Consider the following 72089-nt stretch of genomic DNA (forward strand, 5'->3'; position numbering starts at 1 on the left):
CATGTTTTGGGGATCATCCACAGATGCAAGCAAAACTCAGCGGATGATGTCAAGTACTTCGATGACATGATACAATGGTACATTCGGTTCATACAGACTATTCTCGCTCTTATCACACGTCTGTTTGATATTGTAAAGAAGACTCCCGCTGCTGGCCCGAAGAAGAAGTAGTCTCGCTCCAATTTGACGCAAAGGGGGAGATTGTTGGGTCGTGTTTTGTATTTAGTGTTGCGTCTATTGGGCTCGTTAGATAGTCCATTTTTGTATCTCCGGTATGGGCCTGTCCATCCGTGAGTTTAGTAGGGTTGTATATAAATATAGGTGCTTGCATGCATCAGAAAAACGATAGAATAGTATGATTAGAATATTATTTAGATGATTATTATCGTTCTTGTAACCCTAAATCCTCTACAGTGGAAGTTCTTAGTCGAGCTCTGCTGAGGATTGTTTGATCTAATCATTCGACATATTTTGATCCATACTTGTCTTATTTATTGTTTTATGTTCATCGTAATACATGTTACAAAGATCTAATCGATCTTAAAGTTTGTTATATAACTTATCACAATCAACCTAATTACCCATCCCCATTATCTTCTTTACTCTTAAGGATCTACCCTAAGAATCAACCAATCTTCGTTCATACATTCCTAAGGATCATCCTAAGGAATCGGCACAAAGTCCATCGTCACCGGGGTTTAGGCACTAAGTCTTCATAGTCGCCAGAATTTGTACATCAGGTACTAAGTCTGCATAGTCACCAGGGTTTTGGCACCAAGTCTGCATGATCACCAGGGTTTAGGCATCAAGTCTGCATGATCGCCAGGGTTTAGGCATCAAGTCTGCATGATCGCCAAGGTTTAGAGTACACCGAGTGAACACATCGTTCACAACACTTACAGGTTGAGGGCCTGCTAGTGTTCCACTGGACTGTCTAGAATAGTCTGTGGTTGTCATCCATACTCTGCTGAATGATGGGGCCATCGTTTGGGAAAGACTTCTCACATTGTCCACCTCTCACCCTCACCTCATGGTCTATAACACCTCTTAACTCATCATCCAGCTCATATTCCATCTATTACATCTACCCATGTTTTACCCCAACATTATCATAGATATAAAATACATATACAGTTTAAACCATTTAAAGCATGTATAAAATCCTTCATCTAGCATAGACAACATGTACTCAGATAATATGCACACATAGCACGTAATTTATATAAAATACTTCATATCTATGTGTAAGATGAAAGTAACTATGCACTCACTTGATTAGGTGGTGAGTCGGCACTTGGACAGCACTTCGTTACTCTTAAAACAATTTCCTCGACAAAACCTAGTATCAATATGACTAGGGTTTAGTCTGATGTTAACCACGACTAATTAATAGTCCAGCTATTATTATTATTATTATTATTATTATTATTATTATTATTATTATTATTATTATTATTATATAAGCGTTAAATAACACTCAATATAACTCATAATAATAGCCCAAATACTTATTATAAGGTCCTTATGACATTACTATATTGAAACATAAGCTATACTAAAGATAGGATAGGTACAACTCACTTACTGCGGGTTTTTTTTTCGAAAACTGGGCTTCGCTGGAGCAGCGTTCCCGAGCCGAAAGACCCTTTTTCTCGGGACTCCGGGAGCCTCGGGGCTTCCTTCGGGTGCTAGGGTGTTTACCTAGGCTTTTAGAGGGGTTAGGGGGCTAGAGAGAGAGTCTAGAGAGAGAAAGAATAGTTTGGGAAGGTGTGAAGAATGAGGGAACCCGGCACCTCTATTTATAGGGGTGCTAACTGACCTACTCAGCGAGTAGGAGGACCTACTCGCCGAGTTGGTGCATGTGGCAACCTTCTGGTGGTACCACGTGTCCAATTTTGGTGGTGGCACATCACCCCCTATCGCGTATTAGCCTTCAAACTTAGAAAAATCATAACTCTCGCATACGAGCTCCGTTTTCGACGTTCTTTTATATCCACGCGTAGGTAAAATCAAGATCTACAACTTTTGTTTAGACTCCGTTGGCTAATTCTCGACCGATCGTAAATTTAACAGGAGGCGTTTAGACTATTAAATGACCGCGAAGAATTCGTATCTCCTTCATACGGACTCTGTTTTCGTCTATCCTTTTACCGTTGAGTTCCTATTAATGAGATCTTCAACTCTCATTTAGGTCGCGTAAGCCGAAAACCGCTCAAACAAAAATTCGAGTTTCGGGTCGTGCGCTACTAAGCTGAATCTTAGAAAAATCATAACTTCTTCATACGAAGTCAGTTTTGGGCGTTCTTTTTATGGATTTTCTCGGTTTAACATATGCTACGACTTTCGTTTAGATCACTATGGCTAAAAAGTCCTCCATCGTAAATTCACTATTTGCGTCTCCCGGTGCCGTGCCCGTTTTGCCGTAAAACTTCGGCGGGTCATAACTTCTTCGTTATAACTTGGATTTCGGCGTTCGATATATGTACGGAAACCTTGAGACATATTCTACAACTTGGTTAAGATTATTTATTATAAATAATATTTTTCCGAAAAGTCATTTTCAACACTTATCGCCTCTAAATTGACTAGCCCGGATCTGCGGACGTTACATAATCTATTGAAAAACATCATGTCCTCCTAGAAAACTCTTTAAAAAATAATTAGTTTGTGGAAGAAGTTGCCAAAAAGGCAAATATTGAAGGTACTCTTAAGGAAACCAACCTTAAGAACACTAATATACAAGACCAGTTAAAACAACTGATAGGATGACCTCGCTATCCGAGCTCAATAGATCGATCAACCTCCTTGAAGAAAAAATTGATGGGCTGATCATAAACTTTGACTTAACAGTCAATAAATACGTAACCACTACCCAATTAGAAGTAGCATCTGCAAAAATTATTGCAGACATTACTAAAGAGTTATCTGAAAAGATTGATTCTTGCCCTTGTAATAAAGATATTCTTGAACACATCAAGAATATTTCCGTTATAGAGCAAAAAACCAAACATGGAAAATATTCAGGTCTTAAGAAATACTCACCTCCCAATCCTAGTATTGGAAACCCAGACTTAGGTAGCTCAAAAGACTCCCAAAAGATTGATATCTTTAGGAAGGAGAAAAAATGAAAGAAAAAGTCTCCGAGCAACTCGAGAAATATTTCTTTAATCTTCAGTATGAAGACTATGATAAACCTGACCAAAAACTCATTCAGCTTTTATCCTTGGAAACCGAAGAATGCGAAGAACTATATAAAAAGAGCCACAACTTTTTGGTCAATACTTTAAAGTAGCCAAAGTAAATAAACCTGATACCGAATCAGAACAGGAAGACAATCCTAACATAAACGCTGTCAAGTTCGAATACTCAGATAGCAACAAAGAAATGGAAGCAGAATCTTCATATACGGCCGCAGACAGAGGCGAGAAAAAGAAGAAAAAGAAGTATGAGTTCAAAATGCCTGTCTACAATGGTATTCCAAATAGTGGTAAAGGACCCAATACGATCAATGTCCTCAATATTGATTGTATCCCAGACTTCAAACTCAGAGAAAGAGTTATAGAAAAATGGGTTACTGAGATTTCACTAATTTTACAAACAAACCCAGATGAATTTGGAAATGCAAAAAATATTCTCCTACTTTTAGAACACAAGACTGATGGAATTGTGCAAAAATTCCTTAGAAATAATAATTGGAATAAAGAATTACATGGATTAGACCTTTTTAATAGTCTTATAAATGTCATTTACACTACCTTCTTAGGAATAGATTATGTCTCCAATAAAGACTTCACTATAAATAAGAAAGTCGACATAGCAAAAGTCTCAATGACAAAACTCCAGTTACATGATATTTGTCTCCTTGACAAATACACATGTAGATATGAATCATATCTTTATGATATTCCACAGAGAAATGAATATTCACAATGGATCTCTACTTATCTTATGAAAATACCAATCATTGGAGAAATCTGTACTGAAAGATGGAAAAAAGAAGCCATTAGAGAGATTCAGCAAACTAGTCTTTCTTATGCAACAAAAATTGCAAAAGAAGAAATTGACAGAATATGTCAAGACAAATATAAACAACAAAAGCTTAAAACTATAAGCAAAGATTGTTGTAACATTCTGTCTGATTTCAAAGATTTTGATATGGGAAGGAAAACGTATACTAAGAAGAAGTATAAAGAGAAAAACAAAAAATACAAATCTTTTTGAAACCCAGAAAAAGGGTTCTAAAGAAAAACAAATTTCGGGTACCAATATAACCCAAGAAGAAATTATTGGAGAAAGGATTGTTTCTGTCCAAACCACCCTTTTCAAACAGATAGAAGATCTTCTTGAAAAAGTTTGTTCTGAAAATCCTATTGATCCAGAAAAAACCAAAGGATGGATGAAGGCTTCAATCAAGCTCATTAATCCTAAAACAATTGTCAGAGAAAAGCCTATGGTTTACTCTCCACAAGATAGAGAAGAATTCTCCAAACAAATCAAAGAATTACTTGATATGAGGTTAATCAAAGAATCAAAATCTCCTCATATGTCCCCTGTTTTTTTTGTTAACAAAGAAGCAGAAAAAAGAAGAGGAAAGAAACGCATGGTTGTCAACTACAAGGCAATCAATGATGCAACCATTGGAGATTCCCATAATCTCCCTAATATGCATGAGCTCTTAACTCTACTATAGGGAAAAAATATTTATTCAAGTTTTGATTGCAAATCTGGTTTCTGGCAAGTCCTACTTGATGAAGAATCGCAGCTACTCACTACTTTTACATGTCCTGATGGGCTCTTTCAATGGAAGGTACTACCTTTTGGGATTAAACAAGCTCCTAGTATTTTTCAAAGACACATGCAGAATGCCCTTCGAGGTCTTGAAAGTTTCTGTACTGTATACGTTGATGACATCATGGTCTTCAGCAAAAATGAACAAGAACACTATGTTCATGTTACCCAGGTTCTCAGAACCATTTTAAAATATGGAATAATACTTTCACAAAAGAAAGATCATCTTTTCAAAACAAAAATTAATTTTTTGGGTTTAGAAATAAATGAAGTCACTCACTGTCCTCAAAAACATATTCTTGAACATTTACATGATTTTCCAAATGTTTTAGAAGACAAAAAACAACTGCAAAGATTTCTTGGTGTTTTAACTTATGATGAAACATATATTGAAAAACTTGCAGCCATGAGAAAACCCTTACAGGCAAAATTAAAAAAAAGATGTCATCTGGAATTGGTCAAATAAAGATACAGATTAGATCAAAAAGATAAAGAAAATTTTAATCAATTTTCCAAAGCTTTATCTTCCGAACATTGAAGACAGTTTAATTATTGAAATTGATGCTTCTGATGAATTTTGGGGAGGAGTTTTAAAGGCCAAAAATTCCAAAAACGAAGAACAAATTTACAGGTACACCTCTGGCAGTCTCAAATCAGCCGAGAAAAACTATCATAGCAATGAAAAAGAATTACTCGCTGTAAAAAGAGTTATTACAAAATTCTCTGTATATTTAACACCGGTAAAATTCCTGGTCCGTACAAATAATAAAAATTTTACTTATTTTCTCCGAACTAAGATTGCAGGAGACAAAAAATTAGGCCGACTAATACGTTGGCAAGAATGGTTCTCTCGATATACTTTTACTGTAGAATATCTTGCAGGAGATAAAAATGTGCTGGCAGTCTGTCTCACCCGTGACTTCAGGTATGTCTTACATCATCCATGATCTCACTTGCTCCTCTCGAGCCCTATAAAAGGATATGATCCCCACGACATTTTCCTTACAAACTTCACTCACAAAGAAGAGAGGGGGAGGATAAAAGAGTTATAGAAAAATTACAAAATGGAAGACCTCAAATCCTTGAGGATGAAGAAACAAATGCTCCTCATAGAGCTATCACAATCGAACAAAAAGTCAACTTGTATGAACAAGTAACAACGGTCACCGATGTACTGGCAAGCGAAAGCTTAGAAACAAAGGCTATTCCAGTGCAAACGGCACCTGGTAAAGAAACAACAAATATGCTGAAAGTTGACGCTTTGCTTAAAAGCATAATAAAGGAGACAACTACTCCTCTTCCAGATGGAAAAACTAGCTTGTTGGTTAATTCCATCCCTTGTACTGAAGAAATCAGTAAAATGACAATTTTGTCACCTCTAACAAATCTGTGTAGGAGTTTAAATCAGATTACAAAAAGACTCTTAACAAAGAAGCTGAAAGATTCTATGTAATCTACAAAGGGTCACACGCCGGAACACATACAGACTGGGGAATTACAGAATCCTTCTGCAAGGTCGATAAAGTAACATACAAGAAGTTCAGAAATGAAACAAGTGCACGACTTAGTTTTTCCACCTTCAATCATGAAGCCAATCAAACCAAAAAACCTCTTCTAAATCCGAAAGTCCAGAAGATCAAAGAAGAACATAGAGACCAAAGATTTGATATCCCAAATGACGTGAATATGAGGTCAACAACCCTGCAATCTCCTTTGAAGATTTCAGAACAATCTGGAGTAAAGCTAGAGCGGCATGCCCAGAAGATCTTATCCACAAAAGAGCTACATTGCGCTCATCAAAATACTCAACCATGGTGGTCTTGATCGACCCAAACAGTTCCGGCAATTCGGCCCGGAACAACGCAGCAACCTCATCATGCAGGATCTCACGAATCCTCGCATCCAACTCACATGTGCTCATCTGACCAATAACCTCGGGCGGTACCGACCCGTCCGGAACTCCCTCTCCTGCTCCCGATCCTGACCCGGATCCACTCCCAACATGCCTCGGAATCTCCATACTGAAAAACACCACAAAATCTCAGACACGTCCCACTAACCCGGGAACCAACTCTCAAACCAACCCTAGAGGTCATGGTTTCCCTGATACGCGTATGGGTCCTGTGCTTTCAGTAGTACGGGCCGATACTACCTTCCACACCTACCCATATTTGTATGAAGTACTACCACAACACCCTAGTGAAAACATACATAACAAGCGCTCAGTCCTCACTACTAAAGGAACACTGGAAATCTCCCACGAGGAATCCCTAGGCTAACAAGCATCATAATCAGGCAACATTATCATGAAATCCTGAGGATCCCTAGCCTAGCACTAGCATGTTGTTTTATCAAAGCTCAAAAACAAATATCATGTATGGTATTTTGGGGTTACTTACTGGCTCCGGCTGATCGTACCTCCGCGTCCTCCTTTTACTCATTTTGAAAACCGTTTTAAATTCTCTTTCGAAAACCCTCCTCGATTTGAGACTGGAGTCACACGAGTGTTCCTCCAATTCACTCAAACCAAGGCTCTGATACCAACTTGTAACGACCGAAAAATTCCAACCAATTTAAACTTTTCAAAAACAGCCCGATTTCATTAAATCATTACAAAAAGGTTTTCAATACATTTAAATTAAAGTATTCCCATAATCACAACATAAACATGAGGAGCGGTACGATCACGCCTTCGCCTTGCCACGGTCTCCTGAAGAACCTGAAAACCATAAAACCACAACTATAAGCCCGAAAGCTTAGTGAGATATCCCCAAAATACCAACCACATATACCAAACACGCATAACATGCCATATCATATCCGATCACAGAACAGTCATGCACTTCGGGTCTACTCTGTGACTGGTCCGCCGCACCGGCCAACAGTCCACCTGGTCCACCCTCCGAGTCTAGCCATATACATCGAGTCTGCAGTGTGATTGGTCCGCCTGCACCGGGCCTTCAGTCGGCCTGGTCCACTGTCCGAGCCTCGGCACGTCTGGTCCGCCCTCTTGGGGCCTACAGCCTGTCCGGACCGCTCGCTGGGCCTTCGGGACAACCGGTCCGCCCTGGGTATCTTGGCCTACAGCACAAAGAAAGACCCGCCTCAACCAAACTCCAGTCCAAACAACCATGTGCACTAGGGATGAAAATGGGTCCAAACCCGGACCGGATGGACCCGGAACCGGTTAACGGGATTTTATACAACCGGAAACCAGACCGGTATATAGGAACCGGTTCTGGTTCGGTTCCGGGTATGGTTCCGGGTAAAGTGGGTCTAGAACCGGAAAACCCGGAAACATCAAAGTGGGTAGGTTGGAACCGGATAAAGTGGGTTTAGACCCGGAAAACCCGAAAAAACCGGAATTTTTTGGTAATTACTTACTACTTAGTGGGTTGAACTTTGAAAATTTTCATATTGATATCCCGGCTTTGGGGGGCTGTAACTTATTGAATACGAAACCACAATTAACAAAATTAGAGTCTAAAATCATGTACAAACTCTAAAATACACTCTGGAAAAACCCGCATGTCAATCCGAATTTAAACGAATGAGATATACTTGTGTTCATATTTTCACATAATACAAAGTACAAAAACAAATAGCTGAAAAGTTGAAAATTTTCAGTTTTGATATCCCGACTTCGGAGGACTGTAAATCATTGAATGTTAAACCAAAAATGACAAAATTATAGTGTAAACTCATGTACAAACTGTAAACTAGAAGTTGGAAAAAACCACATGTCAATCCGACTTCAAACGAATTAGATATGCATGTTTTAAAACTTTCACCGAATACAAACAAACTAAAAAACTAAAAACTTTCAGCTTTGGTATCTCAACTTTTGAGGACTGTAAGTCAATGAATATAAAACTAAAAATGAAAAATTTATAGTCTAGAATCATGTACAAACTCTAAACTACATGTTGGAAAAAACCGTATGTCAATTGGAGTTGAAACGAATAAGATATGCATCTTGTAAACGTTTCACAAAAAGTGGTTCCGGCCCTAAAAGTGGTTCCGGTTCCAAAAACCGGTTCCGGATTTTAGACCCGGTTTACCCGGACCCAATGGACCCAAACCCGGATTACCCGGAACCCGGATAAAGCCAATTTTTAAACCCGAAATCAGACCCGTTGGACCCGGTTCTATATATTCCGGTTCTAACGGGTCCGATTCCGGTCCGGTTTTCCGGTTCTAAATCTCATCCCTAATGTGCACATAAAAATACAATCATCTAACAATTCACAGTCAACAAACCGATCAAACAGATCACATAACATATCATCATCCTAACCAGGATACCGACCTAACTGGTCACTAGCATAGCATCACCCTACATCTCAGGATACAGACCTCAACCAAGTCTCTAACATATACCATCCTAGCTACCAGGATGCCACATATCAAAGCAATATCATAACAACAAATACCCGGATCTCAATCCGATAAAGGGCCGGCCTTGGTGACTTAGACCCTGTTGATATAGTGAGGATAACTCACCTCGAAATTGCCGAATGAACAGATAAACCCAAGCTACTCCAACCACTGATACGATCTCCAACACTGGCCAACCCCAAGACACTGAACTCAAAACAATATTCAACAATTACCAAAATGCCCCTGGAAAATAACTGGTCAACCCTTGGCCAAAGCCAACCCCTGACTGACTCTACTCGCCGAGTCATCCCAATGACTTGCCGAGTCTACATACACATAATCTCCCCCATCCGCGACTTAACTCGCCGAGTCACCCCAAGACTCGCCGAGTCCAGCAACTCTGAGTCCTTTCTCTCTCGACTCACCGATTCATCCCTTGACTCACCGAGTCACAGCTTAACCAGAAGAAACTTGGACCTCACGACCAGACTCGCCGAGTCCAAGAACAGACTCGCCGAGTCTAAGGCTATCTTCAACCTACTCACTGAGTTGTTCTTCCAACTCGCCGAGTTCCAGACCATCTTCAAGCAACTCGCCGAGTACACCTTTGTGACTCGCCGAGTGCCTCTAGATCTCATCCCAAACAGAACCTTCCAGGCCATGCAATTGATCCAAAACGTAGATCTAGCCTCCTACAACCCATCCATCATGTAAAGTGGCAAACTTTACGTGAATCCAAAGAGATCTAGGCATTTTACACTTTAGGGCTAGGTTTGGGACATGATGGCTTCACTAATCACTCAAGAACAGGGACTTTAATGCACTTTAGACCTCCTCCACTCCAGATCTGAGGTAGCAACCTCAGATCTATTCATCAAACTCAAGATACCACAAGCTAAACCTCCCATACATTCCAAGAATAATGGATCTAGAAGAATAACAACCCAAGAACGAGATTATACCTCAAAAGGAAGCCCCAATAGCAAATAAATACGAATCTAAGCAAAGCCCCTTGCTCCAAGCCTCCTAACTCTCCAAGATCTTCCTCCAAATCTCTTTTCCAAGGTTCAATTGCACTCCAATCCTTCACAATCGTGTTTCTAGGGTTTTCTAGACTTAAGGGAAGGTAAGGAGGCTGGGGAGAGGATATAATGTCCTTTATATAGGGCTCATCCTCCGAAATTAGGGTTTTCTCCACTCAGCGCCTACTCGCCGAGTCCAGCCGCCGACTTGCCGAGTCGGCCCCTTAACACGTGACGAAAATCGCGACCCTACTCGCCGAGTCCACTCGTGGACTCGCCGAGTTGCCCTTTCCAATTTACACTTTTAGCCCTTCAACTTTACTCTTGATTTTTCACAACAGATAAGAAAACCAAAAGTCTGTACAACTTCCTTGAAGGAGCAGATCCAAGATTAATCCAACAAGCCTTTTCGGCAGGATTAATAGACAACATCTATCCAAGCTGCAATTTGCAACAATTAAAGTTCTTCCCCACCAGTATGATAGCAACCATTAAGAATTTCCGAAAGAAAGTTCTCAAAGCAAGAGATGATCCAATTTACATCAGAGTCATCTCCTCCCTTCAGAAAGGATTCAAGAAGCAACACTTGCTCCTTATCACTATCTAGAAACTGGCTTAGCAAAAGCTAAAAAAAGACATCGAACAATCTCGACCCACGGAAGACAAAGATCTCCCGTTCGAAGAAATCCTTCAACAAAATTGTATCAACGGCCTTAGAAGAATTTTTGAAAAGATCATTGAGATAATCTCAGGATCAAAGAAAAAAGTTAATTATATAAATTCACACTGTATAATTACCAGCTGGAGCTATGGCAACACCAGTAACGAAGACCTTAAACGAGCATCCAAATTCAGAGAACAGTTCATGAACAACAACTTTGATGCATCTACCACTACAAGACAATTCTTCTGTAGGCATGCAGAGAAGTTGTTTGAAGACCATCATTGCAACTAATGCAATTGCAGTGATTCCACGACGAAAGCGGGTCCCTGCTCTGAAGATGACAAATCTTCATCATCTTAAAGAAAGATGCTTCACACATCAAATGGCCCCCGCCACTCAAGAAAATAATGCCTCCTATATTATTAAAAGCTTTTCCAACTTTCCACAATAATGTAATTGTGAGTGGATAGAAACGTCATGCCTGACATAATAGGCAATCATCCAACCCTCTCAATGTATCTATAAATTGAGAGTTATGTTTTCATTAGAGGTAATCACAACAACGAGTGCAAGAAAAACACCCTCTATTCTGTATATTTACAATTCAATGTCTTGTGAGTAAAATCTCCCTAGAAGGGAGAAGATGTAAAATATTGTAAGAGTACTCCCGTTTTGGGAACTCTTTTATCAATAGATCCATGTTTTGTTGTACTTGAGTGTTCATACAAAATAGAGTCATGAAACTTGTAAGTGATAGAGTGTCAGGTCGACGATGGTCAACAGTACCGCAGACATGAGACCAACAGGGAAAGCAACCACACAGACCAAAGGATGACATAGGCTGGCTTGAATAGTTTCTATCTATGTAAGTATTACACCCACTCCAAAACACTTATTGATTAATGAGTTTCTCTTTACAAATTTGCATCTATTCCCTTCTTCAAAAAAAATTGATAAAAAAACCCCGCACACCCAAACTGGATTTGGAATTATGAAATGAGCATCATTGAAATGCTGTCAATTAATCTATTTCACAAAGTAAGGATCATAGAGAAACATAGTGTGCATGCTTGGAGCATGGGACAGGTATTGTTTTAATTTAAGCATTAACTTGATTATTCAAAACATTATACAATGAATAATAAGTAATCAATATGGCACTCAAATGTTTTGGGGCCATATAAGATTAGTATTATTCTTGTGTTTCACTTTGCATGTTTTGACTTCCAGAATAACTAGGTTACTCAAACCATCTACAGTCGATCATACTTTGGAAGTAGGTATTGAGGCAAGACTGGCATGAATGGGTATGTAGTTTGTCTAGGTTTTTTAGACATAGCACAAGTTTGCTGTAGTGTTCACGAGTGCTCCTGGAATAAGATTCGTGTATTGGATTCAACCCACACTCATTTGAATCACTTCATGGATTTTATCTTGAGTGATTGTGAGACGATATTATCTTATATTCTTAAAACCAAGACATGTGATTTTTAGTTTATAAGTTGGTTACACATTGACATATGTAAACGCACCAGCAATTTAGTGTTATAAAACATATTATTGTGTGTGATTTGATGACTAAGTACAAGAAAGAATTTGAGTTGAAGTTTATCCATTCCTTTTACCTTTAGAGGCATAAAAGTGATATCCGTGGGCCCCTTGATGATTTGGTGATGACAAACCTAAGTGCTTGGCTAAGCCTAAACTGATTTGATTTGTTCAATTAGTCAGCCGTCATAAATCTGAAATCGGGAGACAACAGATGGACAGGGAGAATGATTATAATCCATGTCTCATGTCCATATGATATCTATAATGGAGGAATATATGATCTCCTATCTAATGGACACGTCATTGATTAGGTCAGAGTTCGACAGTGGCTTTTAAGAGTTACAATTGTTAGTCGGGATTTTGGAGTCCTAATTGCAATAATAGTTATTAGACTTATCCAAGTGGGAGACTATTGGATTAGGTTTCTAAGCCCATAACTTTAATTAGTATGTACTTGACCCGAGAGTAACATGGTCCATTCGGGTTGCATATCACCAGGATAATTTGAAAGGATGGATACTTGAGTAAGAGGTTATTTATGATTTATAAATATATTATAAGATCTAATATATTAATCTGAAATCATATGATTTAATTAGTATTGATCAAGAATTAATTCGGTGATTAAAAGAGACTAATTAAATATATAGGGGTTGATTGTGTAAATCAATGATACATATAAGTTGGGCTAATTATCCATGGTGGATTATTAGTGGTGGGCTAAGCTTATGTAAGTTCCATTAAGTGTTAATCCATTACAAGCCCAAGTGTAAGAATTAGGGTTACACATGACTCTTGGATTCCTACACTATAAATATGTAACCCCTTAGCCTATAATGGTTGAACTAGTTGCACAAGTTTGCACAAGTGATCTTAGAGATCATAGAGCCGATTTTGGGTGCTAGTATTTCCTCTCTCAAGTTCTCCTTTGTCCTAGGTGTGTTGAAAAACATTTGAGGTGAAACATTTATTGCACTAAGTTCTTAAAGGCCAAAACTACAAGATACAACAAAAAGGTAACTCTATAACTCAATTCTATGTTGTTTATATCAACTGTATGTTAGTTGTAGGCTTAAAGCTTTGGAAACAATATTGCATGTATAATTAGAGAAAACATAGATCTAAAGCTTTTAGGGTTGTATGTGCACCATAGGATGATGTAGTATACCAAAACCCAACAATTAAATCTTGCGATTTACCATGCCTAGTACACCCATCATACTCCCTGTACACCCAACGTACTAGGCTAAACCCAAAACCTTCCTAACTTCTAATGGTCATAACTTCTTCGTCCCAACTCCGTTTTTGATGATATTTATATCCATGAAAATTTATTGAGGAGTCCCACGATATTATCTAAATATCTTTGGCTAAAAACTTCTCAAAAAAATCCATATTTCATGAAAGAACCTAACCTATGACTTTTCCCTTTCTACTGTACATCCTAAACATAGTTCAAGGGTTAAATTTCTTAACATTTATTACTTCCTTCCACAAGGACTAAAATTTACCTACTTAATGCCCAAAGCCTTTACATAATCGACTTCTAGCCCACGAACCTGAAATAAGAAATGACCGGAAATAGGGTGTTACAACAGGATTCGTATTCAAATTTATGAAAGCCACAAAGATCCTAAGGAGCTTGTAGTGCAAGAGTTTTCTTGAGTATGTTCTGATTGTTTATATGCTTTCTTTTAGCATGGTGCTGAGAATATGAGCTGGAGGTTCTGGTTCAGCATCTAGTGTTGAACCGATTGATGAGAGGATATGTGAGTTCATTACGTCTGAGATCACTTGCATCATTTTGGATGTGAATCATGTGATGTTTGGTACCATAAAGGATGGGATCATGGAGTTATTGGATGATGGCTTACGGGCCTTTCGTACTGAGATTGAAGTTGGTTAGTTAGGGGCACAAACTCTCTCTCTCTCTCTCTCTCTCTTTTTAGGAGTTCAAGGCTAGTGGACCCCAGAGTTCTTTGGGAATAAGAACCCTATTTCCAGAAGATGATGGCCCACTGATATGCATAATGATTAGTGGATGAGTTTCTGCCTCGAGGGATTGAATGTGGGATTTGCATCTTGTCTTTTGAGGGACCGAGCTCGTGACTAGTGAGAGGAGGTTGGCCACACTTTGGGTGTTGAGGTTTTTATGGACATGACTTGGACTGATTATACATGTCAATGGCATTCTTCAACATGTTTGACCAGGAACATCCCATAACAGATATGCTTATTTAAGATGAAACTTTGGATCTATAACCTTTAATCCAAGTCCTTTAATGGGTTTTAATACCCTCTAATCCGCCATTAAATCTTCAACAAGAATCAAAAATTCAAAGAGAGAGAGAAAATAGATCTGATAAAATTTCTAGAGAGAGAAAACGGATCTGAGATGATTTCTAGAGAGAAAAAATGAATCTAAACACAAATCTGAGAATAAAACTCGAATTTCTTCTTGTATTTCACTTCCAAAACATGAATCAAGAACAAATCAAGTGAAATAATGTGTAGAGAATAACATATCTGAATTGAGTTTTGCAAAAACAAGAGATATTTCACTTCCTCTTTAGAAAACTTACAAAAATTGAAGAACATAGTGAGATTCATGAATAAACTTCGCCATTATAAATTCTTACAATAATCGACGAGATCTACAAGAACCCGCTCTGATACCATTTGTGAGGCCTAAAAAGAAATAACGAGTGTGTAATCTGAAGAACAATCATGAATCAATCACCATAAAGTTGCAAGTAATCTGTTGAAGTTTTTGTATATCACTGATTTTGAAAATGGACTTACAAATAATTTTTTTTGAGGAAATAACTTACCTAACAAGCTAGGCTAATGACTATATATAAAAGAAAATAAAACATGAGCCAAATAACTAAAATACCTATCAAGTCTAAAAAGTCTTCAATTATTAACAGAAATGCCAAATCAGTTTCAATATCTCCCAAAACTCAACAAGTTTCTGACTCACATGTAGATTTTAATCATCAACTCCTTCTATGGAGATATTTCCATATTCCCATATGACCATCAATTTTGACCAAGAATCATCTCAATCTAAAACATTTCAACATGGTTATTCCAAACCATACCATACTTCCAACTGTCCACAAGTAACGATCCTTTGGTAAACCTCAACATCTTCCTGACAGTTGTTTAACAACTTTAGTCACACAAAGTTCTAATCCTTTTCCCTCTCAATGCCCAAGGCATTTGGAAAAATCAGAACAAGTGAATATTATATCATATGTAATCAATCCTATATCTAAAGAATATGAGATTCGATTCATAATTTCTTACATAAAGACCTGATATCTGATCAGTCTCTTGCTATAATATTTCCATATATCAAATTTCCTATGTTGAGCCATTTCAACATGATATTCATATATGTCTAAGACTAAGTTCTTTTAAAACCATCAATCTAAACTTTAAGATTTGAAACTAAGTATGAGTGCCCTCTCCCTTAAGCCTTATTATAGCGAAATAATTTGCAAACTTTGCAACTTTCAAATTTGTAAACTTTGTTTCCTACAAATAGTATTACCAACTTGCATCACTTACCATAACAATTATGCTCCCGCTAGCATAATAGTTATGCTCCCAAGAACACAACAATTATGCTCCCACTAGCTTTGACATGTATCCAGAAATTAACTGGACTTCCAAAAATCAATAATCTTGACTTTCTTACTTAAGTGCAGATTTCGGATACGTGATGCTTTGATAAGTCTCTAACTAGACTTCTCAGGCTTATACACCTTCATTAGATAGCATATGTGTGTGTGTGTTCAAACCCTTTCAGATCATAAAACCATATGTACTGAAGCTTCAAATTATTCCTTGCGATCTCTCACAATTTGAACTATGAAAAGGGATGTCGTAATCATCTTGCAAATTTGAGAATGCAATTATCACAACTACTAACCATAATGATATTTATCGGATCCTTAAAATATACTAGCAAAAGTTTCATCATAATTATTCTCACAAATTATAGCGAAACTTTTTGCCACCTATATTCCCATCCATGGGAATCTATCATTTCCAACCTATATCATAAGACAAGGTTTACGAAAAAACCAAATTCAAATTTAGCTTTCATGGACTGAACTTTTCTAACTCTTAATTTCTTTCCATCTGGTAGCACAAGGGCCTACTAGTGCTTCCATGTTATTAAGTAGTTCACCCATATTAATAAATGTACTTTCATTGACCAACATGTTCTGCCTTTTGCAGTCAAATGAGAACCATACCACTTATAAGGATTGCTAGCCCAACTGGAAGGTGCCCAGAAACAAGAATGTTTCAACTTAACATGATAGGTTATCAACTTCAGGTCGTATGCTAGTGATAACTAAAACGTTTATTCTTGACTGGCTCCTAAAACTCTTCAAGATCATTAAGACTCTCACTGACTTCTTGAAATATAAGTTTCTATTTCAAGGAACATTTATTGACGAGCAAAAACAAATATTCAAAAGTTAGTATGGATTTTTGACAAGAAACACTTCATGGAATTTGTTTTAGTTTATCCTTTGTTTTAACCGAAAACATCACAACTTCCAATTCCAAATGTGTCACACCCCCAAACGTAGGATGGCGGAAACGTCCGGGGTTGGAGGACTTCATGTATAGTATCACAACAATGAGTATGATAGTGCTCAAATTAAATATAGCCATCATAAATATAATTGAAAACGTTACACCAAATTATATGTTTACATGATTCAAATCAATTACATTATGATGACAAAATCAATTGTTTGACGATTTATCGTCCCATCCTCAAAATGTTGTTGGTTTTCCTGTTTCACTGATTTCCTAAGAATACAAGTAGTTTTGAAGAAGTTTCAACAATTAAGTTGGTGAGTTCATAAGAGTTTTTTTTGAGGAAGAAACCGTTTTCCTTGTAAAAGCTTTGGAGTATGATTTCCAGAAAATCCAATATTTTCTTAGTTAAGTGTGGAATGAATGCTCCAATGTTATGCGATAATGAAATCTAGAAGAACCCATAGATTCCTCCTATGATCACTAACGCATATAAGTTACATATAATTTGAGTTAAATGAACCATTGAATTCTAACAATTCTAGACGAGATGTAGTGTTAATAGAAATATGTTCCAAAGAAAATCCAATATTTTCCTTATAAAAGTTATGTAGTCCTAAATCCCAGGACCAAAAATGAACAAGTATTTTCCATACTTAAAGATATAAAAGTGACTTTAAATCGGCATAAAACCATTTTTGATTTGAGAAAAATCTCGTAAACTTTATGTGTTATGAGTTGTCTTTAATTCTAAGACCGAAAGTATACAACTATTTTACCATACTTAAAGTAATTCATGTAAGTATAAATCGCTATAAACTCGTTTGATTTAGAAAAAACCCCTTTTCAAAGTAAAAGTTTCCATGTAAACTTGAAAGATTGTTAACTACCTATATGAGTCGCTATAACCATACTATGACAAGAAATAACCTGCACAACGTTTTTCAGACGTTAAGATACTATGACTCTTGTCACCCGTAGACCTGCAGGTCCCACAGTAGCTAGCAGCAAGGTGTGGGGTGTCAAACCCAATATAGATCTATACACAATTATCATGCTCTCCTTACAAGAGACTCTGGTATAACTTATAGAAATTGGGATCCCGTAGTCGAATGTAGGGGAGAGAATTTCCTCACAACCTAAGTTAACTAGTTTACACATAGTTTGATATTAAAACCTCTTCCGTGGAGGAAGTAAAATCACCTTTTCTGAGTAAATTAGTGATATCAAATCCTTAAAATATTACTATTATAGTTTATCAAGTAGGATATGAAAACCCATTTGTTTTTAGAGTAAAACCTTTTTCATGTAGTAGAATCCATAAACTATGTTTATTGAAGTTTATTATATGTGTTCGAAATGATTGAGTAAACCTTATCATGAATGACTAAATTTCAGTTTATGATGATAAACTAATCAATATAATACAATCAATATTTAGAACTTATGGTTATATGCTTTTCTCAACATATTACAAAGTATTATGCAAGTTGTAAGCTGTTAACTAGTTTTTAACCTTTCAGCACTGTTTTAGAAAAGTCATAGAAAAATCATACGAAGTAGGAAATTGAATCCGTAAATTCTGAGAGTTCATAAAATTTGTCTAGTTTGTTCATAATTTTTATTATGATTTTTGGAAGTCTTTAACTTGTGTTAAAATGTTCATATTCATAGACTGGTGCGAATTCGTTTCTGAAATGATAGAATGTTTTGTAAATATCACCATAAATTGTAGAAACATCGTATGGAGATGTGAAAGTAGTCATTTTAAAGGTATGAACCTGAGATATTTTCATATTAAACTGTTTTGGAAGATATTAAGTTTAAGATAGTCAAAACAGTCCGTGAATAAGACTCAACTTTTCAGATGAAAGCTGTTGGATGAGTTTAGTTGTGTTCTTGGTGTTTTAAGTTTTATCCCCCCCCCCCCCTTTAAAACTTAAGAAAAACATGAAAAGATAGGGGTATGAGCTCACCTTGAGTGATTTAAGTAGATGGATGATGGAGAAAATAAGTGCTCAACTCGAGGATACTTGGGAGATGCCTTGAAGATTTGAAGATCTAACACAATTATGATGATGTTTATGTAAGGTATCTATGATTTGAGTAGAAGGAAGTGAAATAATCATAAGGAGGATAATATTACTTACCACAAATGAGAGAAAACTTGATGATCAGCCCTTGAATCTCGAATTTGAGGGAGGGAGAAGTGAGAGACAGAAATGTGTTTATTCTTTGGGTGGAAATGAGAGAAATGAGAGAAGGGTGATGAGAGATAAGAGTTTTTAGCCTTTGACCAAGAGTGTGGCTGGTCAAATGGTGGGGAAAGTACTCTTGAATGACCAGGTATGGTGGAAGGACAATGGTTGGTCATGGAAATGGGCATGGGGGTGGTTGCTTGTGTCATACACTAAGGCAAAGTCAACACTCCACCACAAGATCTTACTTAATAGATTTTATTCTTAAATAAGGATTTACCTAAAAATATGCTGAATTTATGAATATATGGGGCCTTATATGTCAAAATATAATTTTTGGTGAAAATCCCTCGTTAAAATACTTAAAAACGGACTTAAAACGGAGTCGTGGTCGAAAACCAGGTGGAAAAATGAGAAATCCGAAGTTAGGGTGAGGGTTCCGGTCTTAGAAGCCTTAGAACCAGAGTGGTGGCTTAGTTCATGAATTGGATCCGAGGGGGAAGGGACTGCGGTCCGAGCTGGTACCGCAGGCAGCTCGTCAGGAGGGACCGCAGGCGAAGGTCAGATGCGGTGCTCAGTTCCGGGTTCGGTTCAGCGTTGCGGGTCTTCATCAGCCTCGGTCCTCAGCAGTTTCGATCCAGTCCGATGACTGCGGTTCCTTAAGGGGGCTTCGGTCTTGGTTATTGGGGCTTCGGCTCAAGGAGGGTTTGTTCCCTATAGAGGGACTTCGGCCCTAAAAGGCTATTTTGCAATGTATCTTCCCGTTTCGAATGGGTTTTCACCAAGTCAAGTGTCGGGATGTCCCAAATGATTAAAATAAATCAAAAGAGGTTTTAAGAGAGATTTGGCAGAGATTTCACATTCTTGGAGAGATTTGGGAGAGATTTCACATTCTTAGAGAGATTTCTCATACATAGAGAGATTTGGGAGAGATTTAACATTCTTGAAAAGATTTCACATTCTTGGAGAGATTTCTCATACAAAGAGAGAGATATTTGGGAGAGATTTCACATTCTAGGAGAGATTTGGGAGAGATTTCACATTCTTGGAGAGATTTCTCATACAGAGAGAGATTTGGGAGAGTTAGAGTGAAAGAGATTGAGAGAGACTTCTTTTGTGACCTTTTTGAGTGCTTGGCTCTGTAATTCAAGGTTTGCAAACCTCGTTAAGTCTTGTTATGATTTTCGTATGCCCCCGAGGGTTAAGGAATAATGTTTTATCGAGTAGTTTCATCACTTGCCCTGATTAGGGTTTAGAGTTTCCGAACACGTGAAAACTCTAAGTGATACTTTGTATTAAGATTGCGAGTTGTTCAATAAGAAACATAATGGAAACCCTAATATACAAGGGTTAGATGGGTTGAAAGGTTTGAGTTGTTGACTTTAGTTGACTTTGACTTGGCCAAAATTGACGGTTGTCACATCATCCCCCCGTTAGAAAGAATTTCGTCCCGAAATTAGTGTTTCGACTGGGACTTCAAGAATTTAGAGGAAAGATGGGGGAAATTTTCGTAGTATAAGAAATTGATATGGTAGGGAACAACCTGGCTGATGTTAAATGATGACCTTCGAATTTCTTATCGTAACTTGAGCTGATTCAATTTAAAAGAAGTTATTGTTTTGGAATGATAGTGTATTCTACGTGTGCCTTTATGCTCTCTGCCTTACACTTGGCATTACCACTATGAGTGTCTTATAATGTAGTTAGCGAGTTCCAGTATTACGAATGTTTCAACAAATTGTGACGAGATTTCCATTACGAGTCTTACCAGTTCTTTTATAATTGCTTGATGTAAACTAGTCGTACATCATTAAGATTGCAAGGGCATTTGGATGGGTGGCCTCGCCTTAAGCACACAACCAAACAAGAAACAGGAAATAGGGCGAGATTACTCATTCTAAGTCCATAGAATCTTGATGATGTATGACCATAATGTTTACACTAGCCATCATAGATTCACTAGTAAAAACCCTGTATTTTTATATAGATGGTAAGACTTATTTGGGTTTTGTCGTGTTCTCGAGGTGTTTTCAACCTTTCTCGAATTTGTACTAAGTCATAAGTGATAGCTTCTCCTCGTAGCACTGCATAGGGTCTGCTCTAGTGTTTCTTGTTTGATTAGATCGGTAGGGAACATATGCGTTCGAGTTACACGACTAGACTTATCCGGATGATATGACGTTCACTCGTCCTCCTGGTAGCCTGGTCTCGAAGTTCTTGGTGGGACTCGTACCTGGTCCATCTATCATTAACTTGCATATATAGGTCGTATGTACTTAAGGTTGGCAAGACAGTTGGATGGGTGACTCTGCCCCAAGTCCACAACCAGACGAGGAACAGGAAATAGGGCGGAAGCACACATCCAATGTCCGTAGAATCTTAATTATACATTAACCTCGCGTATACACGTAGTAGTGGTAGACTAACCATATCCGTCCCAAGCTTCTATGCTTGAACGTTATTTGTTGTATGCGTGACATTCCCGAAGGGTCTTTTGGAAATACTTGTGGTAAGGTTTCGGAAGGTATAATACTCCTCTGGTGAGTGTTTTGGAGTTTCACAGCGAGAGATGACCCGGAGATCCGTGTCGGATTTGTTGGATTAGTGTCTAAGGCTGTAACTATATTTGGTAAGTACTTGACCCGGTTGTGCATGGTCCTTTTGGGTTGCCTTCACCATAGCAACTTGACAGGGTGATTTATATATAGAGATAAGAGATATTATTATTATTAATGTATTATAAGAATATTATGTTAAAGGAATAATAATATTATTTGATTAATATAAGTCATAAATTCATTAGGAATTAATTTGGTGACTTAAAGAGATTAATTGAATAAAAGGGTATAAACTGTCAAATGTGTGATAGTTGTGTTTTGGGCTATGAATCCTTATGGATATGGGAAGGGACAATTTTAGAGATATGGATATCTTAAAAAATCGTCCAAGGCCTTATCTAGAAGGATCTTTGGATTGCTTTGAGGCTAAGTTATCCAATTAGGGTTTAAGGTGAAACCCTAGGAGCTCATAGTAAAAATAGACCCTTAGGGTTGGAGAAATCGGCCACTCTATGATTGAGGAAACCCTAGAGCCGATTTCTCACCTCTCTCCCTCTCTCAAATCATCTTCTTGCTAGTAGGTGTTTGTAAGCCATTAGAGGAGTGACAATTATGACTCTAAGCTCCAAGAAGAAGAAGTTTTCAAGCAAGTATCTCAAGGTATTCTTCTAGATCTGATTTCATATGTTATGAATTGTTTGTTTACACTAGATCTATGATTGAAAGTCTTGGATGAAATGCATGTTCAATTAGAGAAACCTAGATCCAAGCATTAGGGTTTGCATGTGCACGTTGGAAAGTTCTTATGGCTCAAACCCATCAGGATTTATGTTTATGAGAGACGAAGGTTCTGATATTTAACGGGTTAGGTGAAGGGTCTTTTCATAGTTGTTAAATAGGGAGGGTGAGGAATATACCGATCGAAATCTAATGATGACAACAGTATCTTTTTAGGTTAGATATGTGTTAAGCTGTATTCGTAAGAAGTTCTCATTAGAGGTATAGAGTATCCTGTGTTTCTTTTCAGTGTGTTCTGTTTTGTTTGATGTTGTTATTATTGCAGATGATTCATACCTCAGCGTCTAGCACTGGTAGTGAGCGGGTTATTATAGCAAGTAATGATACTTTATAGCATGATCTCTGACAGGTCACTCTATGACCGAGCGGTATATGTACGTCGTATGTAATTTGATATTGGTGAAATCGTCGAGTGGGTGGCTTCACCCTAATCCCACTACTAGACAAGGAATAGGAGTCAGGATGGAATTAGTTGCTTTAAGTCTTTGGTATTTTGATTATAATTAACCCAATGTATGCACAAAGTCATCACATCTTACAGGTAATGATCCTAAGGTCATATATGAATGTCTTTGATTTGATTCGAAGGAGAGAGTATTTTAACTACTTTTAGAAAGACGGAAATTTTAGCAAGCATACCAAATTCATTACAAACATATGGTACTTAAACGTTTTTGTCGTTGGAAACATTACAAAAGTCCTAATAGGGTTTCCTTGTTGCTCCTGCTGGTTTGTTCATCACACTCTTCCTGCTCCCCCGTCATTCTTCTCAGTTGGACATTCTCTCTTGAAGTGTCCTGCTTCACCGTATAGGTATCATACTAGACTTACACCGGTATTGGTGGTTGAAGTGATGCGCTAGGTCGGGGTCCTGCAGAAGAGGACGGTATGCCCTTTCTTGTTGCAGTTGATACAGCGTGGAATCCGGAAAGCTCATGTGTGATGGTAGTTACACTTGTTACACTTTGGAATTGTTCCCATATATTGCCTGTCTGGTGCTTGAGCGATAGATGTTGTGGCTGTTGTCGAGGCATGTGTTGTGTCTGCTGTCGTAATTGTAGGGGTGGCCATGGGTTGTTGTCTTTTAGTGAATCTTTGAGATAGGTTGCGCTCCTTTTTGTTCCAAAACTTTTGCTTCTTGTTCATAGGTTTGTGGCCTGAGGCTTTTTCGTTAGTAGACGCCCGCTGGTGTTCTTGATTGTTATTGCAGTTAGTATTTCTGACACCATCTCTGTGTCTGTTGGCGTGTTTAGCATTGAGTTGCGCCATGACAGTTGCCACGGTTGCCGTGATTGCAGCTTGAAAAGTAGCAAAGTCTATCTGCAGGGTTGGCGCCTTGCTAGTTGGTTGGTTGCCTCTTGGTGAAGACATAGCTCTGTTTCACGATGAAAAACGGCTTCGTGAGTGGGGATAATTATCTCAAGTGCATTCTTACGATTTATATTCACATATATAAATTTTTTCACATTGTGGTACTAATCTTAGTGTTTCTGCTAACGTTCCTAAGACAGAGTGATGGTAGTGGGTAGAAGTAGGTTTAGTACAGGCGTTAAGCTTTACTCATCTTATGATCATGTTTGTCCAAACACACTTAGTCGAGGAGTTTTGATGGGATCCGGTGTATTAGTGCTCGTATGATCGCACCCTATAGGTCTACGAAGAAAGCACCTTTCCATCAAAAATTTTAAAGGTAAGACGATAATGAGTTTTTAGAATGGCTATACGTCGCGAGTTTTCTAACTATGTTTATCTTAGTTCAATTTGTAACGTATTTCGGTTGTTTATAATGTTCTGAAAACAGTTCATAACGAGAGTCTATATAGGATAAACTCATGTATTTTAGTAGTTCTGTATCCAAGTGAAACCTTGTAATTTGATCCAAGCTAGGTCCTTTTTACGACTAATTGATGTATGCTTAGTTATATAATTAAGACTAAATAGACCTTCGAGTTTGTTAGGAATGTCCTAAGCCCATCTTGTTAATGTGATTCTAGTAATTATGGTTTCAAATAAAATTTTGACCTCGATGCAGGTCTACCTCACATCCATGTAAGGAAAAGTTTTGATAGCAAATAGATCTCCCGATTAGTATAACCGCTTAAATCGTAGTGTTGTGCTTACACATAGAATAGAGTAGCACTAACGTATACTCATGAACCTAATTTACAAGGTCTTGTGAGCGGTATGAACTCTACTCATGACGATCCGTCCCTTGTGATGCCTGAGGCAAAGTCGATGCACCTTACAGCTCTGCCAATCGACGCTTGGCTGCAATCATCCTCTCTTTGAATGTCGTGCGTCTACCCTGTTACTCTCTTGTCTCTGCCCAAGTGGTGATAAGGTCCTAAAAAGAAAGTTGGTCTCTGAAATAGTAGTCTCTTTCCAAGTTTCGGGTACGTGAGACGGTAGGGTCTATAGTAGCGCGCAGTTTCCGAACTTGGTTTGTAGTCTCCCTGCTTTAATCCCCCGATGTTTGCGATCTGCCGGGTCTTTTCCGGGAGGGCTCTGTCAGTCGGTCCCCCGTGGTTGAGGTCTAACAATTTTAGTTAAATGAACCGTTGAAGTCTAAAAATTCTAGACGAGATGTAGTGTTAATAGAAATATGTTCCAAAGAAAATCCAATATTTTCCTTATAAAAGTTATGTAGTCCTAAATCCCAGGATCGAAAATGAACAAGTATTTTCCATACTTAAAGATATAAAAGTGATTTTAAATCGGCATAAAACCATTTTTGATTTGAGAAAAATCCCGTAAACTTTATGTGTTATGAGTTGTCTTTAATTCTAAGACCGAAAGTGTACAAGTATTTTACCATACTTAAAGTAATTCATGTAAGTTTAAATCGCCATAAACTCGTTTGATTTAGAAATAAACCCTTTTTCAAGGTAAAAGTTTCCATGTAAACTTGAAATATTGTTAACTATCTATGTGAGTCGCTATAACCATACTATGACAAGAAATATCCTGCACAACATTTTTCAGACGTTAAGATATTATGACTTTTGTCACCCGTAGACCTGCAGGTCCCACTGTAGCTAGCAGCAAGGTGTGGGGTGTCAAACCCAATATAGATCTATACACAATTATCATGCTCTCCCTACAAGAGACTCTGGTATAACTTACAAAAATTGGGATCCCGTACTCGAACGTACGGGGAGAGAATTGCCTCACAACCTAAGTTAACTAGTTTACACATAGTTTGATATTAAAACCTCTTCCGTGGAGGAAGTAAAATCACCTTTTCTGAGTAAATTAGTGATATGAAATCCTTAAACTATTACTATTATAGTTTATTACGTAGGATATGAAAACCCATTTGTTTTGAGAGTAAAACCTTTTTCATGTAGTAGAATCCATAAACTATGCTTATTGAAGTTTGTTATATGTGTTCGAAATGATTGAGTAAACCTTATCATGAATGACTAAATTTCAGTCTATGATGATAAACTAATCAAGATAATACAATCAATATTTAGAACTTATGGTTATAAACTTTGCTCAACATATTACAAAGTATTATGCAAGTTGTAAGGTGTTAACTAGTTTTTAACCTTTCAGCACTGTTTTAGAAAAGTCATAGAAAAATCATACGAAGTAGGAAATTGAATTCGTAAATTCTGAGAGTTCATAAAATTTTTCTAGTTTGTTCATAATTTTTATTATGATTTTTGGAAGTCTTTAACTTGTGTTAAAATGTTCACATTCATAGACTGGTCCGAATTCGTTTATGAAATGATAGACAGTTTTGTAAAAATCACCATAAATCGTAGAAAAATCATATAGAGATGTACAAGTAGTCATTTTAAAGGTATGAACCTGAGATATTTTCATACTAAACATTTTTGTAAGATATTAAGTTGAAGATAGTCAAAACAGTCCGTGAATAAGACTCAACTTTTCAGATGAAAGCTGTTGGATGAGTTTAGTTGTGTTCTTAGTGTTTTAACTTGTATCCCCCCCCCCCTTTAAAACTTAAGAAAAACATGAAAAGATAGGGGTATGAACTCACCTTGAGTGATTTAAATAGTTGGATGATGGAGAAAATAAGTGTTCAACTCGAGGATACTTGGGAGATGCCTTGAAGATTTGAAGATCTAACACAATTGTGATGATGTTTATGTAAGGTATCTATGATTTGAGTAGAAGGAAGTGAAATAATAATAAGGAGGATAATCTTACTTACCACAAATGAGAGAAAACTTGATGATCAACCCTTGAATCTCGAATTTGAGGGAGGGAGAAGTGAGAGACAGAAATGTGTTTATTCTTTGGGTGGAAATGAGAGAAGGGTGATGAGAGATAAGAGTTTTCAGCCTTTGACCAAGAGTGTGGCTGGTCAAATGTTGGGGAAAGTACTCTTGAATGATCAGGTATGGTGGAAGGACAATGGTTGGTCATGGAACTGGGCATAGGGGTGGTTGCTTGTGTCATACACTAAGGCAAAGTCAACACTCCACCACAAGATCTTACTTAATAGATTTTATTCTTAAATAAGGATTTCCCTAAAAATATGCTGAATTTAAGAATATATGGGGCCTTATATGTAAAAATATAATTTTTGGTGAAAATCCCTCGTTAAAATAATTAAAAACAGACTTAAAACGGAGTCGTGGTCGAAAACCAGGTGGAAAAATGAGAAATCTGAAGTTATGGTGAGGGTTCCGGTCTTAGCAGCCTTAGAACCAGAGTGGTGGCTTAGTTGGTGAATTGGATCCGAGGGGGAAGGGACTGCGGTCCGAGCAGGTACCGCAGGCAGCTCGTCAGGAGGGACCGCAGGCGAAGGTCAGATGCGGTGCTCAGTTCCGGGTTCGGTTCAGCGTTGCAGGTCTTCATCAGCCTTGGTCCTCAGCAGTTCCGGTCCGGTCCGATGGCTGCTTCGGTCTTGGTTCTTGGGGCTTCGGCTCAAGGAGGGTTTGTTCCCTATAGAGGGACTTCAGCCCTAAAAGACTATTTTCCAATGTATCTTCCTGTTTCGAATGGTTTTTCACCATGTGAAGTGTCGAGATGTCCCAAATGATTAAAATAAATCAAAAAAGGTTTTGAGAGAGATTTGGGAGAGATTTCACATTCTTGAAGAGATTTGGGAGAGATTTCACATTCTTGAAGAGATTTGGGAGAGATTTCACATTCTTGGAGAGATTTCTCATATAGAGAGAGATTTCACATTCTTGGAGAGATTTCTCATACAGAGAGAGATTTGGGAGAGATTTCACATTCTTGGAGAGATTTCTCATACAGAGAGAGATTTGGGAGAGATTTCACATTGTTGGAGATATTTGGGAGAAATTTCACATTCTTGTAGAGATTTCCCATACAGAGAGAGATTTTGGAGAGTTAGAGTGAAAGAGATTGAGAGAGACTTCTTTTGTGACCTTTTTGAGTGTTTGGCTTTGTAATTCAAGGTTTGCAAACCTCGTTAAGTCTTATTATGATTGTCATATGCCCCCGAGGGTTATGGAATAATGTTTTATCAAGTAGTTTCATCACTTGCCCTGATTAGGGTTTAGAGTTTCCGAACACGTGAAAACTCTAAGTGATACTTTGTATTAAGATTGCGAGTTGTTCAATAAGAAACATAATGGAAACCCTAATATACAAGGGTTAGATGGGTTGACCGGTTTGACTTGTTGACTTTTGTTGACTTTGACTTGGCCAAAATTGACCGTTGTCACAAAATGTGCTAGAGTAAGAAAACTTTATTACTCCACATTTCATGAGGTGTTATAAACCTTCTTAGTATAAAATAAGTTTCAAGATACGATGTGTAGTAACTAGAGCATGACTCTAAAACTTGATTAGAAACGAAGTATGACTCATCTCTCGATTGAACCATTTTACCAATATCCGATTCCTCTTCTTAGTCAAACAATTTCTCTAAAATGTTCTTCGAGGATCAATCGTGATATAGTTCTACAATCATTAAGATGATCATAAAACATGATGCTAAAGTACTCTCATTTCCTTTCCGATTAGAGAAACTTTTATCTTTCTGCCTAATAGATTATTCTTATTCGTTTTGCTACTCTTTGAAACTTTTTAAAGCATCAGAATTATGCTTAATCTTATAAACACAACCACGTTTATCGAAGCATCAATAAATTATGATGAATATACTTATCGTCCTTTGTGGTGGATCTAAATAGTCCATACCAACATGTACAGATCCATTAGTCCTTCACTTCAACTCACATAAACATGTGATCAATGAATTAGTCACAATCTTCAAACGATCAAGATTCTCATAAATCACACAATTCACATTGCATGACCCCAAGTTTCTATCCATTTGAAACTTGAGAATTCGTTATCACTTTGGTCAATTATGACATTACCACAAATGAAATAATAAGAATCAAATCCACAATTAATATTGCTAATAATAGAAATGCAACAAACACTTTCATAAAGGTCATTATAAGGAAATATAAAGTAAACCAACTAGATAAACCAAAAATTTTCACTTTTATTGATAATAAATGAAATTGTTTGGAGCTTTTACTTATAATGCATAAAATGAAAAACTATGTTTCTAGACATTTATTTCCTAAGAAATCTATTAAATTATCATAACTCCAAAGTAGTAGCTCCAAATTCTGATCATTGAACCATATGACCGAAATCCATCTCTTACGATTAGAATTAGCTCATTCTTCTTAAGCTTCCGTCCTTCACTTAGATCCTGCAAGACCATCAAAATGTGATCATCACATCATATATTAAGAATCTATGAATGGGAACTTGTTAAGATAATGGAGTTAGATAATGGATGTACCTAAAGTAGATTCACACGATTTGACTTTACCATCTCTGAGATCTTCCAGGTAGTCTGGAATGCTTCGCAACCAATGTCCCTTCAATTGACAACAGAAATATATGGACTCTTTAGGATCAACACATCCAACTATCTCAGAACTAGCCTTTCTCTTTACCAAACGATCAAATGGTTTGACCTTGGTCGATCCCTTTCCATTGGGAAGAGAAATTTTTCTGGACCACCATTGTCAACGTCCATGGATACTTTGGAATTTGATCCTTCAAACGCTTTTGCTTCACTTATGATCTTAAGCATTTCTGCTTCAACAACAATCAAAATATGTGCAAGATCAATTTGGGTCACGTCATGGTCGCTCATATAAAAGTTCTCAACAAACTGACTATACGACTCAGGAAGCGAAAGTAGAATTTTATACATTGTAGTATGAATTTTCAATGTTAATTGGTTTTATAATATTCTCATTAGAATTTTATAATGATATATACACATAAATATAACGTTTTGAACATTCTAACGTGAATCTGCATAGTTTTTTTCAAATCATGTATTTTTTTCAATAATCAAGAAAAAATTAGTGTTTTAAAAATTCAAACTATAAAATCCTAAATAATTTTTAAAAAAAAATTATCTACAAGAATCCCTAAAAATCCTCCAGAAATCCTACTTCCTTATTTATCTTTTTTATTTTTACCATATTGCCCTTATATATTTATTAATCTATCTTTGATAATAATGTTTTATTAATTACCAAAATTACTTAATTCAGGAAAATTATTGGTTTAAAATTGTCCTCATTGTCTTCATTTTAGCTGATGTCTTCAAAAAGAACTATCATATATATATATATATATATATATATATATATATATATATATATATATATATATAAACTATATCATAAAGCATATTTGACAAATCTTGAAACTAAGAGGTATATTGTTACACCGGGTTCCTAGTATTTTTTAAATTATAATGATACTCATTTTTTTAGTCATGAACTCGACGAGTTGGAGGCCCAAACTCGTCAAGTAGGAAAGGGATTTGTATGAGGGCTTTTGAAGTCTACTGGACGAGTAGAACTGCCAGAGTGAAACCCTAATTTTGGGGTTTTGCACCCTATTTAAGCATCTTAATCCCATTATGCCAGCCTCATTTACAGCCTCCAAATCCTAAAACCCTAGCCACGAAACCCTAGAGCCTTGTGTGATCTTGTGAGACCTTCTTGAGAGAAATCTTGTGTTTTTGAAGCTTGTGGAAGAATAGGAAGCTAGAGGGCTCAAGAGGAAGAGAGTAGATCCAGAAACTACACTTCATTTGCAACATTTTCGGGTAAGCAGGTCTCAAACTTGCTCAATGGTTTCTTTGATCTCTTTATTTCACATTTATGGGAGTTTTTGGTCTAAGAATGTTAGCTTTTGGAGAATGGACGACCCAAGTGGGTATTCTTCCAGATCTTGGACCTTTAAGGGTTGTTATGGCATAAAGGTGCAAACTTTATGCCATTGGAGCTCCCATGAAAACTCTAAGATGTCATTTTGGCCTTTTAAGCCCCAAAAGGTCATGGATGGAGGAAAAGACGGAAGCTTTACGTGTTCAAATGATGTCTAAGGCCTAAATCTATGTTTGTATGCTTTGGATTGGAGTTTGGATGACTTGTGGACCAAGATCTAAGTCCTAAAGACTTAGGGTTTGAGCTAAACCCGTCAAATGAGGGTATTAATGGGTAAAGTTGGAAACTTTACCCTTAAAAGGACATTTTTAGTATGCATGAGAAACAAGAAGCTTAGATCTGAAGTGTAGGAGCTTAATCCGTTAAAATGGCTCAAACAGATATAGTAACTCGCCGAGTTCATAGAGAAAGTCGGCGAGTTGAAGTGTTTTGTCCCGATGCTAAATATGGTAGAACTCGACGAGTCGGAGGATGACTCGACGATTTGACTCGCTAAATCGCGACTGTGAGTAGTCAGGGAACTCAACGAGTCAAGGGGGTGACTCGACGAGTTGGATCGCGATTGCAGGATTCTGATTTATAGAAATCGGTGAGTTGATAGATCAACTCGGCGAGTTGAGTCAACCCAGAATGTTGACTTTGACCATAATGTTGACTTTGACCTTGGGTAAAATGGTCATTTTACCCTAAGAAGGATTATCAGATTTTGACTAAGTGACTATTGTGATAATGACAGTCGGGGAGTCGTTGGAGAAGCTGTCAGAGATTCCTCACGCGAGATTTCACAATTAGCTTACGAGGCGGGTTTTCCTCTAGTAGGAACAGGTCGAAGGCACCAATTCTAGCTCGTTTATTTATGTTAGTGTATGCCAGATTTTGGTTCGATGTCGGGGCAATCCTGAGGAGTGTTTGTATGCTTAATGTCTTCGTGATTCTTGCATGTGTTTGTTTATGTGTTCTGGACTTCGGGCCGATGTCGGGGCAAGCCCGATGAATGTTTAGCTTATATGTTATGATTATATGTTCCGGGCTTCGGTCCGATGTCGGGGCAAGCCCGAGGAATGCTTATATTTTATGCTACGTGTTTATGTTATATGCTTGTTGATATGTTATATGTATACCAGACTTTGGTCCGATGTCGGGCGGGGCCCGATGCGAGATGCAGTCTGATGTTGGGCGGGGACCACAATATATAGATATGTGATTATGTGATATGTATATGATATGTGGTAGTTTGGGGAGACTCACTACGCTTCGTGCTTATAGTTTTCAGTTTTGGTTTCAGGGACTTCCGCCAGCAAGGGGAAGAGCTCGGGATGACTGCATGAGACACACCACAGTTTTTATCTTAGGATGATTTACTCTGATATTTGGACATGTGATTTTTATATATTGACAGTTGTTATGATATTTTTGAGATACACGACTTATGATTTTTATATGATGAATGATATTATGGTTTCTATTAATGATTTAAAACGAAAATTTTAGACCGTATTGTTGGGCTGTTACATATACAATATAAAGCTTGTTGTACAAACAAGTGAAACATACACAAACAAGTAATACTTTACGGAATGTTGAAATCGCCACTAATTCTTACCAAATTTGGATACAATGGATTGAGTAGTTGATTATGAAATTTAAAATCGTTAAAAACATACGAATTGTTTGTCTTTTCGTTGATGTCAAAATTTAAGCTTTTGTAATTTGTTTTCTAAAGTGTTTGGTTGCACGATAATTGATAAATTAAATTCTATTATGTATTATCAAATATTGGGGATGCAAATTATATCACAACGAATTGCTAATTCGTAAATTAAAAATTAAGCCTCCAATTAAGATGTCATCTATAAAAGTTAATAAATGTAACCTTCGTTGAAATAAGGAAGCAGTTAAGTTTTCATTGGGTAATATTGCTTGAAAATAAAAGTTTTGTTAAGTTTTCATTAATCAATATTGCTCGAAATAAAATCATTGAAGAGGAAACGATGTCTTTTCAACACCATGTACGATTGATCTTTTTTCTCTCTAACATTGTTTTGAAAGAACAATGATTGATCTTTTTGTGTTACAAGATTACCGTTAAATGTATATTACAATAAATACTAAATTGTAAACCTTTTTCTATTTTATGATTATACACTTTTACAAACATCATACTCATTTTCCCGATTTCTCACTTCTCACCATTACCTCTTTTAGATAAAAGAGAGCGATGGTGAGTTTAACATGTTGTCATCATATTTTTTTGTTTTTTGAAGGCACAAAATATTTTCCAAAAAAACATATCCACATTGTAAAACTATTCCACGCCCCTAGAACGAATCGATTTAGCGCCCCTACTTTGATGTCTGTCGCATTGCATAAGTATACCACTAGCGTGTGTGTGTGTGTCTATATATATATATATATATATATATATATATATATATATATATATATATATATATATATATTATACAACATATTAATCATATCTTGTATTGTAAGTGATAGAAGACAGAAAGTTTTTTGTACAAATCAATTATACATAAATAGTCATTAATACTTACTAAAAATTTGAAAACTTGAATTAAAGAAGGTTATTAAAAAATTTAATTTAAAACAAATTGACAATTTTAAAATTTTAAATATTCATATAAATTAATGAAAAAACATCATAAATGGTCTCAGTGGTTACCCAAAATCTGAAATTTAGTCCATGTGGTTTAAAAACCTCATAGATAATCCATGTGCTTTCAAAACTTTTGATGTTTGGTCCTTTTTGTTAACTCCGTTAGCTTTCTAACGTTAAACGAAGGGTATTTTTATCATTTAACTATCCAGGGACCTTGTATGAAGTTTTCTTTTATTTATTTATTTTCTTAAAATAAATATAATATCCAAGGGTCTCTCTTGATGGGTTTGAGCCATAAGAACTTTCCTATGTTCACATGCAAACCCTAATGCTTGGATCTAGGTTTCTCTAATTGAACATGCAATGTATCCAAGACTTATATTGATAGATCTAGTATAAACATTAAATTCATAACATAAGAAATCAGATCTAAAGGAATACCTTGAGTTGCTTGCTTGAATCTTCTTGTCTTTAGAGCTTAGAGTCACAATTGTCACTCCTCTAATGGTTTACAAACACCAACTAGCAAGAGGATGACAATAGAGAGAGAGAGAGAGAGGAGGGTGAGAAATCGGCCAGGGTTACTCCAATAACAAGGGTTCCCATTTCCTTGACTCCATGGGTCTATATATACTAGTGAGCCTCCAAGGGTTTCACCCGTAAAACCCTAATTGGATAACTTAGGCCCTAAGCAATCCAATATCCTTATTGATAAGCTTTTGGACGATTTCTAGGCTCTTCCAAACCCTAAAATCGTCCACCCTCTTATTCATAAGGAATCACAGCCCAAAATACAACTATCATACAATTGACAGTTTATGCCCCTTTATTTAATTAATCTCTTTAAGTCACCAAATTAATTCCTAATTAATTTATGACTTATATTAATAAAATAACAATATTATTATTCCTTATATTATTCTCATAATATATTAATAATATTTCTTCTCTCATTATAAATCATCCTGTCAAGTTGCTATGGTGAAGGCAACCCAAAAGGACCATGCTCAACCGGGTCAAGTACTTACCAAATATAGTTATAGCCTTAGACACTAATCAAAAAGTCTCCCACTTGGATAAGTCTAGTAACTATATATGCAAACACAAACCGATTAGCAATCGTAGCTCTCAAAGACGCTATCAACTTTGATCTTTATCAGTTCTGTCCTTTAGATAAGGGATCGTACAGTCCTCTGTTCAGATATCATGCGGACACAATCATAGTCCAGCGTTTAGTTTCTCGATCTCATATTTATTCAACATAGAAATTAATTGAACACATCCATTCAGTTCTGACCGGGCCTGGCACATAAGTCAAACAAATCATCGAGCGGCCGAGATATCGCTTTTATGAAGGGTGTTGATTATGATGGCATGTGCGGAATTAGAAATATCTAGTGATTCATCATGCAAATTCAAGAGCACAAGGAGTAAATAAATCTTTGTAAGTTGTTATTAGATCTAGAAAGATTATACAAATGGGTTTGTATACAATTTCTCTCTCTAGTCTAACACTCAAAATGGTTCTTACATAATGGGAGTCACTCACTTCCTATTTATAGAAAAGAATCAACCCATTAACACATACAAAGAGGAAAGCCTAAACACTACATCCAAGCATGACTTTGCACCCTAACATTCTCCCCCTCAAAGTTAGGATTGGATGTCCGACTTTAGTCTCCAACGAGCTAGCGCGATCAAGACCAAACTCCCCCTCGAAGTAACACCGATCTTCAAATCCGCAAATGAATATTCGACAAACCCGAGAAGCTTCGAATACCCATCATTTCTCCCCCTTTTTATAATCAAAAAATGATTATAAAACCCACTAAGGATGAGAAGCGCCCAAGGAATAGTCTTCACAATACTCCCCCTTGATGTGTACCAAAAATGAATCACCAAAAATCTTGCACGGAAAAACAATCACGAAAAAGCCACAAAAATTTCCAATTTATGAAAAATTTTGACTATTTGGGTGAAAGTTGCAAGATTTTTCAAAATCCAGGTAGAAAATGTCACTTTCTGAAACTTACAGGGACCAAAACAGCCAAATATGCGAAACTCTAGCCCATTTGCGAAACTGGGCATAAAGCGTAAATTCGCACAAACTGCAAGGACCAGAACTGAAAATTCTACAATTTCACAGCTTTTATTACCCATTTGCGAAGTTGGGTATAAACTGTCATTTCGTGGAAAGATCAGGGGTCAAATGCGAAACTATTTACTTTCTTCTTCCCCAATTCACTTATACAGTAAAAGACTTCGCATCTTAATACTTCGCATGTGACTGAGACATGAATGCGAACCAGGTATAAGAAAACTTTGCATCTTTATCCGATGTAACCAAATATGTGAAATTGATTGAGACCCAAATGCGAAACCGATTTTTATACACTCAAATTCGAAGTGAACAAACATGGCAGATGTGATTAAGATGCGAACCCATATGCGAACTCAATGTTGATTCACCCATATGCGAATTCATTTGAGATCATTAACCACAAATCAATATTCAATCAACTTTCAAACCGTGACCATATGTAAACCGAGTTCAACCACTTGGCTAGTTGACAACCAAAATCAAAACTCCAAACATCGATTTTGCAATCGGTTCTTCAACTCAAGCTTTCAAAAAAAACTCCTAAATCGATTTCCAGTAAATCAAACTCAAAATCGAATTTGTTATCTAACATATATCCTTCGCAAACCGATTCTCAAAATCATTATCGATCAAACTCACAGAAATTAAACTTGCAAACTCACACTTTTTACTTCAATCAATTTCATCAGCCTTCCAAGTTCGTTCCTGTCCTTCAATTCACAACTCCAAAATCAAAAGTCGATCAATCGAATTTCTTTCCAAAATCGACTCCAAATCAATCGATTTACCAAAATCAGTCGACACAAAATCATTTCTTTCCAATCAAATCTTCGAAATTGTTATTACAACCATTGATCCAATTTCGATTCCACATTATCAATCGATTATAACAACCTCCAAAATCAATTTTGAATATTTCACAGTTTGACTTCAATCAAAATCGAATGAACAGCGACTCCAACTCAAATCAATCCAAGAACACAAACTTTGACTTTTTAATTTTGACCTTCAGTTCAATCGACTTCGTAACATCAAAATCAAAGTTTTCAATCCAGTTCTTCTTTCTAATCCATAATCGACACCAAAACATGTTGATCACACTTTGATTTCAATCGATTCTTCAACTGTTGAGTTCTTAGTCCTCGCTTGAATAAAATCAATTTCATCATACAACAATCATTTGAAATTGATTTCTAAATTTAGATTAACAATCAAAAACAAATGATTATTAGCAATGAAGGAATGGAATCGGGAATCAAGAACAATCGATTAATGAACAATCGATGAATGAACAACAGATGAAGAACGGAAATAAACTTGGAACAAACGTACAACTCCGTAATGCAAGCATACAAACAGGTCAATATCAATTAGTATACGATACAAATTGAGTCGACATATTCTGATTACAATCAACCTTGTACTGAAAGTTGGGCTTGGAATGGATCATGAATAGTAATCAAATTTTGATTTTGGGCTCAATATATGTCAATTGTAACAGATAGTGGAATTTGGATGAATTCTGGCTCATGAACATTGAACAGTAACTTCGAAAAAAATTTGGAATTTGATTTTATTTTTGAACTTTTGATCTAAGAAACAATAAATGGATCAATCAATGGGGTTAAAATGGATTTGATCCAATGAGACAAATCGATCAAAATTGAAAAACGTAAACTACGAAACGAAATCATGGACATTTTGGAATCCATTTGAGAATTTGAGTTACCTTTTTCACGAATCGAGATCCATTTTCAACGAACGAATCAAATTTGGAAGATCTTGGTTCTTTTGTCGGAATGAGAAAATCTCCAAATCAAACATCGCACCACCCACGATGCGAGATGTACAACTCGTTCTTCGTGTTCTTCAACGATCCAAGAACATCTTCAAAAGAACCACCAACACTTTTGGGTTTTGACTTCAAATTCAATTCAACCTTTGGAGATTGTTGCTTTGGAACCCAAATTTGCTTCACGGATTTTAGTTTCACAACATATGATGATTTTTGTGAGTAAACCCGCTTGTTCTTCTGATTCATCTTCTTCTTCTTTTTCTTTCTCATCTTTTTGCATCTTGAAGACTTGACTTCATGAACAAACCCACTTTCAACAACATGAACATTTTGAGTTTGAATCAAATTTTTTGGAGTTTGATATTTGTGATTTTCTTGGATCACCGGCTTCCGATAAGGAATCATTCCTTCAAACGAATCACAAGAACACAAAATATCATCGGTTTGAACTCCAATTGAGCAAAAAACTTTTTCATCATGAAAATCAACTTGAACTCCTTTTTCTTGAACATCAAGAACATCACATTGAACTCCATTGTTTTGAACTTCTTTTCCTTGAACATCATGAACACTATGAACATCATCAAGAACATGTTCTTGAGCTTCAAGACAATTTGCATAATATTCAAGTCTATTTCTTCCCGGTTTACAATTAGAAAGAAGAATTCCTTTTATGACTTCACCATTCCTCTTATTTCTTCGTCTTTATTGATATGTTGTAATCAATCGATCAAACAAATCTTTGTTTTGATAAATTGGATATCCAATGAAATCTCCCTTTTCATCCCTTTCTCCATTTGACATAAGTTCATCTTCACTTTGCAATCCAACAGTCATTCGATAAAGAATGCATTCAAAAGAAGTGTATACGTATAGAAAACTTTCATTCTGAACCAACCATTGCTCCATAATTGCTTCTTTTCTTTTGAATCAAATGTTATGAACTTGAGTTTTCTAAAGAGAGAAAGTGTAAATCAAGGAGATCTCTAAAGAGAGAAAGTGAATATGAACCAAATTCTAGTGAGAGAAAGTGGTACAAACAAGTATTCTAGAGAGAGAAAGTCGAATTATGGATCAAATCAAAGAAAAATTCGACTTCTAGAACACACAAACCTCTTTAATCACGAAGATCCATGATTAAAAAATGAATCACTAAATCAAAATAGCCATCAAGGATCAATTCTTGATCAAATCAAGAACACCCGCTCTGATACCAATTGAAGTGGTGTTGATTATGATGGCATGTGCGGAATTAGAAAGATCTAGTGATTCATCATGCAAATTCAAGAACACAAGGAGTAAATAAATCTTTGTAAGCTCTTATTAGATCTAGAAAGATTATACAAATGGGTTTGTATACAATTTTTCTCTCTAGCCTAACACTCAAAATGGTTCTTACATAATGGGAGTCACTCACTTCCTATTTATAGGAAAGACTCAACCCATTTACACATACAAAGAGGAAAGCCTAAACACTACATCCAAGCATGACTTTGCAACCTAACATTTTACCCTCTTAGGATAAAAGTAACAAATAAACTTCGACTTATATGCATTTACTTATTCGCCAATCAATCATACACAACAATGCGTTTTATAACCTCAATTTACTGATGCGGTTTCGCATCATCAATGTACAACCAATTAACAAATAGCAAACCATATATCTAGGTTTTAAGACCATATGATGTTATCATCTTGCGATCACTTACAATATATATATATATATATATATATATATATATATATATATATATATATACACACACACTTCAAAGTGATTCCAGCAAACACGGGTTTATTCCAATGCTCAAAACTAGTTCATAAGCACTCATGAACGTTGTAGCAAACCTTTGCTATGTCTAATACCATTTAGACAATCTACATACCAATTCATGACAATCTTCTTTCATATCTACTTCCAACATATGAATGATTGTTGATCATTTGAATAATTCGATTATTCTTAATAACTTAATTATTCAGGAAGTCAAAACATGCAAAGTGAAACAATAGTTAAACAATTAACATAAGACAGTAACTTTACTCATAAATAATACTCCTTTAACATGTAGTTACTTTGTATTTCAATATTATACTTTTAATGAGGAGATAGGGTTGCCCTATCCTACCCGTTCGGCTAACGACCCTCCACCGATCAAGCAAGCAGTGGGTGTGAGTGTACACCCATTAAGCGCCATTTTATAGGCAGCAACCTTATACCCACCTTATAGACCGGCTTCGTGAATGAGGCCTACTAACGGTAAGACTAGCATTTTAATTATACATATATATATATATATATATATATATATATATATATATATATATATATATATATATATAAAGCTTGTAATCATATAGTAGTATAGGGTTGAATTTTAAACTTGTAAAATTCTAGGGTTTGAAATTTAAATTGTCTAAATTTAAACTTTTAATCACAAAACTTAAATTTCAAAACTTGAGGACAAGTTTTAAACTTTTCAAAACATAAAGGATCAAATAACAAATAATTTAAATTAACCATTTAATCTCATAATTATCCATATTTGATTTATTTAAATGTTTCTTGCAAAACAATTTACCAATTTAATTAACATAATTAATTAATATCATATAAGGAAATTATTATTCAACTAATTGGTAAATATCTTTTATTAGGTCAAGAATATACTCACATATATGTTAAAATCCGAATTTTGTTGACCCATAAAGATTAAGGCAAGTTTCCATAAGAAAAACAGCAAGAAATCCCGAAACTAGCTCCTTCTGACGCTCGAACTCGCCGAGTACCACAATGGTCTCGCCGAGTTGAGGCCTACTCGCCGAGTCCACTATGGAACTCGCCGAGTTCATCAGGCAGAAGGACAAAAATCGAATTTTGCAATTAACAAGCAATCAACCAATGCATCAATTCAATAGAACCTAATCAAGGCTCTGATACCACTGATGGGTTTGAGCCATAAGAACTTTCCTATATGCACATGCAAACCCTAATGCTTGGATCTAGGTTTCTCTAATTGAACATGCAATGTATCCAAGACTTATATTGATAGATCTAGTATAAACATTCAATTCATAACATAAGAAATCAGATCTAAAGGAATACCTTGAGTTGCTTGCTTGAATCTTCTTGTCTTCGGAGCTTAGAGTCACAATTGTCACTCCTCTAATGGCTTACAAACACCAACTAGCAAGAGGATAATAATAGAGAGAGAGAGAGGAGGGTGAGAAATCGGCTAGGGTTACTCCAATAACAAGGTTTCCCATTTCCTTGACTCAATGGGTCTATATATATACTAGTGAGCCTCATAGGTTTTCACCCTTAAAACCCTAATTGGATAACTTAGGCCCTAAGCAATCCAATATCCTTATTGATAAGCCTTTAGACGATTTCTAGGCTCTTCCAAACCCTAAAATCGTCCACCCTCTTATTCATAAGGAATCACAGCCCAAAATACAACTATCATACAATTGACAGTTTATGCCCCTTTATTTAATTAATCTCTTTAAGTCACCAAATTAATTCCTAATTAATTTATGACTTATATTAATCAAATAACAATATTATTATTCCTAATATTATTCTCATAGTATATTAATAATATTTCTTCTCTCATTATAAATCATCATGTCAAGTTGCTATGGTGAAGGCAACCTAAAAGGAGCATGCTCAACCGGGTTAAGTACTTACCAAATATAGTTATAACCTTAGACACTAATCCAACATCTCTGTGTGTGTGTGTGTGTGTGTGTAAATCCAACAACTTCCATATATGTTCTTTAACCAAAGAAATTTCCAATAATGTTTTCTTTGTTATCTAACCAAATTGTCAAGCAAAAATTTCACCAAAATAAAAATTTGTTATGCACTTGTTTCTCCCTAGCCTATATTGATACTCTCTCTTCCCTTTTCCCCTTGTAATCGATTTCAGGTGGTGGTGTTGGTTGTGATATGGCAACGTGAAGATGACCGGAAAAGGGTATGACTTATATCTCCATTTGATAAACCATAAAACGATAAAGACAAGGATACAGATACTCAAATTTGGAATAAAACACAGAGCAAGAAAATCAAACCCAGATATGGAATCCCTCTCTCATTTGTTTTGAAAATGTATTCACTGTAATCAAATACAAATCAGTATCAACATAATGAAGAAGACAGAAATTGCTTCTACGACTTCCTCTCTCCCTGAAATCTTTCTACTGCGTCTTTCTCTTGCCACAGATCCTTGAGGGCTAGAAATTAAGGGCTAGCATCGTCATGGCTGCAACAATGGTTGCTCTGCCAAAATACAGGATGGAATTTCACCATTTCCCCCCAATCTGATGCTCATATCAACTACAGAAAACGAAAGCATCACAGACTCCTTATAACCAAATCCAATCTACAGGCGACAAATTATAAAAAGTAACATGAAAGTAGAATGATGAACGAAAGCGAACAAAAAAAAGTCTGAAGAAACAACACAAGAAGTGATTGGAAATTTCACACTCACACAATAGTTTTTTTTTTAGTTCGATCTTACAAATTGTTGATTGTTATGATTCTTCAAAAAAGGGAAAGTGAAGTCGGTGACTCGTATGATCCGATCGACGCTCAATGGCGTTGGTCTGGTTATACGGCGGTGATCGATGGGCAACCGCCATTGACACATCGATCTCATTTGTCGGAGCCTGGTAGTAGACCTTGATGGAGAAGACGAATAATGTGGGTTTCGTTTTTGGAGGACTCAGTGGTAGATGAAGCTATAAAAGTTAGGGATCAAAATTGGGTAGAGAGATTGTTACATTTAGGAAGAAAGGAAGTGGAGACGGGTTGGTGGTGCAGGTGGAAGAAGACGACACGAGAGAGAGAGAGAGAGAGAGAGAGTATTAAATTTAATTATTTTTTCTTTTTAAATAAATAAAATAAAACAAACTTCATAAAAGGTTCCTGGATAGTTAAATAATATAAATACCCTTCGTTTAACGGTAGAAAACTAACGGAGTTAACAAAAAGAACCAAACATCAAAAGTTTTGAAAGCACAAGGACCATCTATGAGGTTTTTAAACTACGGGGACTAAACTTCAGATTTTGGATAACCACAGGGACCATTTATGATGTTCTTTCTAAATTAGTTTATATTTCTTAAACCAGACACCGATTTTAATTAATTTACATCAAATATATAAATATTCAATATAAATATAAGGTCTAAATATAAATATCTTTTTAAGAAGTGGTAATTTTTTATTATGTAATAACTAATAATAATATCTAGTAATTATTTCTCCGAAAGAAAATTATTCGCTGAAAGAACTATTTATCATTGTCGCTTTGCGCGGGCACATGCTTAGTATATATGTGTGTGTGTGTGTGTATATATATATATATATATATATATATATATATATATATATATATATATATATATATCATCCCTAATAAATAAAGATCTTTGTCACATGTCGCATTCTCATTTATTTTGTTATATGTAATTTTGTGGTTTTTTTAAATAAATTTTTATTCCACATGTCATTTTATGGTTTTTTTTTTCATTTATTAAATTCCAAATAGTATTTAAATGCAATAATAAATGCATATCAACGTCATTAATGAATTTTTATTTTAATTTCAAAATTACTAAATTAAAGATGCATTAATTTTCTTTATATATTTATCTAAATTATTTGTTTAAATTTAAAAGAGAAAAAAACACTTTAATTTTTATAATTCAATATTTTCTCACTTTTATTATAAATTCAAACTTCTATAATATTTTAAATTTTGTATTTAGTTTTTTCTTTTAAATAAACTCATGCAATACATGAGTCTCACACCTATTATATATATATATATATATATATATATATATATATATATATATATATATATATATATATATATATATATATATATATATATAGAGGTAGGTTCCGTTGAGATTAAAAATACAATAGAGATCTTAAAATTCAACCTCAGCCATGTATTTCATATCTGCCACACTAACCCTCCGGTGTACCGGCGCGACAGGTCCTGTATAATCATAAATGATTATACAGTGTCGTCCGTTCCTTTCTCCTCCGCCACCATCCCCACCACCAAAACCGTCACCGCCACCACCATTACCAGCACCTCTGACACCAACCGACTAGCTCACTGTCACCTCTGTTACTTATACCACTGTCACTTCCGTTACTTATATCATCGTCACCTCTGTCACCATCACCTCTTCTGCCGCTAACTGTCATAATCAATTATGATTACTCAATCTGTGAACAGACATATATATATATATATATATATATATATATATATATATATATATATATATATATATATATATAATCATTTATGATTACTCATATACGTATAAACATGTATAATCTTATATGATTATACTTGTCTGCCATATAATCATTTGTAATTAGGCATACCCTGTTGTTACCGGTACACTAGAGCATTGGAGCGTCAAATGAAAAATATGTGGCTAAGGTTTAATCTCAAGATTTCTATTTTTTTTTAATATCAAGTGAACCGTCGCTTATATATATATATATATATATATATATATATATATATATATATATATATATATATATATATATATATATATCCCTATTCTAATAAAAGAATAGTTTAATTTTCTATTAACAAATGACATACAATTAGAACTCTTCATTAATGTTATATATCATCTATCATGCCACTTCTCATCCATCCATTTCAAATTTTAAAATTTAAATTTCCACTTTAATTACATTAAATTAATAATTAATTATCCATTTCAAATTTTAATTTTAAATTTCTTATTCTAACTACATTAAATAAATAATTGAATCTTCATTTTAAATTTTCACACTCTAATTATATTAAATTAGTAAAATTAAATTGAAAAATAAAATAAAATTAATACAAATTATAAGATGATATAACTTCTTTTTTTATTGTAATCAACGATTATAATTTTATATAACTAAAAATATATATCTTAAGTAATAATTTATTTTAAATAATTGGTTAATAATTTTATTTTTTTAATACGAAAGTTTAATTAATTTTATAACGGTGGTTTTCACGGGTTATATATATATATATATACACAAGCGATGTTGAATTCGGTATAAGGATTTTTTTGGTAGATTTTGTATACTTCGTATCCGTCCTCCCCACTCCCAACAGGATCATTGCCGACAAAAGTCGAGACAATATTTAATCTACTAATCTACTAATAACACATTTAAAAATATTTTTTATGTTAATATAATATTTAAACGTAAAAGTAAAGCAAGATAAGTCTACATTTCATGCGTGGCATAAGATAAGTTAACAAGCGTGTTTTAACATTTTCCTTAAAAGACATCACGTTTAAAATCATTGATGAGTAATTTTATGACAATTTATTATAAGATATGAAGATGTAATGCTACGTTTATATAGCCTAACGTCCTTTTAAGATCTCTTGATGTTTATATTTTTTATAAGGTTTTATTTATTTATCATCAATTTTATAGTCGTGTAATGTCTTTCTGCGATCAACCTACGAAATAGTCTCATCGTTAGGTAAATTTTGACAGTTTGGCCCAAGCTCCGTTTACAAAAGCTTCGTGTTCAAATAAGGGGTGGAACACGATCATTAAAAATAGAGTCATAAAACCAAAAACTTCAAAACAAAATTTAATTTGATTACTTTACACATGATAGTTTCTTAATTATATAAATCACGTGAAAACATGTATTTTCGAAAATCACTCTCTTAAAAATTGAATGTATTTATTAATGTAGTGCACATATATGGTTTTGAAATCTATTTTTTTGGTGAAGCAAAGCCGTTTATCAATATTACATACGTAAGCACTATGAATATCCGTTTATTTTCATCTATCCCTAGGAGCTCAAATTATATCGACGTGTTATAACTGATTTTAAAAATAGAGAAATAATATCTAGCAATAAAATAGGTGATGTGGCAAACTACTACAATCTTTGTTATAGTTAAATTAATTACCAGAAACATCTTCCTTGATGTTGCCACTGTAGACTATCATTTTCCATATCGTTGCCACCAACTAACCCCTCATTTGGCCACCCATGCACGTCGTCTATATTATGAATATTATATTTCATGAAGCTTGTAGGATATTGTGGATTATCAAGAATCATGTCATATAAAACAATCTTTAAACTTAGAACATATTAAAAGTTATGTCTGTTTTAATTTGGATTTTTTAGCACCGTTTGTTTCTTCGGTTTATATGCTCGGCAACGTTTTTTATATATGAAAGCAGAAAAGAGACTGAACACAACTATTTAGAAACAATTGAACTTAATTAAGGTCTATGGTTACATTGTTAAAATCAAAAGATTTATGCTACACTTGTTTTCTATAATGATACATGTATGGATCTTTTTTTATTTAAACATATATTTCTATAAAACTATCAATGTGAAACCTTCACAAATCAGTTCTTTTCAAACAATGACAAATATAACATAAGTTTATTCTGTGGTCTACTTACTCAGTCTCATCTCTTAAATATTTATTACCAAAGTAAATTTACGTACGGTCCATATATAGTTACGTTGATGGTCGTTTATTTTACTTGCTTTGTAAAATATAAATGAAAAAGAAAATAAGAAAGGATCAAAAGGAGAGAGTTGACAAAGCAATAGTTATGGCATAAGAAACTTGAAGGAGTGTCCAAGACATAGAGTTAGGGTAGGGTGGTTAAGAATTTGCTAAACGTATCACTTGCAAGCAATTTAAAACCCAAACAACTACGCATTTCTTTATTCATTCAAACTTCATTAGAAATTAATATTTAAACAATAAACTTTACTTTGACTTTTTTCAACTATATTTTGATTTTGACACCACATCTTTACACACTTTTTGAATCTTCGGCAAAACGTTTCAATAGATACATGATTACAAGAATCGTCCCTTCTATATGTATAAAAACGAATGTTTAGTTTTTATTTTTAAAAACTAACTTGGTCGTCTATCGTTTGATTAAATGTTGCATATGTCATTCTTCATTAATTTAAATTTACACGTTTCATCATTCAGGAGATATAAAATGACATTTTTGTCATTATAATTATTATTATTATTTTTTTTAATTTTTATTTTCATACAAATATTTATAAAATACATAATTAAATAAATAATTCATCCCACTCATCTTATCATAACCCCTTACCTTTAAACCATCTATCCCCTAAGTCACCAACAAATCTTCACCACCGCCGGAGTGTTGGGGTATGAAGTTTTGTCCAACATGGAGCACTTAGATCACAATAGAACACTTGGGGTTCATGAGGCATGTGACAAAGGAACGGATCATCTGAGAAAGGAATGGATCGTCTGGTAAAGGAACGAATCAAGTGCCAAAGGAACTAATCATGCAGAAGGGGTTTTGGAGCACATGGAAGGGGTTTGGAGCGCTTGGGAGTGATATGGATCAATAGGGGGATCTTGTTGCGCCATATGTTAAAGGGATGGGCCAAGAAGGATGCTCTTGCGCCACGACATTCCTTCTTGCACCATAAAGCTCCTTTTTGTGTCATGAGGGGTTCCTCTTGCACCATGAGGTACTCATCTTGTGCCATGAGGTATGTTATTGCGCCATGGATGACCTTGTTGCGCTATGCATGTTCCTGTTGCGCCATGGTTGTGTTGTTTCTCTAATCTTGATGTTCTTGAGCTACACTTGAAGCCACTTGCGCCATCCATATTCCTGTTACGCCATGATGGCGTAAATGGACCATCTTGGTCCTGGATGACCCAAGTATACTATGAAGTCCTCTATGATGCTCAAGATTGTTCAAAGATGTTCAGAAGTTGGTATTGCTCAAGGTTTACACCATGTTGTACCACCATGATGGATGTTAGACCATTAGTGTTCATGATGCACGACCTGTGCATCATGATGCTCCACTATGGTCAAGGTAGTCCATTATGTGTGTTGTTGATGCTCATGGGTTATATGACATGGAAGAATTTTCAAGAAGATGATACATGGCAGAATATGATTGGTTTTCACCATTGATAGGCCTGTGGACCAATGAGCTAGGCTCATTAGGGTTTTAGGTCTGATCCCTCAAGTATAAATAGACTCATACCCCATCATTGTAAATTGCTAGATTTCTGTGAGAGCTCAAAGTGAGATACAATTTTTAGTGCTTGTAATAATTCCAAAAAGTTAATAAAACCCTTTCTCTCTCTTGTTCGCCCGTGGACATAGGTCACCTTGACCGAACCACGTTTAATATCGTGTTCTTTTGATTTACATTTTTCAGAACTTTTTTGAGTTCACAGAAGTTTGTGTTTTGATATTTGTTTGAAGTGCTTAACTTGTTTTGTTGTTACCTAAAAAAAAAATTGGTATCAGAGCTATGGCTGATGATGGGAGAGTTAAGATCGACAAGTTCAATGGAAAAGATTTTGGTTTCTGGACGATGAAAATTGAAGACTACCTCTACCAAAAGAATTATATGAACCTTTTTCAGAAGATAAATCCTTCCTTATGAAGCAAGACGATTGGGAGTTGTTAGATCGGCATGCACTTGGTGTGGTGTGTTTATCATTGGCAAAGAACGTTGCTTACAACATTCTTAATGAGAAGACAACTTATGAGCTGATTAAAGTGTTGGATTTGTTGTCTAAGCCCATAACTATAATCGGGATGTAATTGACCCGATTGTAGCATGGTCCTTTTGGGTTGCCTTCACCAGTGAAATTTGATAGGATGGATTTTTGAGAATAAGGTTATTTATGATTTATTAATTTAATACAAGTATAATATATTAATAAAAAATCATATTATTATTTAATTAGTATTGATCAAGAATTAATTTGGAATTAATTTTGTGATCAAAAGAGACTAATTAAATGTATAGGGATTGATTATGTAAATCAATGATTCTTATAGTGTGGGCTAATGATCCATGGTTATTTAGGTTGGGCTAAACCAATGTGGTAGTCCATGGGTAATCCATGGAGGTTTAACCCATAGAGCCTAAGTAATATGAAAGGTCATTAGGGTTTACAAAGTGTAACCCTAACATTTGCCACACTATAAATAAACCCCCTATGAGCCACAACATTCTTGGAAAGTGTGTATTTATTTTTGTGCTAAATAACTTATTCTCTCAAGCCTCCTTGAAACATCCCAAAAATACGACCCAAAAATTTCATTTTCAAATCATTATTAAATCCATAAATCATCCAAAGTCATAAGTAAAATCGTGAATCATGTATCATAAAACATCATAATATCTTTCTCAATCAAAATCTCATAATAAAACATCAAAGTAAACTCCCAGGCTAAGACTGTGGTGTGTGCCATGCTATCATCCCAAGCTCTTCCCCTTGCTACCAGAAGTACCCGAAACCAAAACTGAAACTGTAAACATGAAGCTTAGTGAGTCTCCCCAAACTACCATATACCATACAAATATCATATAACTAGGAGATACGGGCCCCGCCTACTCTTATGGAGATTCGGGCCCCGTTCACACTCTGCTGTCTAAGATATTCGGGCCCCGCCCACACTCCGCTGTCTAGTAGATTTGGGCCCTGCCCACACTCCGCTATCTAGGAGATTCGGGCCCTGCCCACATTCTGCTGACTAGGAGATTCGGGTCCCGACCACACTCCATTACTAACATGCATACAAGTATCACATAGACAACAAGTATATCTACCAAATAATCGCATATCTAGGCTCACGTAATACTAAGAGAATCGGGCCCAGCCCATAATAAACTGCTACGAGATTCGGACCCCGCCCACACTCGACTACTAACATATCACATAAACGGGCTGGTCTTAGTGCCTTAGACCCATTCTTATTGAAAGGTAACTCACCTCGTGTGACTGACCGCTGAAAACCTGAGTGAGGAATCCATGTCTGCTGCTCCGGTAACTTTCCGGCTATAAATTCCATAATGACACTTAGTCAGAAACTAATAATTGTTCTTAGGGTAAAATGACCATTTACCCCTGGTCAAAGTCAACATCCTGGTCAAAGTCAACCTTCTAGGTTGACCAAACTCACCGAGTCAGCCTTGTGACTCGCCGAGTCCTAGAACTCAGAACCCTAAAATTGTGACTCGACTCGCTGAGTCACCCCATGACTCGTCGAGTTCCCATGCTACTTGACATCATGATTTGACGGACTGACTCGTCGAGTCTTCCTCAGACTCGCCAAGTCCTAGCATAATCAGAACAGGGACAAGATCCTCCTACTCGTTGAGTTTCTTAATCAACTCGCTGAGTCTTATGAACATCATCGGGGTTTCTTCATCAGACTCGTCGAGTTCCCTTATGAACTCGTCGAGTGCCTTGCAGATCTAATCTAGTTAACTGGTTTCACACTTCTACAGCTCCATAATACAGATCTAGGTTGTTTCCAAGGTCCATTTCTATAAAGTTGGAGACTTGATGGCTTTGCACACCTTAAATGGACCCAAACTCAAGTTATAGCAATCTACTTTCTTGAACATAGCCATGGCTTGGATGAAAATGGGTTCAAGACCCTATTTATGGCTCTATAGACTCAAAATCACAGAAAAGGAGAATTGTTTTGCATGCAATCCATGAGAACAACTTTTCCTAATCTAAAGGGTCAAAAGGACCCATGAATCATCCTACAAAGAGATCTAAGCTATAGTTCATCAAGCTAAGTGTTTTTTACCTCAGAAAGTTGCCCAAGATGATTATACTTCTGGATCTTGTTCTTCTTCCACAGCCTTGCAAGCTCCAAGCTCTATCAACTAACTCTAAAGGCATAAAACACACTCAAAAACTCAAGGAAGAGGCTCACAAACGTATTAGGGTTTCTGGAGGACAGGGAGGCTGATAAGGGAGGCCTAAAGGGAGATTAAGAGGTTTAAATAGAGTGCAAAACCTCGAAATTAGGGCTTCCTCCAGGCAGTCCTAGACCTGGAAATTCGTGTATTCGTGTCATGAAAACGTGTCAGCCACGAATTTGACACGATACGATTACACGATGACAAATAAGCTTTATCTCAATTTTTAAGATGTATTTGTGTCGTGTATTCGTGTCGTGTCGTGTCTCTCACAGATTCGTGTTTGCGTGTCTGAAATTGCCAGGTCTAGGCAGTCCTACTCTTCGAGTCCATGCTTGGACTTGCCGAGTGGACTCTTTAAATCTCGCGGCCTTTAAACATATACTCGACGAGTTAGGGCTACCAACTCGTCGAGTAGCTCAAAATAAATACTTGAATAAATAAGGAATTTGTGTACCAAGAACGGGGCGTTACAACTCTCCCCTACTTGTCTTAGACTTCGCCCTCGGAGTCTGCTATGTCTAAAAATAACTCGGGGTAGTGCTCCCTCATTTCCTCCTCGGGTTCCCACGTCTATTCCGAACCCTTGCGGTGATGCGACTGCACCTTCACTAGCTCGACCCGCTTGCTCCTTAGCTCCTTTATCTTGCGATCTAAGATCGCCAATGGTCTCTCTCTATGTAATTCAAGTTGTTAGCAACCTGAATATCCTCCATGGGTATCACTGTTTTATCATCCACCAAACACTTTTGCAACTAGGAAATGTGGAAAGTGTTGTGGATCTGGCTCAGCTCTGCTGGAAGGTCTAACCAATAAGAAACACGACCCAATCGGGCCAAAACCCTAAATGGACCAATGAACCTGGGGCCCAGTTTTCCCCGCTTCCGAAACCTGATAACACCCTTCCAGGGTGACACTTTCAGGAGGACCATGTCGCCCACCTGAAACTCGAAATTCGAACGCCACTTGTCGACATAGCCTCTTTTGTTGGCTCTGAGCAGTCTGGAGGCTGCTCTGAACATGCTGGATCCGCTATGTGGTCTTGAGTACTACCTTCGTACTCCCCATGGCCCTCTAATCGACCTCACCCCAGCAGCTTGGGGTAATGCACTTCCTCCCATAGAGAATCTCAAAGGGAGGCTGGTCTATACTGGAGTGGTAGCTATTGTTTTACGAAAATTCCGCTAACGGAAGATACGTATCCCAACTGCCACCGAAATATAGCACACATGCCCGAAGCATGTCCTCGAGAATCTGAATCTTCCTCTTGCTCTGTCTGTCAGTCTGGGGGTGGAAAGTAGTGCTGATGTGGAGACGAGTTCCCATCTCGTCGTGAAACCACTTCCAAAACCTGGAAGTAAAACGGACATCTCGGTCTGACACCACCGAGATAGGCACCCTGTGGCGTGATACTACATCTCGCACATAAATCCCGGCCAGCTTCTCGGTCGAGATGCTCTCCTGGATTAGTATGAAGTGTGTGCTCTTGGTCAACCGATCAACGATGAACCATATCGAATCGACCCCACATGTGGTCTTGGGAAGCTTAGTGAAAAAATCCATAATAATATCCTCCCACTTCCACACGGGAATATCCAATGGCTACATCTTGCAATGCGGCCTCTGGTGCTCCGCCTTGAACTTCCTACAGGTCAGGCATCTCTCAACGTACCAGGTGACGTCCCACTTCATGCAGGGCCACCAGTTGTCTGGGCGAAGGTCCCGGTACATCTTCGTTGCTCCCGGATGGATGGAGAACCTGGACTTGTGGGCCTCATCCATCAATACCTTCCGCACTCCGCCCCAGTACGGCAGCCAAACTCTCTCATGTAGGGTCAACAACCCTCTGCTGTCGTAATAGAAGGAGGCCACCTGACCTGTAATCCTCTCGCACTTCCGGCGCTCCTCCTTCAGGCCCTCGACCTACGCCCCTTGGATCTGCTCCAACAGTGGAGTAATCATTTTCATCCTCAGACAGATATTTTGGATTGGGGCTGATGCCGCTTTGTGGCTCAGGGTTTCAACCATTACGTTGGCCTTGCCCGGGTGGTAAAGAATCTCATAGTCGTAATCCTTAACCACATCTAACCACTGACGCTGCCTCATGTTCAGATTCGGCCAATCTATGAGGTACCTCAAACTCTTGTGATCCGTGTAAACAGTACACCGGACCCCATAGAGGTAATGCCGCCAACTCTTGAGGGCGAACACCACCTCCCCAGCTCCAAATCGTGTGTCGGGTAGTTAGCCTCGTGATGCTTCAACTGTCTCGAGGCATAAGCTATCATATATCCCTACTGCATCAACACTACTCCCATACGTGTGATTGAAGCGTCACAATAGACTACAAAGTCATCTACTCCCTCTGGAAGGGTGAGAATTGACGCCTCGCACAATCACTGTCTGAGTGTCTCAAAGACGGTCTGCTGCTTAGGACCCCAGCGAAACACCATCAACTTCTTGGCCAGTCGGGTCAACGGAACTGCTATCTTGGAGAAGTCCTGGATAAATCTCCTGTAATACCCTGCCAAACCCAGGAAGCTCTAAATCTCAGTTGGAGACCTCAGAGTCTCTGACTGCATCAATGCCTCTATCTTGGCTGGGTCAACCAAAATACCCTTCTGGTTGACAAGGAGCCCAAGGACCTGCACCTCGTGCAACTAGAAGTCACACTTGGAGATCTTCGGATACAGTCTCTCCATCCTCAGTGTCTCTAGTACCTCCTTCAGGTGCTCCTCATGCTACTCCTGATTCTTGGAGTAAACCAAGATGTGATAAATGAATACAATCACAGACCGATCCAGTATCGGTCTGCATACACGGATCATGAGGCCCATGAACACGGCTGGAGCATTGGTACACCTAAACGGCATCACCACAAACTCATAATGACCATAGCGGGTCCTAAAAATGGTCTTCTACACATCATCATCCCTGACCCGCATCTGGTGATATCCGGACTGAAGATTGATCTTGGAGAACCAAGATGCTCCATGCAGCTGGTCAAAGAAATCATCTATCCTTGGGAGTGGTAACGGTTCTTCACCGTTACCTTGTTCAACTCCTGGTAATCTATGCACATACGGTCCGACCGTCCTTCTTCATCACAAACATGATCGGGACTCCCTATGGTGAACTGCTCGACCTGATAAAACCCTTGTCTAGCAGCTCATGTAGATGCGTAGACAACTCCTATATCTCGGGAGGAGCCAACCGATATGGTGCCTTGGCTATTGGAGCCGCACTAGGACCAGGTCAATCCGGAACTCAACCTGCCTCTCCGGAGGTATCCCAGGCAAATCCTCTGGGAATACCAGGTCAATCCAGAATTCAACAATGACACCCAACATTCTCAACCTGTTAATGTGTGACTTCATTCCTAAGACATGAGTGCACACAGGTCTTTCATCTTAATGTTTCATTGTGAGCAGGGCTTGAATGATCTTGAACTTTTCAAGTCTTTGAGCTAGTAGCTCAGGGAGAATAATTGGATGAGGAGGAGGAAGAGAAGTACAATTTCTATGAGCCAAACTCAGGATGTCATCTTCATTAGGAAAGCTTGTTCCATAAGATTTGGGAAGATCATTGTTGTCTAAACCAGACATCTACAATGGGAGAAATTCAACTTAGTTGATTTAAATCCTTAATATAATACCCAATTTGTAATATTAAGGCTAGGACCCAACACAATATTTTATAACTTGGAAGAGGGATGACGTAATCCAAGCTATAAAACATTTGAAGGTAGGCGAATGACGATTCACCAATTTCCACAATGACGAAATAATTTATTAGGCTTTTAATTGGATTTGAAACTCCTAGATCTTTTGAGATTCATTGAGATTTTCAATGGCATGTTTCAATTTCGATCATGCCTTCTCAAGTTTTGTTACTAGGATGCCGAAGATCACAAAACAAGTTGTGAATAACCATGGAAATATACTTGGTACCCTTAAAATTTACCCCTCAATCGATGTGATGGTTAACCACATGCGCTCCACCGATACTATGATAAACATTAAGTTACCCTTTGCTTACCTTGTTAAATCAAGCTAGTGTGTCGGTTAACCATACACGCTCCACTAACCGTCGTAAGCAAAGTGCAAAGTGTAATTTTATAGGTTAGCACCAAATTCACATTTTCCTAAGTAACTTAGATTGGGCATTAAAAAGAGTTTAGTTACTTAGTATTTATCATTAATACTTTTAATGAAAGGAGAATTATAGTCTTTGTCCTACCCGTTCGGCTAACGACCCTCCACCAGTCATGGAAGCGGTGGGTGAGAGTGGACACCCATTAAACTGCCATTTTATAGGCAGTAACCTTATACCCCCCTTATAGACCGGTTTCGTGAATGAGGCCTACTAATGGTAAGACTGACTTGCTCTTATATATATATATATATATATATATATATATATATATATATATATATATATTCATATTATTAACTCATAATACTATAAAGTATAAGAGTTGAATTTTAACTTTTAAAATTCTAAGGGCTTAACTTGGAAATAAAGTTTTCATAAGGGAAAACTTTACAAATTCCAAAACTTAAGGGCAAGTTTTGAAACTATTCAAAACTATTCAATTCCATAACTTATGTGTTTAAAGTAGTTTTAATTCAAAAACTCTTCAAGTTCCATAACTTGAGGACAAGTTATGGAAGACTTTAAACTATTAAAAGAATATGACTTTTCTTTATTCATAACCTATGGAAATATTTATGAGTTTTATGAATCTTAAATGTCACTTTTCATATAACTTGAGGACATGTTACAAAAAACACATTTTAGAACTAACTCTTAGATTAATTTGAATTGAAAACAACAATTTCACATAACTTTTCTATTAATCTAAGTAACCCATAAGAACAAGATAATTCAAATCAAACTTTTTCATGTGATTAGCCTAATCCTTAAACTAATACAAAACATGAATCTGTTGACAATTATCTTTGAAATTGGATTAGCATGAACATTACCACTTCAAAACCAGGTTTATAAGTTGAAAAACAGCTTAGGGTAATGTTCCTAGTCCAATTCCAGCCAAAACAGTCGAAGATATGTTGTCTGGGGGTCCAAATCGTTGAGTACATGAACCAACTCGGCGAGTCTGTTGAGCAAACAGCAACAAACTTCGAATTTTCAACCAATTTTGTAAGTATAACAAGAAAACAAGCCTAGGCTCTGATACCACTGTTGGGTTTTGAGCATTCTAACACTCCTATGGTAAGATGCAACCCTAGAAACCTTGGAACTATGTTTTATCTATGATACATGCAAAATTGATTTTCCAAGGTTCTTAACCTATGTAGCATACATGGGAACTTTTAATCGTAAAAGATAGTAAGAAAACATACCTTGTAGTACTTTGGATTCCTTGAGGACCTTGTGAGCCTAGCACCCCAAGTGTGATGCCTAAAATGTCTCACGCAACACTAAATGCACTTGGAATAAACTTGAGAGAAATGTCACACACTTAGAATCGGCTATGCCCTCTTGTTTCTTATGCTAGTGCCGATTTTGGTCTACAACATGTTGCTTATATAGTGTGTCATAATTAGGGTTACACCATGTAAACCCTAATTTGACATGGCTCTTCATTTCCATGATCCATGGGTTTAAAGACACCATGGAGCATCCCTAGAGCATCCTATGGTTTTTAGCTAAACTTGATAATCCATGGAGCATTAGCCCACTATACAAGTATGAGTGATTTACACAATCAACCCATATATTTAATTAGTCACCTTTTGATCACTTAATTAATTCTAAATTAATTCTTGATCAATACTAATTAAATAATATTACTAATACATTAGAACTTATAATATATTAATAAACCATAAGTGTTATTTCTCTCATTTTAGTATATCCAAATGCATGATGCCATGAAACCCAAATGGACCATGTTAATCGGGTCAAGTACATTCTAGAAATAGTTATGAACTTAGACACCTAATCCAACAACTGACTCTTCATCAGAGAGTATAGGTTCCCTATTAGGGTGATGTACGTCAGGTTCTGATTGAGGAGGTTCACAAATCAAAATTCTCTATTCATCTCGGGGCAACAAAGATGTATAGAGATGTTCCTCTCAATTATTGGTCGCCCTACAAGAAGTGGGATATAGCTTGGTATGTGGAGAGGTGTTTGGCTTGCAGGAAAGTCAAGGTCGAGCATCAACGAACTCACGACAAGATGCATCATTTGGATATTCCCGTTTGGAATGGTAGGAGATTACCATGGATTTCATTAAGAAGTTACCTCAGACTGTACACATAGTTGATTCGATTGACCAAGAGCACACATTTTATCCTGATTCATGTGAGTATCTCTGTAGAGAATTTGGTTTAGGTATACATCAATGATGTCGTAGCACGACATCGAGTGCCGATTTTGGTGCTTTCATACAGGGACGTCCGGTTCACTTCCAGGTTACAGAAGATGTTCCATGACGAGTTGGGTATTCTTTTCCATTTCAGTATGAATTTCCACCCGCAAAATGACGATCGGAGTGAACGGACTATTCATACCTTGGAGGATATGCTTCGGGCGTGTGTTTTGGATTTGGGATACGTATCTCCGTTTGGCGGAGTTTTCGTATAACAATAGTTATCACGCCAGCATTGATCGACCTCCTTTTAAGATTTTCTATGAGAGGAAATGCAGGAACCTGATATGTTGGGGTGAGGTTGGTCAGCGATTCATGGGGAGTACCAAAATGGTACTCAAGACAACCGATTTGGTTCAGCATATTCGGAGTAGACTACAGATAGCTCAGAGTCGACAAAAGAGTTATGCCGACAAGCGCCATTCAAATCTAAAGTTCCAGGTTGGGGACATGGTTCTACTAAAGGAGTCACCTTGGAAAGGTGTCATCCGATTAAGGAATAGGGGAAAATTGGCCCCCGGGTACATCGGTGATTTTAGGGTTTCGGCTCAAGTGGGCCGGGTTTATTATCACTTGGATCTTCCCGAGGAGCTTAGTCAGATCCATAGCACATTCCACGTCTCTTAGTTGTGAAAATATTTAATGTACGGTTCCATGGTGGTTCCATTAAAGGATATTCATGTGGATGATCGCCTAAATTATATCGAGAGACCGGTGGTGATTCTTGACTGGAAGATAAAAACCTTGCGGAACAAGGTTGTTGAGTTAGTGAAAGTCTAGTGGCAGCATCTCAAGGGTTCATAATGGACATAGGAGCCGGAGGGCGATATGAAGGAGCATTACCCAAAGTTGTTTAAGGCAGCGGACTTCAAGGCCGAAGTCTGATTCAACTAGGGAGAATTGTAACACTCATAATGTGGTAAGTTTCCTTTTAGCCCTTATTGAAAAATTCTTTTCATTTTGGTCCATAGCTAGTACGTGGGGTGCACACACCACCTCGTTCCGCATTTTATGCTACTATGTTGCTTTGTGATGTTGTTGATATACTTTTTTTTGCTAGGATTCTCATGATGACATTTTGGATAATAGTTTTATTAATTTAAAAATGAAAATTTTTAGTCTTAATTTTTAGGACGTTACACAGTCCATTTTTCCTTTTATTGGTTCATAATGACAAATTTGGAATTGTTGAGGGTCTTATACCACCTCCAATTTCATCAGCTGTAACTTTTTCAAATATTTTCCCTATATTTGTACATTTGAAATGTCATGACACTAAATTGTGATTGATAGTCCTCTTATCTCGACCACTACACTCACAGTTCTTGGATTGCAAGAAGGTGCTTTTGCGCAACTTTGCTCATGATGTGCAACCACTGTTACAACCTCACTGATTGTCCTTGAAAGCTAAAAAGAAAGAAAATAACAGAAAATGTTCTCACATGTTCACTCCTTAGATTATTGCAATAACTAGAAAATGTGTCATTTTTTAGGAATTCAAGTTATACATTTATTTTTATTAGTCAATGTCTAGTATTTAGTACTTAAAAAGAAATTGTAATCTAAACAAATTATAGTGTAACACTCATAAAATTCATGCCAAATTTAAACTTTTAAAATCATTTCAAAATCATCAAAACATTACAAAACTTGTTTTCAAAATGTATCATATCAGAGTCTTCACAGATACATAAACAGAACAGGAGGAGCTGTATGATCATGACTTAGCCTTGTTGCAATCCCTTGATGTACCTGAAATAATAAACTAATACTGTAAGCTTGAGGCTTAGTGAGTTCCCCCAAAATACCAATACACTGTACATAACACATATATAAAAAAAGCAGGCGCTAGGTCCACAACTTTACAGACTGGATTACCCCCTGGCCCACAGTATGAGTCTGGATTACCTTACGATCCCACAGCTCACATTTGGCTTGCCATCGAGCCCACAATAAGAGTCAACCTTAGCTCGTAACTGGAATGCTCCCGAGCCCACAGTATGAGTCTCGCTTAGCCCGTATCTGAAATGCTCCTGAGTTTGTTGGTTATCACACGGAGCAGTGTCACCTCAACCCATCCACATAACATAACAACATATATCATAACTAATACGCATACAGATACTCACATAACAACATAGTTAGTCCTACATATCTACCTAACTGACATAACAACTAGCATGCAACACTACTCAAATACAACATACTACCACTGCTAGGATATCATATCCAACGGGCCTGCCTTGGTGCCTTAGACCCCTTAGTATAGTGAGGATAACTTACCTTGCAACTTTCGAATGAAAATGGAAAACTCAACTCTCGGATCACCGCCACAAACTCCACCATCTATATATAACACATCACAAAGATCATAAATTCCCAAGATACCCCCAGAAGTCAAATAGTCAACCCTAGGTCATAGCCAAGGCCAAAGGTCAAGGTCAACAGTCCATGTTGACCTGACTCGACGAGTGCATCCAGCCACTCGTCGAGTCCCTGAATAACTTGCCAACTTTCCGAGTCATCTGAGTAACTCATCGAGTTCCTAGAGTTTGCGGCCAATAACTCCCTAGCCAACCTGTCGAGTTTCCTCGCAACTCCCTGAGTTCATGCATGTCCAAGGGTCGAGAAGACCCTAGCTGACTCGCCGAGTCATTCGAATGACTCGTCGAGCCAAATGCAATTTTCATCGAACTCGCCGAGTCACTCATCCGACTCGCCGATCCCATGACCATCTTCATCGGACTCGCCGAGTCGATCATGCCACTCGCCGAGTCGCTTCATACCTTCATTCATACATATGCTTTTTAAGCCATGCAAAGGCTCCATATTGCAGATCCAACTTCCCAAGGCATGTTTATCACGTAAGTTGCAAACTTTACGTGCATGTACAGCTCTAGAGCCTTAAAATGACAAACTAAGCTTGCAATGAAGTCTAACACTTGAGGGCAGGTCCATACTTGTCAAAGCTGGTAACTTTATGGCCATACAGACCAAAGAAAGTTCAGATCTGAAGTTGCAAACTTTAGATCTTAGCTCAAACACAAGAATAGCTTCCTAAAAACTATCCAAGAGATTTCTAGGAAGAAATGAGCCAAAATAACAACTTAATACCTTCAAAAGAGTACCCACTGAAGTAGATCTCTGATTCCCCACAAGTTCCTTGCTTTTAATTACTTTTTTCCCCTAGTGCTCCCACTAAAATCCATCTTCAAGCTTAACACACCAAGAAATCACACACACACACACACACGAATTTAGGGTTTGAGATGACATGAGGTTCTAGAGGGGAGGCTGAGGAGGCCAATGATCCCTTAAATAGTGTGTAAAACCCCGGAAATTAGCGTTTCCTCCCCCAGCTCCTACTCGTCGAGTCCCTCTTTGGACTCGACGAGCAGGTCACTTAAACACGTGGACCAACCTGCTGCTATTCGATGAGTCTAGCAACCAACTCGTCGAGTAGACCTTGAAACCACAAAGGTCTTATAACAACAAAAATCAATACCTGTGAATCAGGGGATTACAATTCTCCCCCACTACTACTAGGCTTCGTTCTCAATGTCCGTTGAGGTAAACAACACCGGGTAATGCTTCCACATCTCAGCCTCCGGCTCCCACATCCACTTGGATCCCCTCCGATGCTCCCACAGCACCTTCACCAAAGGTATCTGCTTGTTTCGCAGAACTTTCATCTTCCTTTCCAATATAGCCACAGGCCTCTGCATGTAATTCAGGCGATCATCGACCTGAATATCATCTAATGACACCACTGCCTCCTGATCCATAATGCACTTTCGCAACTGTGAAATGTGGAAAGTGCTATGTATCCGACTAAGCTACTCCAGTAGCTCTAGCATGTATGCCACCTTGCCGACCCTGGCAATGATCCTGAATGACCCAATGTAATGGGGACCCAATTTCCCCTCTTCCTGAAATGGATCACACCCTTCCAGGGTGAGACCTTCCGGAGTACCATATCACCCACCTGAAATTCTAAATCATATCGGCTTCTGTCGGCGTAGCTCTTCTGCCGACTTTGAGCGATCTGCAATCGCTTCCTAATCTGCTGAATCTTTTTGGTAGTCTGCAAAACTACCTCCACCCGTGCCCATCACCATGTGTCTGACCTCACCCCAACAAATTGGGGTGCAACACTTCCGCTTATAAAACAGCTCCAAAGGCGGGGCGCCGATGCTGGAATGATAGTTGTTGTTGTAGGAGAACTCTGTAAGGGGTAGCTGGGAATCCCAGCTCCCACCGAAGTCAATGACGCACGCCCTTAACATATCCTCAAGGGTCTGGATGGTCCGATCGCTTTGACCTTCGGTCTGCGGATGAAATGATGTACTAAAGGGCAACCGTGTGCCCAGTTCCTCGTGGAACTTCTGCCAGAACTGCTGCCTCGAGGCGTAGGCTATCACTCGTCCTCTCTGTATGAGGACTGCTCCCAAACCAGTGATGGATGCATCACAGAACACCACAAAATACTCCACTCACTCCGGGAGTGTCAAGAATGGAGCCTCACACAACTGCTGACAGAGGGTCTCAAACGCCCTCTGCTGCTTAGGGTCCCACCGGAAATCCACCCCTTTCCTCGTCAGACGAGTGAGGGATATTGCAATCTTGGAGAAATCTCGAATAAATCTTCAGTAGTACCCTGCTAAACCTAGAAAAATACTGATATCCGAGGGAGATCTCGGCACAGCTCACTGCATGATTGCCTTGATTTTGGCCAGATCGACCAGAATCCCCTCCTGGTTAACAAGATGTCCAAGGAATTGTCTCTCATAACCAAAACTCACACTTCAAGAACTTAGCATATAGTCGTTCTCGTCTCAGAACTCCCACTAATTCCATGAGGTGCTCCTCGTGCCGCTCTCGGGTCTTGGAATACAACAAGATGCCATCTATGAATACGATGATCGAGCGATCAAGAATCGGCCTGCAGATCCGATTCATTAGGTCCATGAATACTGCTGGCGCATTGGTGAGCCCAAACGGCATCACCACGAACTCGTAATGACCATAGCGAGTCCAAAACTCGTTCTTTTCCATGTCCTCCTCTCTGACCCGGACCTGATGATACCCCGACCTCAAATCAATCTTGGAGAACCAAGATGCACCATGCAAATGATCAAAGATATCATCAATCTTTGGGAGTTGATAACAGTTCTTCATCGTCAACTTGTTCAACTCCCTATAATCAATGCATATCTGGTGCGATCCGTCCTTCTTCCTGACGAAGACAATCGGTGCTCCCCAATTGCTAGGTCGAATGAACTGCTTGCCCAACAGTTCCTGCAAGTGTGGCGACAGATCCTGCATCTCTGGTGGTGCCAACCGGTACGACACCTTAGCGATAGGGGCCGCACCAGGCACCAGTTAGATTCGAAACTCAACCTGCCTCTTCGGAGGTATCCTTGGAAACTACTCCAGAAACGCATTTGCAAACTCCCTGACTACAGGAACCTCGGAAACTGAAATCTGATCCCTGGCTCGTGTATCTACCACAAACGCCAGAAAACCCGCACACCCGTGTTGAATATACTGTCGAGCCCTGGCAGCTGAACAGAACCCTGGTCCCATTCTAGTGCCCTCACCACATACAATCAGTTCTCCCCCACTTAGGGTTCAAACTACCACTCACTGGACCTCGTAATCTATGATGGCACCAAATCGACTAAGCCAGTCCATTCCGACAATCACACATGTCACACCCCAAAACCGAGAACAGCGGAAACGTTCTGGGGCGGAGGACGTCATGTAAAGTATCACAACACAGTAAAATAGAAAACAAGCAAACAACATCATCCATTGCATTAAATATATAATTTTAATACAAGCGTGTTCTGTACAGTTATAGACACCAAAAATGTAAATCAAAATAATAAGACGAGTCTTGAATGCGCTCCATCTTCTCAAAAGCTGGACTCGGTACCTGTCTACTAATGACTTGAGAATACAAGTTATTTTGAAAGAGTTTATCAGCATTAAAGCTGCCGAGTTCATAAGTATTTGGTGTCGGTTTTTGTATCAAAATGTTTGAACGTGATTTTGATGTACGAGTTTGTAAACATTTGTAATAAAAGTATATGAATGTTTGTACAGGTTTGTAAAAGTTTGTAACTCCTAGAAAATCCTATATTTTCTACTAAAAGTAGCCTTCTACCAAGGCATAACTGTTTTGTATGTTCGTTTCTTGTAAAAGTGTGTAATTTTCCCAAGTGTAACTATCATTATCAAAATATAGTTTGTACATTAATGTGTAAGTGAAAAGATCACTAAATATATGTAAAGGGTAAATTAATGTAGTATTGTAGTGTTGTATTATAGGAACTACTGATGTACTATCTACCTTAAACCGGATTTATATCAAGGTATTATGTGATTAATTGTACCATACTATCGACTATGAAACACGACAATGTAAGTCGTAAAAAGGTATGACGTTTGGCACCCGCAGACCTACAGGTCCGGCTGTAGCTAGCAGCAAGGTGTAGAATAGTCAATCCAGTATAGATCTATACGCAAACTCACGCTCTCCCTCCAAGAGATCTGGCTACAACTCGGGCCATGACATTGAAGACATGCTCCAATACAGTGGATCACATTTATGTTAATGTATTCATGTATATGTAATGTATTGGTACTCGTTCTAGTATCGTTGTATATGTTCTCTTTCTAGTATATTTGAATATGTTCTCCTTTTAGTATAGTTGTATATGTTCTCCTTCTAGTATAATGTATATGTTCTCATAGTAATAAGTACTGAATCATGAATGAACTGACTTCTTGTATGATTCGTGGAACTTAAAAGTAGTAAGTAGTATAACCCTAAACTATACCTATTATAGTTTATTAGTAATTTGAGGAATGACTGAATGTACTGAACTGAGATATAAATCTTTATGTCTATGCATATACACATAATATATAAGTAAGGATTCAACGACATTCAGACAAACAACCAGGTACTTTAGGACCACAACCCAACGAGGACAGGAAGTAAAGTGGGTTATCTCTCCTAAGTCCTTCAAACCTTATTTATATAACTATATATGTAGTAGACATGGTTTTTTTAACAATATATAAGTTTAAAAACATGTAAAATAGTTTGATAACAGTTTACAGTTATTTGCTTGATAAAACAGTTTAAAGTATGAAAAATCTATTTGTATGTTGGTTGTTAATCACATGTGATTGATCTAATAACTAACATGGTTCAACTTGTATTCCCCCCCATAAATCATTTAAAACATTTAAAAGTATTTCAAAGGTTAGTTAAAGGGGTATGAACTCACTTGCAGTGAGTGGATTGGATTGAAGTGTCGGATACGGTGCTACGTGACAAATGGAGATTTGTACACACACCCGAGCCTAGTTATCATATAATAAACATATATATTAGTCAATTTATACTAATAAATTAAGTTGGGACACTCTAGAACATGTAAACACTTTGTTTCAAGTGTTAAAGATCACAAGGGTTGCATCCAAGTGTTTGTAGGGTATGGCTAGGGTGTTTGGGGTTCAAGGGTAAACTCCCTTGGAGTTTAAGGTTTTCATGACCATTACCCAAGGAGTTTAAGGCAGTAAACTCAAGGGTTTACGGTCGTAAACTCTACACTTTATGACCATAAGTTGTTTTGAGGTTTTACAAATCCTTTGAAGCATTTCTACTTGGTGGTTAGACCTTTGGAAGGGATTAGGGCATCAATACACTCCTTTGAGGATTTTACAGCCCCAAGGTCATTTCCTTTTGGGTTAACTACCATAAACCCATATGAAAAGTGGTATTGTCATGTTTTCACGTCCTTAGCTCATCAAGGTAATTGTCTAGGTTAGATTTTTGGCCTAAGGAAGGAATGTGGTCCATTTATACCCACATTGGGGTGTTTACGGTTTTGGGAGATTCCTAAACCGTAAACACGTAGAAATGATGGACTTTGGTGTTTTTCAAGGCTTAAACACATCAAGGAAGGGTTTAGACATGAATCTAGGGCTAAAGAGAGACTTAGGCACACTTTGGTTCCCTTACTTGGTGTTTATGGCCCAAGAACATTCTTGGACCGTGAACACCTTAATCCTTGTGTTCTTGGTACATTTTCTTGATGCTAACATGTAATACAAGCTTTATAAGACTCAAGGATAGAAGTACTTACTATAAGGAAGCTTGAAATGAGCTAAAAGTCCAATAACACTTAGTGTGTGTTCTTGGTGTTCTTGGTGTTTTGGAAAATCTAATCAAAACACAAAAATGGATGGATGAAAAGATGTACAATCACTAGATTAAGTGTTATACCAACTTGAAATGGCTAGAAACACTTACTAGTTTGAAGATCTTGAATTAAATCTTGGATGATACTTGAGAGAGTTTTAAATGTGTTCTTGAGAGTGAAAGTAAAAAGTGACTAGTTTGGGGAGTAAACTCATGCTTAATGCATGAGTTCATGGTTTTTGGGTGCTTTTTCGGCCCAAACATAAAAGTTTGGCCATGAACTTCTAAGACACGAGGTGTTTGCGGTTTTGAAATTTCAAGACCCGAGACGACACTTCCTTTCACCCGTTCGTTTAGAGAATAATATTAAAATAATCAAACGAACTTTAAATTTGCTAAAAATAAGTAATAATGTAATTGACTTATAAATTGAAGTGATTGACTTTTAGGGTTTGACCGATTGAAAATTTTGGGTTGTCACAACGCATACCTCCCCCATGGGAATCGGAATCAAATCTATCGGAAAGGACACTCCGAAGATTTCCAACTCGCACCCTTGGTAGACTGACGAAGCAGAAACTCCGAGTTCGTTGGTGATAGAGACTCGCAACGGACACTCTAGCTCGCCTACTGGCACACTGAACTCCCTACTAAATGTCTGAGATACGAAAGACCGACTTGCCCCCGAGTCAAATAGAACAAAAGCAGGCAATAAGTTCACTAGAAACGTACCTAAAAACAGGTACAACAGATAAGCATGACACATATATAATAGATGAGATAAAAGATAGAAACATACCAACAACCACATCTGGTGCTGTCTTGGCCTCCTCGGCTGTAAGCTGGAAGGCACGCCCCTGATCCTTCGGGGGCTCTAATCTACCCTAACTCCCATCGGTGATCCTCAGCTTAGCCAGTGCAGGAGCTTGAGCTGGCTTAGCGGCAAGTAGCGGACAATTGGCCTTCACATGGCCAACCTGATCACAGTGATAGCATAACCTCATACCCTAAACCGGGGTGCCCTGGAAACAATCCTTCGCATAATGACCCTCCTAGACACACATGTGGCACCCACTACCAGCTCGACACACACAAGAATGACCCTTGCCACACTTTCCACAAGTGCGGCTCTGCTGACCCACGGTCCTAGAATCAGCGGTCTTAGACCGCTTTGGCGCCGACTGAGACTGTGTTGGGGCCTGCCGATGCTCCCTCAACTGCAGCTCAATTTCTAACTCACGCTGCCTAGCAGCCTCCTGAAGATCCAATAGAGTATCACATCGCTGTATGACAACAAACTGACAGATGTCCATCTTGAGCATGCTCAGATAACGAGTCGTTTGAGCCTGCTCGGAAGCAAACTAAGGGAAAAACATCGCCCTCAGTGAACATACGGGAGATCTCCGTCACCGAATCCCCATCCTATCTCAAACTCAAAAACTCATGAGCCAAACATTCCCACTCGACCCACGGAATGTAACGGGCGTGAAACATGTCCCGAAACTGCTCCCAAGTAACAACAACTCTCTGCTCATTAGTGTATGACCCTGTCGTTAGCCTCCACCAGTTCTTAGCCCCGAGCCTTAGCAGGTTCAGGGCACATCTGACCTTCTGGTCAGTAGGACATGAACATGTGAAGAAACAAACCTCTACATCAGATAACCACCTCATGGATCTAATCGGATCGTAGGTACCATCAAATTTCGGGGGCTTCGTGTTATCAAAGTCCCGGTACTTGAAGCTCCGACTGGCTCATACTCCTCCTGCCGCTGTTACAGCCGTTGCGGCTGTAGCAGCACCCGTCTATGCAAGGGCTGCGTAGCGATCGTCGAAATACTCGACCATGGCGGTCTTAATAGACCCAAACATCTCCGGTAGCTGTGCCCGGAACATAGCAGCGACCTCATCATGCAGGATCTCTCGAATCCTGACATCCATCTCCTCTGTACCTATCTGTACCACCACCTCAGGTACTGCTGATCCCTCCTGGCCTCCGTCTCATGATCCTGATCCTGACCCAGATCCGGTTATAAAGCGTTTCGTAACCACCATACTGAAAATAGAACAGGAAGATATCAGATAATCCGCATAAATAACAGGAGACCAACATCCAACAAACCCTAGGTGTTGTGACTTCCTTGCTACGCGTATGGGTCCTATGCTTTCAGTAGTACAGGCCCATACTACCTTCCACACCTACCCATATTTGTCTCAAGTATCATCACAAAGCCCTAACTGCATACATAATCGGACAAGTGCTCAATCCTCTTCCTTAGAGGAAGGGATAACTATCTCATAGCTGGTCTCCCGACTTCTCACTACCCACCCATACATAAGACTTCCATCAACCCTGCAGCACTAGTGTATGCTAGCCATACATAATGTTGGACCCTATAGACTTTCGAATATCCGATCCTACCTTAAGCCCCCTATCAAACAATAATAGAACATAAGGCCAAATAAAACATTCTCAGGCTATAAGATCTTATTTATGTACAACTATGATGCATACACTAAACAACTACAGTAAAGATGTCAATCTCTTATAAAGGAACCCTAGGCTAGCAGGCATCATGTAATCAGGCAATTCTATCATGCAATTGCTGAAGATCCCTAGCCTAGTACTAACATGTTGTTCTAACATATCATAATATCAAATAATTGTATGGTATTTTTGGGGTCTACTTACTGGCTCCGACTGATCGTACACCCTGCATCCTCCTTTACTTATTTTGAAAACCCTTTTTTTGAAAAAAAAAATCATTTCGAAACTTCTCTCCTTGGTGATTGGATTCACCTAAGTGTTCCTCCAATTCACTCAAACCAAGGCTCTGATACCAACTTGTAACACCCATAAAATTCATGCCAAATTTAAACTTTTAAAATCATTTCAAAATCATCAAAACATTACAAACTTGTTTTCAAAATGTATCATATCAGAGTCTTCCAAGAAACATAAACAAAACAGGAGGAGTTGTACGATCATTACTTTTCCTTGCCGCAATCCCTTGATGTACCTGAAACAATAAACTAAAATTGTAAGCCCGAGGCGTAGTGAGTTCCCCCAAAATACCGATACATTGTACATAACACATATAAAAATAACAACATGCACTAGCTCCACAACTTTACAGACTGGATTACCCCCTGGCCCACAGTGTGAGTCTGGATTGCCTTACGGGCCCACAACTCACATCTGGCTTGCCATCGAGCCCACAGTATGAGTCTCCCTAAGCTCGTAACTAGAATTCTCTCGAGCCCATAGTACGGGTCTCCTTAAGCTCGTATCTGAAATGCTCCCGAGTTTTTCGGTTATCGCACAGAGCAGTGTCACATCAACCCATCCACATAACATAATAACATATATCATAACTAATGCGCATACAGATACTCACAGAACAACATAGGTAGTCCTACAAATCTACCTAACTGACATAACAACTAGCATGCAACACTACTTAAATACAACATACTACCACTGCTAGGATATCATATCCAACGGGCATGCCTTGGTGCCTTAGACCCCTTAGTATAGTGAGGATAACTTACCTCGCAACTGTCGACTGAAACTAGAAAACTCAACTCTTGGATCACCGCCACAAACTCCAACACCTATATCTAACACATCACAAAGATCATAAATTCCCAAAATACCCCCAGAACTCAAATAGTCAACCCTAGGTCATAGCCAAGGCCAAAGGTCAAGGTCAACAGTCCATGTTGACCTGACTCGACGAGTGCATCCAACCACTCGCCGAGTCCCTGAATAACTTGCCAACTTGCCGAGTCATCTGAGCGACTCGTCGAGTTCCTAGAGTTTGCGGACGATAACTCCCTAGCCACCCCGTCGAGTTTCTTTGCAACTCCCCGAGTTCATGCATGTACAAGGGTTAGGAAGACCCTAGCTGACTCACCGAGCCCAAGGCAATCTTCATCGGACTCGCCGAGTCACTCATCCGACTCGCCTAGCCCATACCATCATCATCGGACTTGCCGAGTCGACCATGCCACTCGCCGAGTCCCTTCGGACCTTCATACTATAGATGCTTTTTAAGCCATGCGAAGGCTCCATATTGCAGATCCAACTTCTAGAGGCATGCTTATCACGTAAAGTTGCAAAATTTACGTGCATACAAAACTCTAGATCCTTAAAATGACAAACTAAGCTTGCAATGAAGTCTAACACTTGAGGGGAGGTCCATGCTTGTCAAATCTAACAACTTTATGGCCTTAGAGACCAAAGAGAGTTGAGATCTAAAGTTGCAAACTTTAGATCTTAGCTCAAACACAAGAATAGCTTCCTAAAACCCATCCAAAAGAGATCTAGGAAGAAATGAGCCAAAGTAACAACTTAATACATTCAAAAGAGTGCCCACTAAAGTAGATCTCTAATTCCCCACGAGTTCCTTGCTTCTAATTACTTGTTTTCCCCAAGTGTTCCCACCAAAATCCTTCTTCAAGCTTAACACACCAAGAAAGCACACACACACACGGATTTAGGGTTTGAGATGACAAGAGGCTGTAGAGGGGAGGTTGAGGAGGCCAATGATCCCTTAATTAGGGTGCAAAACCCTGGAAATTAGGGTTTCCTCCCCCAGCTCCAACCCGTCGAGTCCCTCTTTGGACTCGACGAGTAGATTACTTAAACACATGGACCAACCCATTGCTACTCGACGAGTCTGGCAACCAGCTTGTCGAGTAGACGTTGAAACCACTAACGTCTTATAACAACAAATATCAATACCTGGGAATCGTGGTGTTACATATAGGATTATACTTCTAATTTTCCATTAAAAATTTGTTGTCTATAATTGCATAGATTTCAAAAAAAAAAAAAAAAAACAGTGGTGCATGGAATCAGCATATCGCTTAGTTTTTTACATGGCCAATGATCAAGTATAAAATTAAGACAATATGGTACTTCATGAAATCTGTTGGGTTACCGTAGAATACTTAAAAGTGTTCATTCTGATCTGCAGGACAATGACACACATGAGAGATATGTATGGATTAATCTCCCGCTCACTCGAGTTAAATCTTAGAAGGAGAGTGTATCTTCTACAATTCATTATAGCTTTCATTTAATTTTTAGGAAGCGTATTTATTACAATTTTGGTCCTTATATTTTTTAATTTGCATGAATTACATTTTTGGTCTCTTTAGTTTTTAATTAAAAAAATGACTGAATTATACTATTGATATCTATTTTTTTGCATTAATTATAGTTTTGTCCCTGTAATTTTTAGTGACACATTCAATGGGCTTCTGTAATTGAATTTTCGATTTGGATTTCCCCTAGACTAAGAGAAACTGCCCGACAACCTAGGTTGTTAATACAAAAGCTTTTTATAATCTTATGTATATCCACAACATTGTCTATATATTATCATTACTAAAGTTTGGTATTGTTGTGTAATCAATGCTTTCTCAATAAACAATTAAGAATAGGATAAATATCCTCCACTGAAATTGTACTTAAGAAGGAAAGATCGAGTCACAGCTACAAAAGTGGGATGACTATATTATGTCTTTGGAAACTGGTTGAATCCTCTTGGTCAAATCATTGGATGATTTTAGGCAATCAATTTAATTAATGATTATCCGGGACATTAGGGTGTAGAATCCTGCCCTTGATATCTTAATTTCTAGTATTAATAAATGGCTAGTGTGCCTTAATTGTTATTCAGAATTATCTTTTGATTTCCTTGTTCTTGTAATCGGAGACAGTGCTCCTCTCAAATCGGGACACTATCCTTTATTTCTAATAAAATTTAACCAATTTTCATCTTTATCACTTTTGTACTTATCATTTGGTTCCATTGCCAGGAAACGAAATAGTGCAAACCCAAAATAACTCAAACGATGGCAGTAATCAACCCGGAGCAATTTCCATTCAATTAGCTACAATGGTCGCAAAGTTGGAATCATTTGATACACTGAAAGCAGATATAGCAGCTCAGAGGGAGGAGATTGCAGCTTTAAAGATAAGAGATCGTTCCAAAGGAAGAAAGGGTGATGAAGGGGAAATTTTATGGAAGGGCCGACAACCATATAGGCCCTATAACAGAATCGAGTTCCTGACTTTTACCGGAGGAGATCCTCGCGGGTGGGTGTTGAAAGCAAAAAATTACTTCAAATATTGTCAAATACCTTATGAGTGGAAGGCTGAAGTAGCCTCAATAGATCTAGAGGGTGATGCCTCGGACCTTTAATCTTGGCACTCTAACGAAAAACCCATCACTTTTTCGGAGAAAATGACACAATCATTTACAAAAAAAAAAAAAAAAAAAAACTTTGGTTCAGCGGAGTTCCAAAACCCGGATATATTCTTGTGTAGCATCAAACAAACTGGTTTAGTTCAAGAATACCAGCAAGAGTTTGCTAAGAGATCCTCTCGGGTCTCAAACTGGCCTAATCATTGTCTCTTAGGGGTGTTCCTGAATGGTCTTAAAGATGAGTCGAAATCCGATGTAAGGATTTACAAGCCCCGTATAGTGTATACTTCTATGAGCCTGCCTTTGGAATTTGAATCTAAACTCACCTCTAACCAGCCAAGAAAAAGTACTTCTTGGACTTTAAGTTCAATAAATACTAAATCAGATCCCAAAACAACACCCTTCATCCCAGTTCCAACATCAACCCAACCAAAAAACTCACCCCGAATCTCCGACAAAGAAAACAAAATAGATTCTTTAAAGGAGAATGCTTCAGATGTGGCGAAAAATACGGACCAGGTCATCGATGTAAAGTCAGTACCCTCAAGGTGTTAGATGTGGAGGAGGATATGGAAGAATCACATGTAACATAATTCCCTAATCATGATTTTGACTAGGAAGAAACGGCCGGAATCAGTTTGCATGCTATTTTAGGGAAACCACATCCTACTACTATGAAGGTCCAAGGTAAGTTGCATGCTACCAAAGTTCTAATTTTAATTGATGGAGGATCTACTCATAATTTCATTTCAGATGCTTTGGTAAGCGAACTCAAACTGACCTTTGAACAAGTGGCACCATCTGGTGTCCAAATCGGTAATGGGGATAGAATTCGTTGCAACCACATTTGCAAAAATCTCCCTATATAGGTCGATGAGCTCAATATCACTCAAGACTTTCACCCCTTTTCTCTATGTGGGACTGATTTAGTATTGGGTGTCTAATGGTTAGCAACACTAAATACAGTCCAAGCTAACTGGAAAGAGATGTTCATGATCTTCAAAATTGACGGGAAACAATACAAGTTACAAGGTGTTGCATCCGGGCCTCTAAAATCATCTATTTTTCAACACCTAGCCATTGATGCAGAAATTTTGCCATGTATACCAGCCCCACTTCAACCTATTGTTACACAATACATCGTTGTTTCTGAAGAACCTCAAGACTTACATCCTGTTAGATCACAAGAT

The sequence above is a fragment of the Lactuca serriola genome, chromosome 1, assembly GCF_051521515.1.
Source record: "Lactuca serriola cultivar US96UC23 chromosome 1, Lser_US96UC23_V15, whole genome shotgun sequence".
NCBI lineage: Eukaryota > Viridiplantae > Streptophyta > Magnoliopsida > Asterales > Asteraceae > Lactuca > Lactuca serriola.